The 71056-nt window shown below is 47.7% G+C and overlaps 10 protein-coding genes across 10 annotated transcripts; 4 read left to right on the top strand and 6 right to left on the bottom strand.

The window, feature by feature from the left end:
* Positions 1-179: 179 nt before the first annotated feature.
* J7T54_002860 (uncharacterized protein) lies at positions 180-1403 on the bottom strand (the record flags this gene model as incomplete). The annotated part of the gene is made up of 1 exon (XM_051507489.1): positions 180-1403. One exon carries the CDS (start codon positions 1401-1403, stop codon positions 180-182), a length of 1224 nt encoding a protein of 407 aa, XP_051361319.1.
* A 441-nt stretch (positions 1404-1844) lies between these two features.
* J7T54_002859 (uncharacterized protein) lies at positions 1845-2408 on the bottom strand (the record flags this gene model as incomplete). Its single annotated transcript, XM_051507488.1, has 3 exons — positions 1845-1880; positions 1966-2193; positions 2355-2408. The coding sequence occupies 3 exons, from the start codon at positions 2406-2408 to the stop codon at positions 1845-1847; spliced, it is 318 nt and encodes a 105-aa protein (XP_051361318.1).
* A 3973-nt stretch (positions 2409-6381) lies between these two features.
* On the top strand, positions 6382-7727 carry J7T54_002858 (uncharacterized protein; the record flags this gene model as incomplete). Its single annotated transcript, XM_051507487.1, has 3 exons — positions 6382-6518; positions 6575-7141; positions 7268-7727. The coding sequence occupies 3 exons, from the start codon at positions 6382-6384 to the stop codon at positions 7725-7727; spliced, it is 1164 nt and encodes a 387-aa protein (XP_051361317.1).
* A 2893-nt stretch (positions 7728-10620) lies between these two features.
* J7T54_002857 (uncharacterized protein) lies at positions 10621-12646 on the top strand (the record flags this gene model as incomplete). The annotated part of the gene is made up of 2 exons (XM_051507486.1): positions 10621-12180; positions 12233-12646. The coding sequence occupies 2 exons, from the start codon at positions 10621-10623 to the stop codon at positions 12644-12646; spliced, it is 1974 nt and encodes a 657-aa protein (XP_051361316.1).
* A 28391-nt stretch (positions 12647-41037) lies between these two features.
* Positions 41038-42523, bottom strand: J7T54_002856 (family 9 polysaccharide lyase; the record flags this gene model as incomplete). Its single annotated transcript, XM_051507485.1, has 3 exons — positions 41038-41088; positions 41363-42026; positions 42228-42523. 3 exons carry the CDS (start codon positions 42521-42523, stop codon positions 41038-41040), a joined length of 1011 nt encoding a protein of 336 aa, XP_051361315.1.
* Positions 42524-43865: 1342 nt separating this feature from the next.
* On the top strand, positions 43866-44822 carry J7T54_002855 (esterase; the record flags this gene model as incomplete). Its single annotated transcript, XM_051507482.1, has 1 exon — positions 43866-44822. The coding sequence occupies one exon, from the start codon at positions 43866-43868 to the stop codon at positions 44820-44822; it is 957 nt and encodes a 318-aa protein (XP_051361314.1).
* Positions 44823-46393: 1571 nt separating this feature from the next.
* J7T54_002854 (uncharacterized protein) lies at positions 46394-47305 on the top strand (the record flags this gene model as incomplete). Its single annotated transcript, XM_051507481.1, has 1 exon — positions 46394-47305. The coding sequence occupies one exon, from the start codon at positions 46394-46396 to the stop codon at positions 47303-47305; it is 912 nt and encodes a 303-aa protein (XP_051361313.1).
* A 3162-nt stretch (positions 47306-50467) lies between these two features.
* On the bottom strand, positions 50468-51172 carry J7T54_002853 (uncharacterized protein; the record flags this gene model as incomplete). Its single annotated transcript, XM_051507480.1, has 2 exons — positions 50468-50507; positions 50556-51172. 2 exons carry the CDS (start codon positions 51170-51172, stop codon positions 50468-50470), a joined length of 657 nt encoding a protein of 218 aa, XP_051361312.1.
* A 7995-nt stretch (positions 51173-59167) lies between these two features.
* On the bottom strand, positions 59168-63718 carry J7T54_002851 (uncharacterized protein; the record flags this gene model as incomplete). Its single annotated transcript, XM_051507479.1, has 6 exons — positions 59168-59795; positions 59931-60438; positions 60603-60641; positions 62209-62699; positions 62772-63595; positions 63638-63718. 6 exons carry the CDS (start codon positions 63716-63718, stop codon positions 59168-59170), a joined length of 2571 nt encoding a protein of 856 aa, XP_051361311.1.
* Positions 63719-64421: 703 nt separating this feature from the next.
* Positions 64422-64832, bottom strand: J7T54_002850 (uncharacterized protein; the record flags this gene model as incomplete). The annotated part of the gene is made up of 1 exon (XM_051507478.1): positions 64422-64832. One exon carries the CDS (start codon positions 64830-64832, stop codon positions 64422-64424), a length of 411 nt encoding a protein of 136 aa, XP_051361310.1.
* Between the last annotated feature and the right edge of the window lie 6224 nt (positions 64833-71056).

Genomic DNA, 71056 nt, shown 5'->3' with positions numbered 1-71056 from the left:
AAAGAAACAAACAGCGAGAGTCTGAGGGTATCCGTCACACTGGTGGTTTTAGCTAAGGAAATCTGAACGATTTGTCCATGCTCGCAGATAGCTGCAGTTGTAAGTAGTTGGCATGAACATTTGAAATGCCTACGCATCGGCTGATAGTTGCAGGTCAGGTAAGTAGCTCTTCGGACTCACTATCCAGATCTCGCCCATACCCTCCGCCTCCTCCTCATCAGACGCGGCGGTATGTGAACTGTCCACCATATGCCATCCAGCCCGTCGTCGTCATGGCCCGGCTCATCGGCCCGTCCGCTACCAACATCAGCCGCCTCTCCTCCCTCCCCTTGCCTCTCTTCTTCCGTCGTCGTTACATGCTCCTCGGCCACCGTCGCGCCCCGAACGAACCTCGTCATCTGGCCCAGCGACATCATCTGCTCCGCGACGACCCACCAGAGCTCGTCCACCAGCACCTCGGCGGCCGCTTTGAAAACGGGCTTAAACCAGTTCCTTTCCCCACAGCCAACATGAGTTTCTTCTTCTTCTTCGTCGTCGTCCTCCTCGACGATCCCCTGCTCCGTCTCCGCGGCCGCGACCAGCAGGAACGGGACGTCGCCGGATCGCCAACGCGGCTTCTCCTCATGCGCCTCCTTCGCTTCCGCCGGCGACGTCCGCAGCACCGAGGCCACGGCGGCGGGTGACGCGCAGAGGAAGACGGGTAGATCGAGACCCGACGGGAGGACGCCAGACTCGCGCATGGCGCGATAACTGGCGCGCGCCTTCTCAACCCAGTCTCCTCCCGTCCCCGCCTCCCCCTTTCCTTCCTCGCCCTCGGCGTCTTCGTCGTCGTCGTCCATCTCGACCCAGCGGATCTCAAAAGAGCGTCGCGCCTCGGCGATCTCGTCGGCCGGCTGCCCTTCCTCCTCCAACGCCTTCTGGATCGGCATCTCCGCCATCTCCCGTGCGCGTGTGTGGAATTTGGCCACGTCCGACTCCGGCATGGCGGCGACGGCACTGGAAGTACAGAACGCGACGAAGCCCCAGGCTCCGCCGCCGTCGCCGCCCGCCCGTTTGCGCCAAATCTTGAGCCAGTCGGGGGGAGGTGGCGGAGGCCGTTGCCGCTGCTGCTGCTGCTGCTTTTGCACAGACGACGATGACGACGCGGTGGCGGCAGAAGAAGACTCTTTCTCAAGCCTAATGCGGCGCAGCTGCTCTTGCCACACGACGTGGGCCATGTCCATAACGCCGTCCTCGCCGAGCGCTTCGCGGAAGCCGGCCTGCATCTTGGCGCGCTCCTCGTCCGACAGCGCGGCGTCGTCCGCGGGTGTGGCGTGGGCATACCGCTGGAAGTTCCAGCCGGGCGGCCAGTAGGTGCTGGCGGCATCGGTATAGGAGGTGAATGAGCTGGACGATTTCGACATGGCTCTGGGTCGGAGGCGGGGTGGATAAGGTAAGTAGTGAGTTGGTAGGGTGCACGAGGGCGAGATTGATTGAGTGCAGGGGCCTACGGGCCGGGGGTGTAAGCGGGTTTTTAGTACCTAGAGAGACCGACTCAATATCCGACATGGAGTGAACAAACGCGTCTACGGCATCGATAAGGTGCACAGGGTCCACGTCAACATGGGATGTCCATAGCTCACGACGGTCTAAACATAATTGTAGCTGAGGAATGCCACTGAGTTGCGATAGACTTTAGAGCACTGGTACCAAGGTTGCGCTCGATGGTCGAAATAGACTGTGACGGGCCTGGAGAGGAGGCAGAGCCAGGGAAATCTCGAATGACGACAGTTGGGCCAGCCTTTGCGGCAGGATATAGTCAGCCAGATGCGTCAGGAGAAACTCGCTTGATATGTAGAACGTGTTTAAGCCGTAGAAGATATGGATACCTTCTTCGTACCCTACAATGCCCCCAAAGAATGGAGTTATTAGCAAAAAACCATCCGCTGGCGGTGTCTGAAGGAGGAGGCATGCGCTGAAACTTACGCCTGGCGACACGAGAGAATCCAGCTCCCACGACCACATCCGCGGTGCTTGGTGGTCCCTGTCCCAAGATCTGTTCCCATGCACAGCCCTGGCGCTCGAGGCGCGCTGAGCCGGCCCCAGCATTAGGCGGTCCAGCGCCAGATCCATGTGCACGGCGTGGTCCCCAAAGGTCTCCATGAGAATCTCGTGGCGGAACTCAGCCGGAAGGCGGAAGAAGGAGCTCTGGCGCTGAGACTGAGAGGCACTGCGACCAGCAGGGGACGTGATGGACCGTGGGCGTGGCGATGGTAGGGCTCACAGTGGTGAGGGCGTAGTCGTACGGGGCTGCTTTCGAAGCGCGCGACCTAGCCAGTGCGTGACTCGTTGACACATCGCATTGCTGTGCGAACCATCACGCTCTGTACCGCGCTCGACTCGTTGCTGCTATTCATGGCGAGGTGCATTGGATGGTGTAAAGAGGTTGATTGATCAAGAAAGCGACCATGTTGCGACAATGATCTTGCTCCGTGTATTCACTGTGGGGTAATAGCCTATTCGACCCTAGCCCCAGCCCATGCAAATGAATATTAAATGGCATCAGTTCATGCTTGGTCTGACGATTCCTACCGCGAACTAATACCATTATTCAGTCCTCGCTTCATAGCCGCCCTTCATGGGCCAAGCTTGCCAGGGCTGGATACTGAACAAATATACATGTAACGTCTCATTATGCCCAGCCGACCTGATTCGATTTGAAGCAAGCTTATGGCTGAGGATGAGGCTGCGTGGAGGATTCTGACCGAGCCTCACCAACCAACCCCCTGGAAAAGAACCAGAATATTCAGCAAGCGGCACAGTCAGCATGTAAAAATAAACGGTTTATTTTTGCGGCCCTTGTCAAGGGGATAGCACAGACTGGAACACAGCACTGGGAGGCTAGAATTAGTACCTAGAATCCCGCGTCTACACATATCATGTCAGCGCCAAAAGACGCCACAGAGGCTCCCGGGATTGTTGGACTTGAAATATGCCCGGTTGATTTGCTTCCACCTTCTCCAGAAGCCGATCAGTTAACGAATGCGCGACTGGGGACGACTTCATGCGCTGCGCGGAAGTGAACGGCGGTCTGGATGTCACGCTCTCGATCGTGGAGACTGTTCACCATGAGGGGTCGGGCCTAGCCAGGGCGCGATGTGCCGCCGATGCTCACAGGTGACACAGGGACTGCGCGGCACAGGTCAGCCGTTTTACTGCTTCCGACAAGCAGAGACCAGTACTCTTGCTCGCATCGTGGTCGCTAACGATACTCCGGAGCATTCGAGGGCTGCTGCACAGCGGTGCATCGACCCTGGGTCCGGGTGGAGGACGTCCAGGCCCCAGGAGCGCGCTCTGCTGAGCTTTCTGGCCGGCCGGGCTCCTAGAGGCCCGACCGTTGGTCGGCGCGTCTTATATTTCGTCTTGTACGAGCCTCTGCATAACGTTATGGTGACATGGAGCAGACGCCTTGGGGGCGTGGCGATAAGGTACGGTTGAGTTGCTACGCTAACGGCTGGTAGCCGCGTCAACGTGTCGCGCGCCAGACGCGTAGACGCGACGTCTCCGCACCAAAATGTACCTGGGAGTATCGGACGGAGCTGCCTGATGTTCAATGTCCCCTCCCCGCACTGGCTCTATCAAGCCTTGCCTTCCTACGTCTGTGACTCGAGCGATACAAGTAATGATCTCCCCATTCGTGTGGTTGGGGGCGCCCCATCGCTCGCCACGGCCATGTCGGTGCTCCTTACGACTGTGACCCCGTGCGCCCTGTCCAGTATAGAGCACGGCCGGGCTTGTCTCAGACGCCCAGGCTCGCGCCGAGGCGTAGGTAAGGCTACGCGTTTCACTTTAGGAGATACACAAAGACATTCCTATTCGACTCAACGATACGTGCTTGATTGCTTCGCGTAGCTCATATTTACAAGTATGAAGATGATGATGAACAACAGCTCAGAAGAGAAGGAAGATGATGAGTTCTCTATCTAAAGAACATGCTGATGCTATGAAAAGAAGGAAGAACGCGATAGCGCGAAGATGCTGCCTTTGTGGGCAGCTGTGGGCCGAATGTATGTGTCAGAACTGGGTTTGATGAAGAGAGTGAGAAGGTGCACAATGTCTAGAGGGCGCAGCTAGACCGCTGCGAGTACGGGGTCCTTAGTGACTGTATTAATCTCTTGATCTTCCTAGAAGCATTCTTCGGCTACGAAGGTTCTTCCCTCGGTACGCCCCTATGCACGTGACCTAATTAGGGCTTCCTGAGCTATATCCAGCCATAGGGCTAGTGGCTTCAGCCACCCCTGATGCCTATAGCAACCTTTGTATGTAATATATATCTAATAGAACGCCCCTCTCCACGTATACCGTCCTCGGCATCCACGCATACGCGGCGTATTTATAGCGACTATACTAAGTCTATACGGCGAGGCTAGTATTCGGTAGTTTTATCTTATCTTTAATTAACTCTAACCGTATAATTAACTTTCCTTTAACCTATCTTATTATAGCGTTCTAACCGCCCGGTAGATTAATTCGCTAATATTATTAAATCTTCCTTATATCGCTAATCTTATTCTTTTTTTTTTCTTTTTCTTTACCCTTTCGAATAAGTATATAGCTTAATGCCTCGTTATTACGAATTCGCCGCTAATATATAATAGTTTAATATTCCCTATACTATCGCCGCTATTATAGTAATAATAATAATACGTAAGTACTACCCTTACTATATAACGCGTATCGCGTATACCGCGCGCTTATAGCGCTAATATAGTAGTAGTAGATATACTATCTATATACCTACGCCCCCGCCGCTACTAATAGTAATAATAATAATATAAGTTTAAGACCTTAATATTCTTACGTAGCGAGGGCGTTATATACTCGCACTCTCTAATACGAAATCTTAGATAACTAACTCTCTTTACGCTAAGGATGCCGCCGAGGGTATTACTATAAGTCTCTTTTAGCGCGTTTAATATATTCGCGTTATAGTCTTATTACTAACCCTTTTTACGTAACTAATTAATAATACCGACGTTAAGGCTAAGGCCGCTAAGGCTAAGAAAGAGGCCGTTATTATAAGCTCTTAATCTATATATTATATACTTATTACGAGGTATTTAATCCTTTCTTAGAAAAAAAAAAAAAAAAAAAAAAGTTCGCCGTTATTATTATTATAAGTTACTAACGTTCGCGTAGTATATACTTAGCGAGTTTAGCTTACTTATTATAAAAGAGAAAGGCCGATAACGCTACCGCCGCTACTATAAGTTCCTTTATCTATATCTTCGGGTCTTTAGCTAACTATCTTATAGAGGCTAAAGGTATAAGTTACTACCGCCGCTAAGGCCGAGGCTATTATAAGTTCTTTACTTAATTATACTAAAGTCGTTATTAATTTACCTAGTAAAAGGAAGATAAGGCTAAGGGTAAGGCTAAGACCCCTAAAAGCAAGCTCGTTAAGTAAGTTCTATTATTTATTAGCGAGTTCGTAACTAATTCGTTATATAGTCGCGGCGCCCCTTACGATAGGTGCCTTAAGTACCTTATTAATATCTATCTAGGCTATATAAGTCTACTACCCTTAGGGAGGTAGACTATTATAACGATAGCGAGGGTAAGTAATAGCGTGATCGTACTAAGCTCGCGGCGTACTAATTTTATCTAAGTCGCTAGCACTAAGTGCTAGAAGTATACTAATAACGGCCGGGCTTGCGAGCTTACTAAAAACACTCGGATATACTCCCTAGCGGTAAAGCTATACACCGATCCCGTAAGTCGCCTCTATATCGCTATAAGGTAGTTACTAACGTATAACTAGACCGATAGGACCACGGCCCTAGAGCTTAAAAAGCTCCGGGCTATTACGAAAGAGAGGGCTAAGAAAGCTAAGATTACCCCCGCCGCCGCCGCTACTAGTCCTTATAGCTCGCGCGCCGCTACCTAGTAACTAGCGCTATCGGAGTAGATCGCCCGGCGTCTCTACGCCGAGGATATAAGTCTTACTTTTCCTTTATCCTCGCTATATACTCGTACGATACTAACTCGCCGGTAGTTCGTGCCGCTCCCGCCTCTATCGGACAAGGAGATAACTAAGGAGGACGAGTCTAAGGAGGATTAATAGTAGTATCTATCCGTCTATCCCGGCCCTCGCGCTAGGGGTGGAACGGAATTCCCTGCACGGCCCTGCACGTGCCAGCTTGGGCGCTCATTACTGCTGGCGCTCTCACCCCGCCAAGGTGCTGTGGCGTCGCGTATCAGCGAGGTCAGCCTTGGCTGAAGCGCACGGAAGTATGTACACCAGCACGGCTCTTCAGCCTCATTTCATTAAACAAGGTACTTTGACTTGCACAGCGCTGCTCGACCATCTCAGCCGCCGTCATTGCTCCCTCTGCGCACATCATGGACACAGCTGCTAGTGACACCGATGATCCCCAACTTCACCAACTCACGTACAAGCGCGCCCAGTTTGTCACCTGCCCAGCATGTCGCCATGGCGGCACCACCGTTCTAGCAAAGGAACGCCTCTCCGGATGGCGGTGAGTCTGCGGAGCACTGGCTGCCCAAGATGACAAGCGCAAGCTGACTGCAGTAGGTATGTAGTAGGCACTGGCGTCACCCTCGTCTTCGCGCCCCTCACCATGGGGATCATGCTATACTTCCTGCCGCTAGTATTCAGACCTCAGTTCGTCACCCACTCCTGTCGTCGCTGCGGCCTACGCCTCGCCATCGCTACAGCCGGCCTAGGCGAGTCTCAGTATACTATACCTATGGACGTCGAGGACCATTGTTTTGTCCCGGCGCCGGAAGACTGGCGACCTGACCTTGCCCGGCTACCTGGTGGTATACGCGTCGCCAAGTCGCCGTTAGGACCGCGCCCTGAGATACCCGAGCCAGAAATGAAAGTCTGCAGTAAGCGCTTCATTAGGTGCCATCCGCACGCGAGGCTTGTACTTCTGGCCGGCAACACGGCGGGCAAACCCATTCGTTGTATACGAGCGGGTGGCAACGACGCCAGCAGCCGCCGGGCTCATCAGCTGTCTTCAAGCATCAGCCATCGCGATACAGAGGAGGTGCTCTATGAAATTCACATTTCGAACGCCCGTATCACGGTTATGATGCGACCGCCGCCGGAGGACGCCGTCACGGAGGAGTGGCCATTGTATACGAATAATCAGGGTGCTGCCAAGCAACAAGAACCAGCACGAGTAGCAGCAACAAGCGCACAAGCGCCACAGCCCTTTACTGAAGCATGTCACATCTGCTTTTCCCCAGGCTACGACCGTAGATACTCCTCCGTCATGTACCTTCCGCCCCAATCAACCTCCGGCAGTGAGACCGCCCATATCAACAACGTCCCGCCCCACCAGCGTACACAGTTCTCAGCCGCCATGCCCATTTGGCGGTGGCAGTCGTCCCAGGGTGGCCTTCTCTGGGTATCTCGCCGCTTTCGAGACGCCGATATGGCGGCGCTCGAGACGAGACTCTGCCTCGTCGACGATTATGGCCGGCTCGTGGCGGTCTTGGATAACTGGAACGGGGTGCGCTTTTCGTCGGTGGAGGCTCACCAGTCTGGCGGCACCGGTGGCGACTCGGGTCGCCGGAGTGTCCTAACCCTATATGCGGATCTTGACGCGGCCCTGCTGGGAGAAGTGTTGGGGAGCCTGTGTGCTCTAGCCTTACAGGTTTGGCGTGTCACGGCCGAGCTCAAGAAGGAGAAGGATGAGAGAAGGCAGGATAATGCTTGATGCACGTAGATTCAAAGGCCATTCAAGCACGAACACAAATCCACCCTGTGCCACCTGCTCGCCTCCGCCGTATCTGTCCAGGGAAGCATCCTCTGGAGCGAGAGGCGGTGGATTCTCGACCTGGTGCCTTTCTATCACTTTGACCGCACAAGTCCAGCAGCCATGCGGCCGGAACTATATGATAGGATGGCCAGGGTGATGCGGACGCACGCCGCCTCGAGCCTTGCCTGTTAATTTGGACGTGCGCGGACGACGCCCGCGCTGCTCGGCGGAACCAGGAGTTTCTCCTAGTTGCCGAGTGACATAACCTCCTGTGGAATGGTCCCCACTGCACTGGTGAGGACTGCTCGTACGTTCGTGCGGCTCGAGGGGACGCGACGATCATGGACAGCTGATTCGACCACGGGCTTGACAGGTGGTGAGGGACTTTTAGAACCTAGTCCGAATGGGTGGCAGTGGCGTCTAAACCGCACACTCTGGGGGCGGTTGCGGCTTCTCGATACCGTCGCCACGTCGCCGAGGTATCTGAAATGCGGTCGTGGAGACGGCGATCAGCACTGTTCCAGCCGACAGCTGCGACAATTATGTTTCCTATGAGGGCGCCTTGGACAAGTCACTTGACAAGAAGCGAGGGGGCTTGTCAGTATCCACGATGCGCTGGAGCTGGAATGTCGAGTGTAGCACAATAGCTTCCCCGCCAGAAGCGAGGCCCACAATGCAACAGTACCTAGCCTGGACGCTCTCGCTGTCGCCCTGCCACTTCAATATTGTGGCGGCTGCTGCCGCGGTTGGGACACCAGTGGCAAAAACTCGCCTAGTCGCGCGTAGTGGACAACATCAATGTGCGGCTTAGTATCTTTCATGGCACGTCTCTGTGAGTACAGCCGCCACGGTGCTTGGTGCTGCGCAGTGTTGCTGATGACCTCGCTGCTTTTTGAGGCATCGAATTGTGAAAAAGGGTTACCGCCTAAGGTATCACCCGCCTTTGTCCTGCGAATGGTGCTTAATCTCAAGCTGTGACGCATTTTACTTGGAGGCATCGTCGCGGATTCGTGGAGAGTCCTATCTGGTTGGGTATTAATCAGCGGCGATTGTCTCGGGCGTATGCATTGTTGTGGTGTTCCCGTGCGGTCGTGATTGAGGACTGGGGGCTCGGTCTGGTAGGTGTCGTCCGTGTCTGGCTCGCTAAGGTCGATGGGGTGCTTCTTGAAGCCTGTCGAACGGGTTAGCAATTGGCAGATTCGGATTATTTGGTGGGAGGAGGCAGGCGTGGTAACATCTCTTGGCTGCCTGGCTTATAGCTCGGGAAGAATGCCAGTAGTGCGACGATGTTCTCCTAAGTAGCGTGCCAGCATCGATTTCTCGGTTGACATGGAAGTGAACCCAACACCCAAGACTGCTGACGACACCACTGCGAGCGTTGTTGGGGCCTTTGAACCTCTAGTCCTTGCTCTCCTGCATCAGATGATAGATTTCCTCCTTGCTGCGACCCTGAGCAGTAAAGTAAGATCCGCCATGTCGGTGTCGAATTCTGGACTGTTCTGGATAAAGAATGGTACGGTGTTGAAGCGCGGATGGAGGCTCCCGGAAAGATCATCCTCGTCGAGGGCAAGAGTCCTCGGTTTCGATTTCTAGGGCATGGCGTCGCTTGGCTCGTGCGAAAGATTAAAAGGTTCGGGTACACCGCAGGTTGGGAAATGGCTGAGGTGGTGGGCTACTTAAAAGGCGCAAACAAACGTTGGATCGCTATGTGATACGGTATTCTCCTGGTGATCAATTGGGACGCCTAGTCCAGACATGCAGATAAAACTAGTAGGCATTTATCCGAGGAGCTGAGGGCTGCAGGCCTGTGAGGATTGTATCATCAGATATAGGTAACTAAGAGTGCCTATGCACTTAAACTTGGCATCGCTAGCTACAACTGCGCGCGGTGGAGGGGGGGCGTAATCCTGCATGCACTAGCAGGTCGCGTGCTCCGAAATGGTCTGTCTGCTATTCCGCGCGTCCGCTTATGCAGATACACGCATTGCGCAGTCCCCCGAGAGCGCATCTTCTCCCTCTTTTCTTAACGCAGGCATTGCGCATTATTCTTCGGGGCCGGAGGCGACAATATTATTGCGCGCATTGCCGGTCCATTTACGATCCATCTTGCGGTTCTACATGTAGACGGGTCTGGCGATGACAGCGAAGGCCTAGTTGATAGGGCGTAGCGCGAACCCCAGAAGCTTATCGCTAGCCTGGGTCTTTACGTACTCCATTTTGAAACCTTAATCGTGGGCCGCGCCGCCCATGAGGATTTTATCAGGGATTAGCTTCCTATTTATCTTGGCCATGACGCCATCATATGCGGAGGGGACGCAAGCCAACGCAAGCCAAGGCTTAGCATGTTGCCACACCTCCATCCTTCGGTTGACTGTCATGAGCACCAGGCCCACAATCAAGGGAGGTTTAGCCAATGGATGTCCTGGACGCTTGCTCATTCGATAATGGCCCGCGTCTTCCAAGCAGTACCACAGGTACCTTCCGACCATCGATCGATTGCATCACAGTCCTGAAGGCAACGACTTCATGTTCGCTGGCTCCCGACAATCGCTGGTGCCTTGTGGAGTGTGTGGCCCAGATCCGCTCTGCCATGCATCGAAACGTCGCATGATGGATGCCTTTGATCCCTGACTCAAGTGATAGCGCGGGACGAAGAGGCTCCATCATCTGATGAGCACTCTTGGCTTCGGACACGATCGATTTCCTTAATAACTGCCCCCTCCCCCCCTTATGTCGTGCTACGCAGCACTAAGCATCACACAATCCTTACCCTACTTGCCATCAGTATCGAGGCAATCTGAGTCACTATTCCCATCCGACACCAACCAGACACAGACCGCGATAGTTCCTCATGGAGGCACTCAAGAAAATCGGCCGCTTCCTTGCGCCGCCTCCCGACAAGGGCGAGGATGGCCGTGACCAGTGGCCGTCGCGTGCCTCCTTCATCCTGGCTTCCATGGGTGGTGCTGTCGGCATGGGCAACATGCTGCGGTTCCCATCCCAGGTCTACAACAACGTCGGTCTGCAGTGGTTCGTCCCTTACCTGCTCGCCGTCTTTCTGTTGGCCATTCCTGCCCTCGCGCTCGAGCTCGCAGCGGGCAACGCCTATCGTGGCGGCTGCGTCGTCGCCTACAATTCCATCAGCACGCGGATGAAGGGCACGGGCATGGCTCTCAACTATGTCGGACTCATCGTTGTAACCTACTTTGTGCCCATTCTCGCTTGGATCATGGTTTATTTCCAGAACTCATTCTCCAGCCCTTTGCCGTGGGAAGGCCGCGGACAGGAGTATTTCATGTACCACGTGGTCAGCGCAGTCGACCCCGTTGAAAAGAATGGCTGGATCACCTACCCCGGCACCAAGCTCGTTGGCGATCTTATGGGCTGGAACACCTTCACTTGGTTCCTCGTCTGGCTGTGCATGTTCCGAGGCGTGGGCATGACCGGTCGTGTCGTCTACTTCACCATGGGTCTGCCTATCATCACTATGATCATCATCCTTGGCCGTTCCGTCTCGCTCGAGAATGCCGGAGAGGGTATCAAGCTATACTTTGGTTCGTGGTTCAGCGAGAAGCTCGCCGGAGGCAAAATCTGGCAAGATGCAGTTGGCCAGGTCTTTTTCTCGACTGGCGTCGGATTCGGATACTACACGGCCTACGCCTCGTACAACCGTGCCAAGGCCAACACTGTGCAGGATGCCTTTATTATTGTGTGCGCCAACTGCCTCTTCGAGACCATTGCCGCCTTTGCCGCCTTTGGTGTTGTGGGCTTCTTGAGGCTCTGGCCCTGGGAGAACGAGGCTCTCGGGACGTATAGTCTTGGATTCGTGACCTATCCTGAGGCGATTCTTGCGATGCCTGGCGCCAACTTCTGGGCTGTCTTGTTCTTCTTCACCCTCATGCTCCTCGGTGTCAGCTCGTCTTTTGCCATGTTGGATGCTGTTGTGACACTCGCCATGGACTCGGAACTGGGCAAAAAGCACAGTCGCCCAGTGGTCGCCACCACGATTGTCATTGTGTCCTTCCTGCTGTCTATTCCCTTCTGTACTGAGTTTGGCTACTGGTACATGGACGGTGTCGACCGGTGGATCAACAACATCGGCCTCGTCTTTGTCGTGTGGGCCGAGTGTACCTTTTCCACCACCCTCTACCGCTACAAAGACGTTGTGGGCCAGGTTGGAGCCCCGGCCTTCTACACCTACAACTGCGCATACTTTGGCTCTCAGGTCCTGGGTGTTGCCATTGCACATGCCGTCATGCCTGGGGTTGGTGCGGGCGTCGGCTTTGCTATCTTTTTCATCGGTGCCGCCATCGCATTGTTCATCTCCAAGACACCCGACTCCCCAGGCACTCCAAAGTTCTGGTCCAAGAACAAACTCTCGAGCGCCCTGTTTTATCTAGCCTTCTACTCGGTTCGTCAATGTCCTTCCCGTCCAGATGAACTCATTTACTGACCGCTGCCAGGGCGAACAACTAAGGCTGGACTTCAACAATGTTGTCGGTCTGGGCAAGAACTGGACATTTCCAAGTTTTTGGGCCCCTCTCCTGCGATACGTCACCGGGCCCATTCTGGCCATCATCTTTTCTTTCGCCTACCCTTCCTTCCAGACTGTGAAGAATGACCCGGTGTACATTTTCGGATTCGTTGCAGCCCACTTCCTCCTTGTGTGGGTTCTTTCCGGTGTCTTTTATCCCCGGTGGTTGAATGTCTTTGTACCCGTTGAACGCAGGGATGACGGCGTCATCCCTTACGCTCCGAATGTGCCCCGAGGTGTCATCTTTGGCGAAGGTTCTGACGAGGCCGTCGAGACGGGCTCTGGAACCAGAGACTATGATGGCAAGGAGAAGAAGTCGGATTCTGAACCGATTGCCTCTTAGGAGCTCTTGTGAAATTGTCGTGTGACGGGATTGCCGGGATGATTACCTGTGTTTGTCGTGAGTCGTCGTTCTATGTGACATTCATGAGGTGAACATAGCATACTACTATGACGAGATATCATATGACAGCCTTGGACACCGCACAAGCTAGTGAGTTTTCAAGCTTGAAATCAACCATGATCAATTCTTCGAGCTAGCCGACTGGGCGGACAAAATTTGTACCGACGACGTCTGCAGCTTCTTGAGGCGTCTCGCGATCCCAACGTCGATTATCCTCTTCGATATCAGCCCACGACTTTTACCCAGACACGCTTTATGTGTTATCCAATGCGTTCGTTCGCAAACACTATCCTGTTGAGTATCTTGAAACCTATGCTGTGCGAACATGTCGACCACTGCTCATGACTGAGTAGAGGAGGAAATCTGCGATCGTGTTGGCCTCCTATCCATGATCCGTTCGTACACATGTACGGAATAGTGACCCAGACTTAACCAAAGGGTACCGTCAGTCGCCGCGGAGCAACGATGTACAGGACTTTTGCTGAGCCTTCTTGAATTTAGGAAATTTATCGTTGTGCCACGGACTCGCCCGTTTCATACATCAATATCTTGTCTCCTCAGCACTCTTCATGAGCTCCCACGCCTTGATGTGGCACTCACAAGCTGACAGTCTCATGCCTGGATCTTTCACCGCCATATTGTCCAAAACACAGGACAGGATATCACTACCAGCCTGATAGCAGTGGCGTTGAATGTGCCTGCGCACTTCTTTCGCCCACTCTCGCGCATCTCGCCGCATGCCTAGGTTATAATTTGGTAGACCACGTTCCAGCCAAGCCAGCACCAAGCCAAGAGACCATATGTCGATAGACTCGTCGTACGGTTGCTGAAGACTGAGCACTTCCGGGGCTAGCCATTTTGGCGCTCCGCAAATGGTCTGGAGGAATACCGCTCCTTGGAGAGGCCAAAATCGGCAAACTTCACAACAACGCCACGTTTTCCCCTTTCTGGAACCATGCTCGAGCACAATACCGGCACCAATCTTGGCACCGTGACTGAACAAAAGCACTAGGCAATCTAGATTTTCGATCAGATTCTCATCAATCGAGTTCTCTCCTCCACTCTTCTCTTGACTATCGCGAGCAAAGTTAGTTGTTCGCTCGGCGGTTGAAACGCCTCTTGTTCTTGTTACGTCAAACCGTTGATGCTGCGTCTGGGAACCCCTCTCCTTTGTGTGGTAAAAGATATACAATGACATCTTCGGGTTCAAAGGCCGTTTCGACGGTGGTGAATGGCGAGTGACAAGCGCCAATTTAAATGTGGCAGGGGAATATATGGTGTTTCCAAGACATAGGCACCTGATTCAAACTTTTGGGGGGCACAAATAAATTATAAGAGAACATGACGGCTGGTACAGCCCGTATGCAGACGTGCAATCCAACCAAGATAGTTGGCTCAGATAGTCGCACAGAGGCGAGAGCGTCTCATCCGTTCGGCTTCAATAGCGGAATGGCAAAGTCAGCCCAAGATTCGTTCAGCCTAGTAGCCAGTAATTGTAGCTTTCTTTTCATCTACTGGAGGCAGAAGGCGCACTTTTCGAGTATCGGCTACTATCTCTAGACGAGTCTTGGGCCTCACCGGTGCGGGAGCTCATGCTGTCACGCAGAGCCACGCAACCTTGCGTATGAAATATGCGAGTTTGTGCTAGAACTCTCATGGCTAGGGACATGCAAGTCAGACGAAAAAAGACAGGTCGGCGTCTTCATGTTGGATCAAAGGCTGTGATCCCTGTGAGCCTGGGAAGGGAATGAATGACATAACGAGGTGTGGCCCATTCAGCTGAGTCTGGATTCGGGAGGGATCGTCGTTGGATGCTGGCGTCTGGCGGCATGGATGGGCGTTTCATTGGTCAAGGAAGCAGGGTCATCGGGTATCCCTGAGCTTCTGAAGCAGCCTTTGTCTGTATCGGGACTAGCTTAGGCAGATTCCTGCAGGCCTACCGCAAGGCGGCCACGGTAAGCTCTGGTTGGTCGTGTTTGATGAAAGGCCCCACTCAACCACGCATGCTCTTTGTCAGATTCCAGTCACTGTCACTTTTGTCAGTTCAACTCGTCAGTGTCCGAGACTCCAGTAGCGATCGCGAATGCTACCTCTTCTCCCATCGTTGAACATAGCAAACATCAAATTTGTCAGCCATCATCTCTTCACGGGGCTCTATCATGTCCATAATGGAAGACGAGGGCACTATTTCTCTATCCCTGGCTGACTCGACCAAGGATGCGAAGAATCTCCTGGCTTTAAGCGAAGCAGAACTCCGCGAATATTAGCAGCGCCACGGCGATGCCCACGGCAAAAATGCAATTCCCAGCCGCATCCAACTACGAAGCAGTGTGGTGCCGAGAATCAGAGGTTGGGCAACAAGACATGAAATCAGTCTTGTCTGAGCAGTGGGCCCGGTGGTGGGAGTTCCGCAAGTCGCAATGGCATCACAGTGACAGTATGGAAAGGGTACTCTGCCTTTCTTGCTGCAGAAAAGGAGTTACTTAGGAGACAAGGAGAGTGGATACTAGCTGACAACCCTAGAGACCACGATGCTCAACAATCTAGGTGGAAATCGATGCATGTTTCTCAACAGATTCCGGATGACCATGACTTCCTGGAGTATAGCGAAGCTGTTAAATGGTGACTCGCGCCGCACCATTGCCAGCTTCCTCTGGAGCTAAAAACAATCCATATGAGCAGCCAGGACCAACTGGCTCGAGTATGTCAATTTCGAAAAGTGGTGGAGGATCTGGAAAGGAATGCTATTGCCATGGGGAAAGACCGTGACTGGGTTCCTTTGGAAGAAGTTGCGCTCAGATAGACAAGCGGCAGCGGAAAAGTTGATGGACTCGCGCTTAAAATCAGACGACGACCCCGAAACTGCGCAACGTGCGCTGGCGGAGCTGGGCCCTCTCATCCTTTTGATTCGTGACTATCTCAGGGGTACACAGAGTCTGCCAAAATCCAGAAAAAGATTCATATGCAAAGGTTCCGTGTCAAGTGGGCAGTGGAGGAAGCTCGTTCTATGGAGATGGAGGTCACCCAGCAACCAGAGTCCTCGGGGAAGAAGCGGCGCGTTGACAATGAGTCCTTTGAGCCACAGGCCAAAAGCTCTAGGCAAGATGGTGGCAGCCGAAATGAAGTGTCGGTCTCAGTGTCAGAGGGTGCGGCGCATTCAGAAAGAAGTTGACGCTTGTTGAACGGCACAGAGAGCTCCTGGATCGTCAAGCTTTGGGTCAGATCACTTACAATCACCTTGAAATACCACTCAGGCTCCAAGCCTAGATATAGGTACGCTTTCATTTTAAGCGCCATCCGAGTCCTTCTCTCCGCTACCATCGCCTAGACTAATGGCTCGATGGCTAACCTACTTCTGGTTGGCATGAATTTTTGCTTAGTATCACTCTCATCGCAAGTCGCAAAGACAAACTCGCCACGGTGGTCTTTTAATAATTCAGGAGCGTCGTAGATCTTATACAGCGCAGGGACGAGCTCCCTACCCCTTTCGTTGTCATCACTTATGAGTGGCTGGCGTCCGCTCGGGTAGATGAAGTTGGGATCAAGATGGCAGGAACCAGGCTCGACATTGGCGTTCTCAGTGAACCAGGTTCAAACTTGTCTAGGTCGTGGTGGCGGGGCTGAGAGGTTGCCCGGTAGTGCCGTGGACCGTAGTTGATGTGCTAGGAGGATAGCTGTCGTTTGTCTTGGCCCTTGAGCTATCGATGCACATACTGAACTGAGACAGGTTTTGCGATCTAGTACTCTGGAAGTACTTAGGTTCCGAGGATGAACAGGGTTTACAAAGTGATTTGGTGGGCTAGTCTCGTGTCTTTCACCGTGGAAACACTTCTCTATATAATATAATTAATGTTGAAGCCAGCGCGGTGCTATATTGAGCCACACCATATTATTAAGACAACCGTATGTGGTCTTGCATCAGCTTTGGCTACTTTTCTCTGCCCTATGTTCTGATACTTGTTGCGCCGGATCTATCTAGTGTGGATGATGACTGACCAGTCAGCGTGTCGGTTCTGTCCAAATGCGGTATGATAACGTAAACCCCATGCGAGCGGGCCACCCAAGCGAGCGGGCCACCTTCACCACTCATCACGTACAAAAAGGGTGACCATAATCAACATAACGAAAAAATTATTAAAAAAATCAACATACCTTATAGAATGAGACTTGATATATCATCCTGATAACTTCGTACGTTATAACCTGTTTTAGCGCACTTGCTATAGCGCGCAGGCTTCGGACTGCCTGGTGGCTGCGGGCGCCTCCTCGTGCGCTTTTCTTCCTGAATTTGTTCGTTAACCTTCTTTTGATTAATAAGGTCTTTCCTATCTTGCATAGTAAGGATGCCTTTATGCTATAGATAGCTTCTTTTAGTCTTCCGGCGCTTACTTAATACCTTATTTGCCGTACGTAGCGACACGTTCTCCGCTTATAAGAGGGCTACCTGGTGTATCACTGCTATAGTCCCCTTTATTAGTTAATCTAAGGCATTAAGCATAGGCGTTGGAGAGCTATTTTGATAGATAGAGATTCGAGTCTTAATATTTTCCGACTATGCGCTAGCCTCGTGCGCGTTTTGCGGCGTCTTAAAGACCCAAGGGTAGGTATTCTTAAGAAGATCTATAGGAGGTGTTAGCGTGCGTAGCTTCACGTCAAGCTTCGAAAGGACCCTTTCTAGGTCGTACGGCATAAGGCCGGTACTAGCAAAGCCTCCTTATATATTTTTCTCCGTAAAAGTAATAGAGAAGGCCGCACGGAAGGCGCGAAGGAAGTCAACCTTTAAGATATACGTGTTACGACCCAACATGCGGCCTTCACGTGCTTCGGGCACCCCCTACTTTTTCCTACCATTTATAGCACGATCATCACTTATATAAATAATCGCCCCCGCGATTATTACGATTATCACGAATCGCTACGAATAAGTAGATAGATTATTACCGGGGATAATAATCGCCTTAGTATATAAAAAGCCTAGCTTTATTATAGTTAGTCTCTACTAGCTCTCCTTAGCTATTAATATAATTATCTACGTAAGATCTACTATCTCGTATATAGACTATAACCTAACCGCTTAAGTTAATAATATCTTAGTATACTTAGTTTAATAACCGACTTCTATTCTATCTACCCGGTAGCTAGTCTAGACCTAAACGTTATATATTAATAGCTCTTATTTAGTATACTACTATATTAAGTACTTAAGTAATATAATACTATAGCTAGCGAATCCTCTAAGACTAAGGGTAAGCACGCTAAACCTATCTAACCCCCGCCGGAGGAAGATATCGGTATAAACTTACATAAGTCCGAGGACGAGGCTAATATCCTCCGAGGCTAAATTCAAGAACTTAAGGGATAACTATAATAAGTCGCCGATATATAGACTCGCGATAAAGAGTAATACGATAAGGCGTATCGTAACTTTAACGAAGGAATAGCCTTATAGCGGGAATAAAACGCGTAGTTAAGAAACGAAATAAATAACGTAAGTAATAATACTATTCGCTAAGTCACCGGTAAGGACCTAGGAGAGATTATAAAGCCACGCTAATTAAGACTATTCGATAGTATAACTAAGGACCTTTAAGGGTTCCTAACTTAGGTTAGAGCTTATTAATAATACTTTCCCTCTATCCTAAGGATAGAAGAGGATAAAGTACGCTATATAGCGGGATATCTATCGGGAGCCGCCTTAGCTTAGTTCGAGCTTACGCTTCGGGATTTCGTAACCTATGTTTATTAATACTAAAAGTAAGATATAAAGGATATCTTCGTATATTACTATAACTTTAAAGAGGTATTAAAAGCGACTTTCGGAACTATTAATAAAGAACGCTTAGCTAAGAACTAGCTAGAAACGTTAAAATAAAAAAGATTAGCTTCGGACTATAGCGCTATATTTATCTAGATAATATCTAGAACTACGAAGAGTAAGGGAGATAAAATAATAGCCTATTATAAGGGCCTTAAGGACGAGGTTAAGGATAAACTCTATAAGGAGGACCGACTTATTACTCTCGCTACGTATATTATAATAATAGTTAAGATTAATAACCGATAATTCGAAAGGCGATAATAAAAAAAGGGATAATACTTTACTAACTCCTTGAACCGCGATTATAGTAATAAAAACAAGATCTACCCTAATATAGGAAAACCCTAGTTCTACCTAAGCATAGCTCACGGAGGAACTTATATAGGACCTATAGACTTAGACGCTATATAACGAAAACTCGCGGTAATCGAGAAAAAGAACCTTACTTACTATAGTTATAGTAAGAAAAGATACTTTATACGCGAATATTATTCCTTAAAGAAAGAATAAAAATAAGACTAAAAGCTAGTACCTAAAGGTAAGATAAAATAGCTAAATATAACTAAGGCCGGGTACGAAATTATAATAAATAAGCGATACGATATTATTAAGGATAAGGAGTAAGAATATAAGGACTACCTCTCCGCTATCTAACGAAAGCTAACTAGAACGCTAACGTATAAGGAACTCTATTAAATAGCTTATTACGATAATAGCTACTAGACTTATAAAGATAGAAAAGAAAACTTAGGGTAGTTCCCTAAGGCACTATATTAAGATCGCGTTTTAGCTATAATATATAAGGTTACTATAGGACTAATAAGATACCCGGACGTTATAGATAAATCGCTAGATAACCCGGACGAAGAATTATTAGATACTAACTCTATAGATAGCGAAGAAGAAATCTTATAAGAAAAGAGGATACTCGAAATAAATCTTTTATATAAGCGAGCTATATCGTAAGACTAGCTCTTCGCTATTAAAGACCGGTACGATCCTCTGCCCCGAGGAGAGGACCTCTAGATAGTTATCTACGTATAGATAATACTCGGAGAAAATAGTCCGGAATAAGATCGAAAGATACTATTAAGAGATAACCTAAAGATAAACCCTAACGCGGAAAAATATCACGAGTTATTATAGATCTTATATATATATTATTTCTATAAAATCTATATAACTAAGAAAAGGAGATATTAGGTCTACCTAACAAGGGGACTAGATATTCGCGTTATCGACGACCCTTATAAGAAGGATAAAGCCGAATTCTACGAATATATATATATAAAACCTAGTATAGGATACGTAATACTAAAATAATCGGCTAAGTGCCCTAAAGTATACGCACGAAATCAGAAAATATAGAGCAAGTGTCTATCGGTAGACTGCCCTAAGTATATTAAGGAAAAGGTATTCGATTAGTACCGAACTAGAGAATAAAAAGAAATAGAAGAACTCTAACGATATAAGAATATAACGAAGGTATTACTCGGTCTTAAGCTTATTAAAAAAGAAGCTATTATAGCGAAGGTAAGGCGCTAGAAAGAGGGAAACCTTATAAAGGAATTCCTAATAAAAAAAGAATACGTACTAAAGTACGGTCACGTATATAAGGGATATAATAAACACCCTAAAGGTATATAACTACCGTACAATCCGATCGAGGAATTAAACCGAAACTATATCTTTAAAGGTAAAACGGACCATAAATAATATAAAAGAGCTAAGGAAATATTACGCCTATATCATAAGATAAAGGCAAGGGAATACCAAGTTCCGAACGGAAAGGTATATATATAATATATAGTATATAAATACTACGAAGGATATACGCTAGACTACGGAGTCTATTACTATAAGTATATATACTACCTATATAAGGAGGAAGATAAGGAACCCTTTATACTATCAGAGTTATATAGTAACTACGGCTCTAAGGATAATAATATCGATATAGAATACTACTTATTAAAAAACTACTAATATCGCCTATAAAAAGGGCATAAGATAACGAAAGAAACCTTAAGACCCTTTACTCTATAGAAATAAGCGGAAGGTAGAAAACGGTTTTAGAAGTCTAGATTAATAGATATCGATTACGAGTATTATTAGATAGTAGATCGATAGGAAACTATATCTTACTAATAGTAATTAATTAATATATATTACTATAGAATTATAAGAAAGTAATATATAAGCTTTATAATATTAAAGGAGGAAGTTTCGATTATAATAATAGGACTATCGACCGTAAGACCGATTATCTTAAGGCTTCGATATAAGGATATTATAAGATAATCGTCTTTAATATTATAGACTTATATAATTACGATATAATACTAGGTTACTTATAGTTATAGAGAAGTAATCTAATAGTCGATTAGCGTAATAGCTAGTTAGCGTGGATAGACACGATAACGCGATAATCACTATTTAATTAGAATAAAGCGAATATTCACGACGATTTAGCCTCTAAAGAAACCTTACGAAAGGACATAAGTAAGTTAAAGTAAGTAAAGACTATAATATTAACCGAGAAAGCTTTATAACCGGGTATACGATATAAACAAGGGAAACGAATTATCGCTAATATTATATAGAAGATATTCGAAGTAAATTAAGCCCTTTAAAAAGAAAGAAAAATAAAACCTATTATAGAAAAAGAATAGCTAAAAAATATACTATAAGAGTATAGAAAATACCACTTACTATTTAAGGAAACCCTAGAAATAAGACTATTATTATATAGCCGATAGGATTACGAAATCTATCTTAAAACCGGTACTTCGACTAAGTACTAAAGACTCTATAACCTTAACGGAGAATAACTTAAAGTATTACGAGAATATATCGACGAAATACTCGAAAAGGGCTATATTCGACTATTTACTTTAGAAATAAGATACCTTATTATATTCGTACTAAAGAAGAATAATAAGCTACGATTAGTTATAGACTACCGATAGCTTAACGATATTATAATTAAAGACTAGACACCCCTACCGCTTATTAACGAGCTTAAAGATAGATTTTATAGTAAGAACTAGTTTACCGCTCTTAACCTAAAAGGAGCCTATAACCTAATCTATATAAAGAAAGGAGACGAATAGAAAACTACTTTCTATATAAAACTTAGTTTATTCGAGTATTTAATAATACTATTTAGCCTTACTAATACTCTAGCTACCTTCTAGCGAATAATAAATAATATACTTAGGGAGAACTTAGATATCTTCGTTATAGTATACTTAGACGATATCTTAATCTTCTTAGATACCCTTAAAGAATATAAGGAATATATTTATTAAATACTAAAGATACTTTAAGATACGAATCTCCTAATAAACTTAAAAAAAAGCGCGTTTTATATATAAGAAACTATCTTCCTAGGCTATATTATTCAACTAAACGAAATCCTAATAGAATAAACGAAGATTAGCGTAGTTAAGGACTAGCTTAAACTAAAAAATAATCTTAAAAAAGTATAAATATTCGTAAGTTTTATAAATTACTATAGGCGTTTTATATATAACTTTATAATAATCGTAGTATTACTAATAAAACTCACGAAGAAAGAAATACTATTCGAATAAGGAAACGAGTAAAAGTAAGCGTTCGAGGAATTACGAGATACTATCTTATTAAATACTATCCTTATAACCTTCGACCTAAAAAAACCACTCGAATTAGAAACTAATATATTAGACTATACTATAGGAGTATAGATTAGCTAACGCGATAAAAATAATAATCTAAGATTAGTCGCTTTCTTCTTAAAGAAACTCTATAGCGTAGAACTAAACTACCCTATATACGATAAGGAATTCCTAGCTATTATATCCGCTATAAAAGAATTTAAGTATTATATACTAAGAACTAAGTTTACGACTAAAGTCTATACTAATTACTAAAATATTACTTACTTCGCTACTATATAAGAACTTAATAAATAATAAATCCGTTATATGGAATTCCTAGCGGACTACGATATCGAGATTATCTATTAAAAGGGATCGGAAAATAATAAAGTAAACGCGCTTAGCCGCCGACTAGACTACGATACTAAAGTACTAAAAGCTAAGGGCTAGATACTTTAGAAAAATAAGGAAAAAAACTATATATAAATATCGCTTAACCTCCTTATATATAGAGTTAAAGTAGACACTACGTACTATAATAAAATACTAAATTAGGTATCTAAGTATATAAAGGAAATACCTAACGATTATATAATAAGGATAAGAAAAGGACCTACTAGGAATAGACTACTCTAGATACCACCGCCGCTACGCGATAAAATCTTAACTAATATCTACGCGTACCCTATAGTAGGATACTAAAGAGTTAGAAAGACTCTTAAACGAATTCGACGAACGTACGATTACTAAGGGATTAAAACAAACATCGCACGTATCGTCGGATGATACGAAGATTATATATATAGTAAGGCTGCCCGATATAAACTATACGGAGAACTAAAGCTACTACCCGTGCCTATAAGACTATTAGAATTAATAGCCTTCGACTATATCACGAAGCTACTTAAGTCGATCGAACTAGGATCTAATATCGAATATAATAGTATATTTATTATTATAAACTAAATAAGTAAATTCGGATATTTCTTACTATATTAAGAAGTAATAAATATAAAGACACTTATATATACTATACTTAAATATATCGTAGCTAACTATAGCCTTCTAGAAGAAATTATTTCGGATAAAAGAATAATATTTACCTCTAAATTCTAGTAAGCTTTAATAGCTTAATTAGGCACTAAGTATAAGCTTAGTATAGCTTATTACCCTTAGATAGATAGATAAATAAAGAGATTAAACTAAACGTTAGAATAATACCTACGGTACTATATTAACTACGAATAAAATAATTAGGTCTCGAAGTTACTACTCGCCTAACTCGCTTATAATAATATACCTATAGAATTAACCTAAGTCTTATTATTCTACGCGAACTACGGATATAAACCCTAATTCGGTAGTAAAATACTAAGGGATAGACCTTTAGCTAAAAAAGTAATACTTAAAGTAGATTAATTACGTTCTTTATACGAATATATAAAAAAATAACTCGAATTCGTACGTATACGAATATCGAAATACTATAATAAGAAAAGATCGAAAGGACCGATCTTTCGAAAGGGAGATATAGTCTACTTATTATATAAAAATTTCATAATAACTTAACCTTTATCGAAGCTCGATTATAAAAAACTTAGACTATTTAAAGTTAATAAAGTTATCTTAGATACTAATTATAAACTTTTATTACCCTTAAGTATAAAGATATACCTAGTTTTTTATATCTTATTTCTCGAAAAAGTACTATAAAACGTAAAAACTAAATACGAACTAAAGGTTCTTGAAGAACTTTACGAACTAGAACGAGTTCTCGATAAATAAAGAATTAATAAAGAAATTAAGTACCTTATTAAATAAAAAAAGTATATTAGTAATAAAAATATATAAGAACCCATTAAATACCTTATAAACTATAGCTACTTATTACGGTAGTTCTATCGGGCCTAGCTAAACCAAAATCAGCTAAAATAGACAGGTCTAGTAGTATATCTCCGTATACTATATCCTAAGTTTATATAAAATCAGGCTCTAAGATATTCTCGGTAGAAGAATAACTAACGGAGGAACCTAATACCTCCGATCGCCTTTACTCGCGTTCGGCCTCCTTATATTCTACGCGCTCTAGTTCCTCTATACTATTAATACTATAAGATATAGCCCTTATTATCTTCTCGAATTATAATTTCTTTTATTTTCGAAGATAGAGTATTTTTTCCTCCGCACGCTTAAGTTCGGTCTTAAGTTTCTAGTATTATTCGGCGATCTTATAAAGCTACGAAGTAGATACTCCGCTAATATCGTAAGCTAAATAGTTCGAGCGAATATACTTAGTATAACGGGAAGAATTATCGGTAGAGACTTAATAAGTCTTAAGCCTACGACGCTTATAATTAGAGTAAGTAGGTATATTAACGGAATACGCGAAAATAGTTTTAAGAAGTCAGATCTTACGCTCTTTAGTATTAGTAGACGATTTTTACGCGCGTTTAGCGACACGACCGGATATAACGAGGAGGATTAAACAGGAAACTTACTAGAACTAATAGGATAGGAATAAATATTTAAATAATCTTAGAGATAAGATCTTAAGAGGAGGGGTATTATATTATAACCTAATATACGGCCTTTACGTACTTCGGGCACCCCTTACTTTTTCCTACTATTTATAGCACGATTATTACTTATATAAATAATCGCCCCCGCGATTATTATAATTATTATAAATCGCTACGAATAAGTAAATAGATTATTACCGGGGATAATAATCGCCTTAGTATATAGGAAGCCTAGCTTTATTATAATTAGTCTTTACTAGCTCTCCTTAGCTATTAATATAATTATCTACGTAAGATCTACTATCTCGTATATAGACTATAACCCGACCGCTTAAGTTAATAATATCCTAGTATACTCAGTTTAACAACCGACTTCTATTCTCTCTACCCGGTAGCTAGTCTAGACCCGAACGTCACAATACGTAATATATACACGCATTAGATCTTCGACTTATCGCCCGTACGCCTGCTTAAGCGGTCTAAAGCAGCTAACGTCGAGAGGCTGAAGGATATGCGAAGAGTAAGGGGGTATGTAGACCGTGATAATCTTCTTTTCTTGGCAAAAGAGCTCGAAGTTGGTTAAATAGTGGCTCTTATAGCTATCAAGAATAAGCATTCGATACACGCCTTTTATACGAGGGATTGTATAGCGATTAAAGTACTTGATTTATTCAAGGCTAATCTCATTAGTTATCCAGCTATTATCTATTATAGCGATAACCCAATCGGCCGGAAGGTCGGTCCCCTCGTACCAAGCTGAGAGATGCTACTTAGCCGCGAGGATAATGAAAGGAGGTATAGCCTAGCCGCACGCACTAACGCCTTAAATTATAGTCGCCTATTCCCTATTCCCGGGCTAGGCTAGCTTAGCCTTTATTCGACCTTCTGAGGTCGTAATAACTATACCCGCGAAGATAATACCAATTATAAAGCCCGTCTCGTCGAAGTTATAGATATCGTTATCTAGGATCCCGTACTTAGCCTATATATTCCGTACAAGCGTGAACCAGCCCTTAACTAACCTCGGATCTTCGTATTTTGCCCGTTAGTGATCGTATTTACGAACCTAGCGCGTGCGAAGTTCTTAGTAGCGTTTAACGAAGTTTGAAGCCTAATGCTTGCCGATAGGTAGCGCGTCGCGTACGCGTAGTAGTTAATTAGCTATATCTTTAATACCAGAGAGTTAGGGAGGAAATAATCGCGATAATAGATCGATTATATACTAAATAATCGCTCTCTCTTCGGAAATCGTTAAAACTATCGAATTAGGCTTGGTTTCTGCTCTAGCCGTATGACCTTATAGTCGACGATAGATTATCGTCCGAGGCATATTATATACCTTTATAACGTATCGGATACTTAATAACGCGTCTTTTTCGAGGGCTTTAAGGGCTAATATTACCCTAGACTCTTTTGTAAGTTTATCTATTGTTTAATTGTGGTGATAATTAGCGAGTAATAGCAGTGCACGCGATGAGTGGTGAAGGTGGCCCGCTCGCTTGGGTGGCCCGCTCGCATGGGGTTTACGTTAACAGACAGCCCCTTACGGACTACCCTGTACCAGCAGTGAGTATCTAATAAATTATTAGCATATAATAAAGTTTACGCGAGGCTCTCGTGAGGCAGCTCATAAACACGGCAAGGACGACATGCCTCGCATCTTGGAGGTTGGGCGTGTAATACGCATTGACCCGCGGAGAGAGGACCGATGAAGAGACATATGGAAATGATGAAACGCCCGCGAGCCGCTGTCCCGAGTGAAGAGCGACGTCTGCTCATTTACTAGAGCGGATGAGTTCCGAGTCTCAGGACGGCTCTAAACTTCTCTTTATCACGAGCTCGCTTTTGCGCAGGACATCACTGAACACCTCGGTATTGTTGCTGATATAGGTCATTATGCCTCTCTCAATGGACCTAATCACCAGTTCATGGCGAGCAAAGACACTTTTATGATTAACTCATCTCCCAAGACTGGTGTATATGAACATCGCGTAAGGAGTAGTTTGTTCCCGAATCGGAATCCCGACTAGAGGAGTAGAGTGGGAGGAAGGGCGCGTGGAGCTGGTCTCTGGCTTGATATATCATAATTCAATCAGAAGATAAGTTTATTCTCGACTTAGACTAGCTCGCGGCTCGGAGTGATGGTAGCAGTGTGGGGAGCTCCCCTTTTAACTTCAAGCTCAAGTGCCAGGAGCGTTCCGCCCACTCGTTATGGCGCTTGCCCCCCGAAACAACTACATGAACCATTGGGCCCGTCGCACAGTTTTCCTCATCAAGACCCAGCGAGGGAACCTTCGGCCGCGGGACCGAGGCTCGTTGATTTGTCTTCCGCCCTCATCTAATCGCCTATCACAGAAGCAAGAGATCTACAGGTGAACGTCGTCAAACCCAGGCAAGAAGCAAGCCTGTAGTTTGGTGACACTGTGCGTGGTTCATCTTCGTTCTGATCCTTTGCCTTGCACAAACGCGGGGATAGTTATGGCGTCGCTGCTTCATGGATTTTGCGAGTTCATTGGAGGAGCCCTCTGCGGAAAGAGCAATCAAGAAGTCTCTATCAACATATATGCTTCTTAGCATGTTGCGACACCCTGCATGGAATGCGCAGTTCTAAGATACGACCAAACGCCAGCGCTGACACGGCGCGGCCCAGATGGGCACATTTCATGCACTCGTCTGCCAGTAACTTGTTGCCCCATACGTGGCCGTCATCTAGTGCTGCGCTGTTGTGCTCGAAGGCATGCTGACCAACAGATACTGTTAACCCCAGGGGGCAGCACCAACAGCAGCCAAGGTTCAACTCTTTGCACGCAGTTTGTTCCGGATTCTCATCTACCAATACTATGAAAACGATGGCGCGTCAAGTGGTCGCCGGAATAGCGCGGGCGTTGACATATGGTACTCGGCATACTATATCGAGATCAGCTACGACAAAATACATATCCCGATGACCCTGGCCACTGTGCAAATCACCAAGCTCGTGGATTTCCTGCTCTATTGCACCCTAGATTGCTTTTGTTTATCTGATGGCTCACTCTTAACCTCAGTCTACCGTTGGCCATTCTAACTGCGAGATAGGTCAATGCTACTGGTTTTTGTCCTTCTTATAATTCAGATTCTTACTGACACGGAACTACTGCTGCCATTGCTGCACGTGCCCTCGAACTTGTTACTAGTATCGATTTCATTAATATTGCGCATGCACAAAGTCTTAGCTTTGCTACTGTGGCGAATCAAGGCGCTATAACAGCAGCTAGAACCTCACGTAATTTTGCCGAGAAATATCTCACCAAGTTGGTCCCCGAACCAGCCGTCTTCGCCTACGTGGACTGTTCTTTAACCGTAATAGTCTCCATTTTGACGCCATTGGTGCTCTCGAGCAGCTAACGGTGCCAGACGGTTAGCTTGTCCGTAAATAAATGTCACCCCTGCTTATAGCTCGGCGCACATGGAAAGTGCATCTGGCAGTTAAGTACTCGGAAAACATTGGTTGGCTCTCGCTCGTCGACCAGGCAATTTGTCCAGAGGAAGCGAGGAGATCTTTATGTACTCGTGCCCCGACGAGAGGGCTGGTCACCTGTGAATAGCTCATCCCCGGAAACTGAGGATTCAGTAGTGTCACAGTCGTCCCAGCTTGATTCCAGACAACATAAAGTCTGTCCAGGGGCGATAAAAATCCACCATTATTTCGACAGGTGTGTCTATATCCTGAGTTAGGCATTGTCACGGGTCCATTGCACTCGAGTATGAGTAGTTATATGATAGCGGTAGTTAAGGAAGCGACCGCTGGCATGGAATAGTTAGACAAGGCACTGATGGATCGAATGCTCGCGAGCGACAGTGCGGCAGAGGATGTTGACGTCGACAATCTCGATGACCATCTGTAGACCAATAGCATGGGTCATATATTACTGTTCCGAAAGGCGACCTCACTGAAGGCCCTCCTCACGTGATCAGCGTGGGTTTCACATGCTATCTCCTGCTTGCTGCTCCCAATGACGGGCGATCAGTGTCAAAGGCAGTAGTGCCGTTAGCATCAGTGACGTGTTTGCCGCTGCACAGCAAAGACCTGGAACGGGGCACCCTTTCGCGGCTATGAACAGCTTGCGTCTAAGAGCCAAGGCGGTCGTGAGATCAAGGATGACCTGATCGTTTCTGGTGATGTGTGGTCGCGTCGAAACATATATCCTGGGGGCTTCACTTTTCGATAAGTGGCCTCTGGTAGCAGTGAGCATAAAAAAGCTTTAGACGGGCTCATGAAGTTTGTCTCGACAGCACAGGGAAAATCACTCCCCAGCCGCCTACTGAGACCTATGTGGGGGCACGTTGCAACCTTACCTTCAATCATTCTCTGATATTTATGGATTCTTGTCACAGAGAGCCCCGTGTTTATTAGTATGCTCGTATATGACAGGAAGTTTGTGCTCTTGGCAGAGATATAAACACTGGAGAGGCATGTGGTTTCGCTTCTCGAGAAGGCTCCTCTCCCGTCTCCTCTACTTCTAGTCCGAGGAAGAGTTCGAACCCTTCAAGATAATTATGTCCCAGGTCAATCACCTTTTCACGATCACCAGTGGAGGCTTTGTACGAGAAAAAAACGCGAGCCCAGGCTTTGGGGCTTGTTTAAAGGGCTCCTAAACGAATACATACTCATGACGCTGCCACACTACGATTTGCCGTCTACTATGCTTCCATTGCCCCAGATAATGTAGAACTTGTCTCTGGCGTTCGATTCTTTACCCCGGTATATTCATGCTGGAACGTTTTGTTGAACTAGCTGGCACTTTTCATGTGCCTTACATTGCAGACAAGCCGGGCCTCAACGCGGCACTTCGAGAAGCCAATGGACCGTCAAAACCAGTTCCCAAACGCCTTGGTGATTCGGGAGTATGAAGATGGTGATGAACAACAGCTCAGAAGAGAAGGAGGATGATGAGTTCTCTATCTGAAGAACATGCTGATGCTATGGAAAAGAAGGAAGAACGCGATAGCGCGAAGATGCTGCCTTTGAGGGTAGCTGTAGGCCGAATGTGTGGCTGACTAATCAAGGCAAACCTGCCTAACAAATAACACCGCCCCTCAGGCTTATAATAAGGCTATTAAGACCTCTAAAAATAATGCTTATAAATAAATCTATAGTGTTTTTTCTTTCGTAATTTATATATTCGTGATTATTATTATATATATTTATTTATTTATTAGTTATACCGAGTAGTTAGTAGAAGTTCGCGTAATTCGTACGAAAGAGAGGTTTAGTGAGGCTATCGGTAGCTATATTAGCTATACTGACCTAATTAATCGTGAAAGTGCCTTTCTAAGTTATAGCGATAATCTATTTAAACCTAATATTAATATACCTCGTGCGTGCCGCTTATAAAGGATTAAGAACGGCTTATTTAGCGTTCTAGCTATTAGTATATAGGAGTATTAGGGTTACTTATTAAGCCGCGCCGAGATCGTGAAGTAGATCTCGAACCTAGATAGTAGCCTAGCCGGCTAGGGTTAGGCTAATAAACTCTACCTTAGTCGATAATAATATTACTAGACTTTATTTCTTTAATTTCTATATAATAAGACTATTTATAAGGTATATTATAAATCCTACCGTAGAAATACGGTTATAGGGATTATCTACGAAAGATATATCCGCGAATATATAAAGCTTTAAGTCGCGGGGATTATACTTACCTCCGAGCGTAATACCTATATTCTTTATACCGTTAAGATACCGCGATAGATACTTAAAAACTATACCGTGAACTTCCTTTAGGCTATTATTAGCCTTATATAACTTATTAACCGTATATACGATATTAAGGCGGGTACCGATAAATAACTAATTTAAGCTACCGGTATACTTAAGTTACTATTTCGGCTATATAATATTAAGAAGTGACTTTTAATTAGATAGAAAGGTGGTCTTCGGGGGCTAGGGAGTTTATACTAGGTATATTCTAGGATTAGCGAACTTCGCGATTAATCCCTTAGTATAGGTAGTCTAGTGGATAAAGATAGTGCGGTTATTCTTATTACGGGTGAATTAAAAGCCGAGGAACTACTTAACCTCTCTAATACGCTTTATATTAAAGATACTTTCTAAGGCGATAAGGACTTCCTCGATAAGTAACTTATAAAGGGCTACGATAATTATATTATCTATATAAGTAAGGAGCTTTACTTTATTATCGCGGATAAAGATATATAACTCTATATCAAGGGGCTTAAACCCTAACTTCTTAAGTTCTTTAGTAAGGTATTCGAACTACTATAATAAAGCCTTACGTAGGCTATAAATAGCCTAATTAACCCGAAGGACCCGGTCTATACTATCTAAGTATCCCTAAGGTTATTTAATAAATATAGGCCGCTTAGCCCTAGTATATAAGAAAGCTATAATAAAGTCGACTTAGAACTATTCGTCGTTAATAATCGCGATATAGGTATAGAAGATCCTAACTAATATTATATATATAACTATAGCGTAAACCGTAATTAGAGTATAATACTCTCCGCGTTCTATATCCCCACGAGTAATAAAGCATACTTTAATAAAAGGTTCGGCGTCGATGGGTATTTTCTTTATATAAACCTATCGTATTAGAATTACTAGCGAATTAGGTCGGTCTACTATAGTAAACACGCTATATAGTACTATCGTATCAAGCTCCTATTACTCGGCCGGTTAAATAACCCTATTATAATCGGAACGCTTAATAGCCTAGTACTAATTCTTAAGTATATCTATTAATATTAATAGGGATATCTAGCTAGCCTTAATAGCTAATAAGTAGAATATATATAACCCTAGAACCTTAATATCTCGGTCTCGATAAAGGTCTATAGCTATAAAACCTCTACGCTTATTTATAGTATATAATTATTTATAATTAACGCGCTCGGTCTTTTTACCTAAGCGATATAGAGGTACTTTTTCTTCGTCGAAGGCTCTAGGTATTCTTAGTCTATTATTATAATTATTATAATTATCTTACTAATCGGGTGGGTTAGTAAGTAATTAATCCTCTAGTATACGAGTAATTTTATCCTTATCTAGATCGCTATCGGTAATAAGTGTTAGCTCTAGGGTTATAGGAGTATAAGGCTCTCTACCCTTAGGTAAAGCCTTTAGTAATAGTTAAGGCGTGATATCGTTAGTCTAGCTATTTACTTAAGGAGTATAATCCTCGCCTTATAATAATCCCTCGGGGACTAGGTAAGTTATAGGTTTAGATATATAGATATTCTCGTTCGTAAAGACTATACGGCCTTTTTCTACTATTTCTAGGTTAATAAGGGTAGCTTTGAATTTAAAGTCTTCGATATCCTTTATCGATAGCGTGAACTCGATAAATTATATATCGCGGGCCCGAATAATACGCTTAAGGCTAGGTATCTAGATCTTAAAGATATAAGTATATACGCTTTTAATACCCACGAGGCGTCCTTTCTAGGCGCGCGGAGCTAGCTTTTCTAACGCCTTATACTATTCCTTTAGAATATATACGTAGGCTATATATCCCTAGGTATAGATAACTCGAATATCGTATTAGTAATTGAGACCTATAATATCGAATATCTTCTTAATCGGCGGCTCCGAATTATCGTTAGCCGCTATCGGTATATAGTTCGTGATATAGGCCGTATATTTAATTACTAAGGGCCATAAGTATTAAGGAATATTAGCGTTAATATAATCAGCTTATGCTGAGTCTATTAAAGTACGGCCGGCACGCTTAACCTTACCTTAGTAAGTAGATATATAAGGGGCGCTTATCTTAACGATAATACCCTTTGCTTTAGCTTAATTAATTAGGCTATTAGTAAGGAATTCGGGTGTGTTATCGTAATAAAAGACTTAAACTTTAAAGCCTCTAGAGGTATTCTTAATAGCGGTTATTTAATCTTTAATTTTCGTAGTAGCCTTAGACTTCGCCGCTACTAACTTTACCTAGTAGTAGTTAGTATAATAGTTAATTAAATATAGTAGGAACTTAGCGCTATTATAGCCTACTAGCGTGATCGTGATAATATCCTAATAGATATAAGATAGGAAGGATAACTATTAAATAGATAGCGATCGGTTAACTATTTAATCTACTTTCGTTAACTAATACGCTTTATAATAGAAGTTAGCGATACTATTAGGGTTAATCCGAATTCTAGCTAAATAGTAGGCCTTAAGGATACGATCCTTAGATATATAACCTAGGCGGCGATATATTAATACGTATTCGATATCCTAGGTTATAGTATTATAGGGTAATACCGCGAAGTTATATTATAGCTATTGTTTATCTACGTATAAGACAGCGATATATTACTTCTATTCGTATTCGCCGAGGACTATGCCGTTATTCTTATAAACTAGGGTATCACGGATATTATCTATAATAATACCGTTCTTACGTAAAACGCCTGGACTAAGTATATTTACGGTAGCTTCGGCTACGAAGTTAACCTTATAAAGATATAAGGTACCTCCCCCGGTTATATAGACTTCGGCCGTGCCGATCGTAGTTACTTATAAGCCTTAGCCGTTATAAGCTATTATACTATCTAATCGCGATAGTTCTTTAAGGTATATAAAGTAAGAACGGTTATTAAGTACGTATATATTATATCCTAAGTCGATAATAAAGTCTTCCTTAGTAATACCTTTATTAGCAAAAGGTTAGCTATTAAAAATATAAATATAAAGCTTATACTATCTCTATTTTTAGAATTATTATTCGAATTAAAAGCTAATATACTAAAAGCGTTAGTAATTCTAGCGTTAGCCTTAGACTTATTATTATTATTCTAACTATTCTAGTTAGATAACTTTCTACGTCTATTACCGCCGCCGTTATTATTATTATTATTATTATTATTCCTTAAATAGTTATTATTTAGCTAGCCTTTAAGAGCCTTCTCGGGGTAAAGTTTCTAGTATTTTTCGCGAGTATATCGACGAGCACGAGGGCGTATTATATAACTATAGGATAGGATCTCGTCCTTATCCGTGGTATTATTACTAAGGTTAGTAGCGGTATTACCGCTACTATTATTCTAGTTATTATTAAAATAACCTTATCGACCTAGTTATTTAATAGTGGTTATATTTATAGATAATAGACACTCTTTATTAATTTCTTATAGAAAGTATTTTAGTAGCTTAACCTTCGTGATATTACCCTCCTTAGTTTAATCGTATTTCTAGTTAGAATATTAGTTAGGGTTATTATTCTTAAGAGTATTAAGCGTCCGGTTAACCTATATCGTGTTATTAAGCTAGATTTATTTAGAGATTATACTCTAGAGGTATTAGAACCTATCGAGGAAGCTTTGTAAAGAGTTAAATTTCTCCCGCTTTATCTCGAAGAGTTCGGATATTAGATCGTCGATAGTATTAGTAAGGTTTTAGTCTAGAACGGTACGAACCTTTATCTATATATTATATACTAAGTCGACCTTAACGTCCTATCCTCCTATCTTTAGTTAATACTATACGATCGTGGTTATATTAGTATATATAAGGGTTTGAGCGCGGTTATCGATTCTCTTATCGCGTGATACCGTAGGGATAGCCTCGATAAAGTAACGCTTAAGGGCTATACCTCTAGCGACTATTAGAATAGTATTCTTTTATTTATTATAGTTCTCCGCCCTTATAAGTTTAGGTACTATAAATAAGAAAGCGCTAAGGGACTAGTCTAGTATTACGGCCGATCCGGCCGTGCCGGCTGTTTCTATTATTATAAAAAAGTAATAAGGGACTATTAATCGTAAGGAAAGAAAGGGAAGAAGAAAGCCTTATATTATAGGATTATAGAATAATTAGTAACTCGAAATCTAATAATAAGGTAATACCGCTTAGGGTAGGGTAATACTACTTAGGGCAGGGTAATACCACTTAGGGCAGGGTAATATTACTTAGGGTAGGGTGATATTACTTAGGGTAGGGTAATACCGCTTAAGGTAGGGTAATACCGCTTAGGCGAAGGTATTAATAATCTACGAACTTATATGTGTTTATTAATAAAAATAATACGTTATACGTTATCTAAAAGAGGAAGTTCGTAAAATAAGAGGTTAAGTTTTTAACTTCGAGGAAGATTAAATCTTTTATAACGTTATTACGGTTAGTAAAAGGTTTTATAAGCCTAGTTATAGGTTAGGTGCGTGCTATATAAGGCCGCGGTTAAGTATGCGTTTAATAACGCGGTTAAAAGAAAGAAAGAGGTTAGGTAGTAAAAAAAAGAGGGCTTATAACCTATAAAGATAGTAATAAATAATAGCTTAGAAGAGAAGGAAGATAATAAGTTCTCTATCTAAAGAATATACTAATGCTATAAAAAAGAAGGAAGAACGCGATAGCGCGAAGATACTACCTTTAAGGGTAGCTATAGGCCGAATATATGGCTAACTAATCAAGGCAAACCTACCGGGGGCTCATAGGTGCGTACCTAGGTGCGTAAATAAGTATCACGTGTTACGTACCTAGGTGCGCGAATAAGATTACTTAGTTAGCTAAAACCTATAAATATTACTTACGCACTAATTAGATACTTCGGGATACTTTCCTTAGGAGTATCTAAGCGAGCCTTATCTTCTAACGTACGATTAAGGCACTAATTATTATCTAAAGGCTCTTTCGTAATTATAAGCGACCCTCCGACTATTAGAGAGTCTATTAATAATACCTTACCCCTTAAGAACGAATACCCCTCTCGTGAAGCCCTTATCTAAGCCGCTAATATATAGGCAGCCGCTAGGGGCTATATATTTATAACTATTAAGTCGAAGTTATTAACGAGCGGCCGACGGATTATATTCCTTAGCTATAATTAAGTAAGGACGAGGCCGAGTAGCTCTATACCACGTATACGGTCTACTATATTAAAGCGCATAAGATATTAATTCTCGGTGCTCGCGAAGGAATCGCTAGATAAGTTAGTCTAGCACCTCGCGTATCGTGCTAATAACTTTAGGCGTTATAACCACGGCCTAAGCTTCGATATTATCGCTTATTTAGTCTATCGCTAGTTATCGTAAACCGATATAACTTCTATCCACGCCCTTATAAACGCTAGGATTATACCTAAAGAGATTCGCTCTTACTTACGCACGTACTTTAAGTCTAGCACGCGAGCCACCTAGTAAGATATCTATAACTATATCGCGGAAGGTAAGCGATCGCGCTAGGAAAGCTAAAGTACGATTCACGCCCTCGCTAACGAACTCGAGATAGAGGGCTTCTAGAGTCGTATCCGCTTCGACGACAATAGTAGGGTTATAGCTATAATATTTATATACTTAGAGTCGTTAAGGTACTTAAGTCTATACCCGGATACCCTAATTCTTAATTATATATATAAGACTAATAAGTACTAGATACCCCTCCTCGATATAGTTAGCGTAGATACTTACTAACGCTCTTTCTATATCGCCTTTATTTTCCTTAGCGGGGAAGAAGAGATAGATTATATCTAGGTATTAGATCGATTACGCTCGATATATAATACCTACGGGGTAAGGCTACCGAGTATTATCCTCACCGATCGCTACCTCGCTTATATAAACGCTATATCTATATACCTTCTAGACGCGGTAGCTCTATTATACTTCTAGTACGCGAATAAGGCAGTCCTCCGCTATTACTTACTAAGCTTCCGTGACGATATTAGCGGGACGGAGGGCTAACTTATATAGTAGGATTTCTATAGGATATAGTATAAACTTATCGCCTCGATATCTAGCGAAACCTTTAAGTAAAGGCTCTAGGCCCTTAAGGAACGTTATGCTATAATACACGCTAGAGAAGTTAGCTATATTATAGAAACCTAGCTCGACCTATATAAGGAGAGGCTTATAAAGGCCTAGGTTAATAAGTATACGTATTTCGATAATATAGTTATATCCCGCGGTAAGGGTATTTACTAGCTAATTAAGATCTATCTTTATACGAATTAGCTAGATCTCTTTAACGCCTAGAAGTTAATTACGCGCGTAATCCTTAATTAAATAGCCTCGCTACGGGATAATTAGGCTAAGTAGCGACTTCGTATACTAATCGAACTTAATAAGAAGCTATATACTATCGTATATAGCTAGATCTCCTATAAGGCGTTACGGAAGGTCGAGGGCTAGAGGAAGTTACTTATACTAAATAAGGTACTTCCTCCTTATATAGGTAGATTTATATCGTTACTCGGCCTCCCTTACGCTTATATACTCGAGCCCCTTATAAAGGAAGAACGGCCCCTCTAGCTAAGCTAATTTCATATATACTAGCACCTTTAGTATAAAAAAAAGGCTATAATTCCTAATCGAGCTAAATAAATAATTCGACTAGGCTATAGCTTAATTAACGCTACTAAGGATAAGCACTCGCCGCGAGCCAAGCGCGTTTAAAGCTATCGAGGGGCTATCTAGGAAACAGCCTATATACTTAGCGTATAATAAGGTTAGCTATAAATTAATATCAAAGTTATATAGCCTACGCTACGCGTATATTATATCTTTATCTACGTTAGTATCAGCGTTAGCATTAGCGTCAGTATCAGCGTTAGTATCAACACTAGCGTCAGTATCAGCGTTAGCATCAACGTCGACCCAAGGTATCGCGGCTTTAGCGACCGTTATTTCAACACTATTACAGCCTTATCGCGACCTTAACACGCCGCCGCCGCTAGCATAGAGCCCAATCACACCACTACGTATACCCTTTAGCCTCATATTACGTGGTATTACTAACCTCTTTAATAAAGCTCGTGCCGGAGCTAACATCAAGGGTTAAACCGGCGCTAGAGGCACAGCCAGAGCTCACGCCAGAACCACAGCCAGAGCCCGCGCTAGAACCAGAGCTATAATTATGCTTTAATTATCTATACGCTATATACAAACGATATATTACTTATCGAGCCGCCTGGTACCAAACGCTACCATAAGATAGCTTAAAGACTAACTAGTAATATCGGAAGGCGATAGGCCTACTATTACGCTATAATAAGAAAGTATATAAATATTATCTTAATTATAAGCGGATAAGTAAGTAATATACCGTAAGAAGGCTACGTAAGGACTAGACTAAGGAGGAATAAATAGCCTATCTAGATTAAGAAAAAAAAGAGGATAAGCGAGTAAAGGCTTAGGTTATTATTAATATAGCCGAGGAAGTAGCTAGTAAGAGATCTATTCGTAGACGAGGGATATAGGATTTATAGGATATAGCGGAGAGGGATATTAATAAATAATAAGCGTTATATAAGGTATTACGCTTAGATTAAGAGATTAATAGTTCGAATTAATTAAGGAATTGTTTTTTAATTAATAAATACTTAAACGAGAGAAGTTATTGATATTATGAAGTTATTAATAGAGGTGTAGGCCAGCAGTGATACAGCGGCTGACTAAGTAATCCTATTCGCGCACCTAGGTGCGTAACACGTGACACTTATTTGCGCACCTAGGTGCGCACCTATGAGCCCCCAAACCTGCGTGACAAACAACAGGGAGCACCCTTGAAATTAAAAGTTTGGTAGACGACCATAGTCTATGTCGTCTCGCCATCGAAAGCATTGTCTCAAGAGCCACTAGATTCTCAAGATTTCGAAGTGGTCATTGACTTCATTGCCCTAGCAGCCACAATTGGCCCCCTGGGTTCTCCTTCGAAGACTTAGGAGAGAAGCCACGGGTACTGTCTCGACTGTTGAAGAGTCAATCGCAGCCCTCAATATGAATCTGTCCCCTGATATCGTTCAATACACCATCCTGCCACGAGTCTCGGATCATGCCAATCACCTCTTCCATCGCTACCGATGATACGCCTTCCCTTTATGTTCTATTCGTGACCGTGCAGGACATCCAGCTCGACGTCGTTAAACTGCGACGAGGGTAGCGTAATATCGTCGACGGAGGTGTCCCAGGCCAGATAGCTGTTCAAATCCACATCAGGTTTGGCCCCATGATCTTGCTTTACCCACCTCCAAAGCTGAGGGAGGGATTCCTCTGCAGCAATGCGTGTCTTCCTTGCACACAATTAAACCCACAAAATTTGGCACGGCATCTGCAGCAGCTACAGATGGCTGGTGAGTTGGTGAGTCGTCTAACGCCGAGACGAACAGCGCCACCACAACGGCCGCCGGCATCGTCGCTGACTTCAGACATTTATTGGACTTGGAAAGGGAAACGAGCACAGCTAAAAAAGGCTCAAGTCCCATCTAACCCTATAAGCATAACCTGAGTTCCGCTCGCATTGACCTAGAACGAGTCATCAATGCTAAGCAAGACACATCTAAGAGCCTTGTCCGACGCAAATTTACCAATGTTCGCAGACGCGGTTTCCTTGACTCTTCGACTCGCTTTGTCGGCCGGAGATCCTTTCCATCAGCCACAATGATCGAAGCTCTTAAGGCTGCTGTGTCTCCGGGATCAGTAGGTAGCAAGAATGCAAAGGAACTAGACGCAATTGGCAGTCTTCTTCAGTGTGACGTATCAAAGTGCGATGTCACTGACGCTAACAACGTTCCTCATGCCTTCCACGCACTCAAGTCTCAGATACGGCTGGTCAAGAGGTTTCCCAATGTGCCATAGTTTTGAAGGTATGTCTTTGATTCGGGATTCCGTCCCCTACCCTATCGCTCGTCTGTCACTAAGTCCTAGCCCACTTGATGAACCTTATAAATCATGGCCACTGACTGGTTCCAGACATTATCCGTCTGAATATGACCCATGCGAAATCTTAGAGAGCATCTACCCCAAGGTTCGCGGCTACCAGAACCTACTCGCCCAGCTTTCGCCGCAAGATGACCATGGTTCACACTTCTCCCCCGTCCCATGCGTAATCAGCAACGCCACCCAGTACAATGCTGCCTCGGGCAACATCTTTGAGGTATTATGCCCGGACCCATATTGGAAGTCATGTCACAAGTGTCGACATTGGACTGGTTTCCGACTTGTCTCATTTCACCTCGGCTTGTAAGCTCGTCAACTACTCGTACAGATATCAACACGGCTGACCTCTTATATAGACCAGCTTGGAAGCGTGAAATATTGAGAGCTTGAAAGCTTCCAAGAGCTACGCGGAGCTTTCGAATCCGGATGCGGAGGTCAATAGTCGAGAGTCCGAGAATGAGAACGTCTCTGACAGGCTGAAGAGCGCGTTCTCACCTCGTAGAAGGATTAAAAACGTATCTGAGAGCTTGAGGAGGTTGATCCCCCGCTCTCTTAGTGTCTCGGTTAACGATGTCGATGCTTAAAGACCTTGCCCTGAATTCTTCTTTGAAGGTAATGATTGTTCTCTTACTTTCTACACCGCTATGTAACATAGAGTAGTTGACTCTCTGAGCACAGTGGAAACGCGCAACAGAGCATGGAACTCTGGCATTAACATCTCCATGTTTGAAATCTTGGCTTCCAGTCCTGTTGCAGGTCTGCCTGCAAAGCTGACTTATCATATTGCATTGCTCAGCCCGGGGGTACGGAGACAGGAAAGAACTAGCAAAGATATTATCGCTTGCGTGTTTGTCAATGGTTTGATGTTTGAGGCTTCAAAGTAAGGTAAGCTAATCTCACTCTAAAGCCGTATATATATATAAGTATAGATTAGTCTTTTGGTGTCCTACCAAAGCCTCTCTCAACAGTTGGCAGAGAGGTATTGCGCCAGATTGTATTTCCGGGCACGACACACAAAATTTGGAGAGGTCTACAATTTGTCGGCCAGAGTGTCGCGTTGTGTGAGTCCAGAATTCGAGCCAATAATGCATCAGGGTGTTCATAAGAATCATGAGCTTTGATGACAATGGGATCTTCTACCGCTAAACAATTCACGACCGGTTCAATAGGAGAAGGGGCTTTTACACTTGTCCTTGATAAATTGTGGGCAAATGATCAGCACATGGAGCTTTCTTCTCTCAATCTCGCTGTTCTCTTTCTTCTCCTTGGACTCTCGTCTGGTGCCACCTGATATTGGAAATAGACCGCCTTGGGTGTGACGGCCACGTAGGCAAATGGATCCTTTTTGAGCTCAAGCGTCTTGGTGAGCCCTCAATGAACGACATCTGCCCCGATGCATGCACCATGGCTAGTAACAGTCTGCCTGTCTAAATCGGAGTGTTTGAACTGTGTAAGCCTAGGACAATGGTGCAAGCTCATGATTTCACCTGGAACAAAGCTTAACAAGAGTGACAAAGCCATGAACCGAGATCACGGGTATACAAACTGTGAGTACATAAATAGTCTTCTGGGCGTGCCTTTGGCAAAATGTGCGTGATGCACCTGACTGCATGTCCTGGCGTATCAGACCCTGAGGTCGTGGCTTTGAAGGTCTTGACACACGTCTCTGTATGGTAGGTCAGAATAGTGGTCAACGAGCCCCTAAAGATGGTTCTGCTTCCAAAGGGAAGCAATGGCGCGACGTCTCTGATGCTGTGGAGCTATCAGCTTTTGTCTCTGTACCCCCCCGACGTGCGCGTGGGTATTTTCATATTCTAAAACTTATCATCCGTCCTCGGAACACGGCGCTTACATACCTAATGCCAGAGCTCTTGTCTATTCTACCCAGCTAACACGCAACAATCACAAGTATCTTTCATGTCGCAGCTCCAATGGCCTCGCCTGAGGCTGGAATTAAGAATTCACTTCCCTGGACACGTCCGTCCGCACCACGTGGACCTCTCAGTTTCGAGTCATTGGTACTCACAAAATCGCTGTCCGACCAGTTGTCGTTAGAGTCCCATGAGTTGCCCGACGAGTCGACAGCGCCAATCAACTGGGCCTGGCCGTTGGAATTGTTTACGGCAAGGTTTTTGCGCATGTCAGACGATGAGCTGCGCATGACAAATCCCGTGTCGCCATTTTTCCAGGCCGTGTTGCGCTCAAATGTGATGGAGCCGGGGTTTCCATTGTCAATGAACCCCTTCTTGTAGTTTTTGTAGGCGATCGAGTTGCGGACAACATGGTCTGTAGGCGGGTTGCCCGAGATACCGAGCTTGAAGCCATTTCCATCGCCCTCAAAGGGGCTGAACCCCCAGCGGTTGTAACCGTTTCCCCATGCGTATACCTCCTCTAGCGTGACGGGCGAAGCAAACATGTACAAGTCGAGGCCGTCGTCGACATTGTTCCAGAGACGGGCGTTGCGCAGTACGTTGCCTTCGCCTTGGCCGCTCTTGCAGGCGAATCCATCGGCGCTCTCGCCGTTCTTGCGGGGGTCGCGGTTCATGTACGAGTCGAGATTGATCACCGTGTTGTTGGAAGAGGCACCCTCAAGCTGGAAGCCCGTCTCATAGTTGTCATGTGTGGAAAGGCCTTCATAGTAGTTATGGGATGCATCTCGTGCGTAGATACCGTATGGACCGTTGATGAGTCTGGAATATGATGTTAGCAAAAGTAGACTTGGCGGCCACGAGGAACCTGCTCGAGATTGTAAAATGCCCAGTATTCGGCATCCTGAATGTGGAAAATGCCTCGCTCAGGGTTGGGCAGGCCCTCGCCCAGCTTTTTGGGTGTACTGTCATCTTGAGTGTCAGCCAAAGCTTCCTTCATCAGTGGCGGATGGAGACACTAACCCTGGCATGTTCTCGCCGTTCACAATCACTTTCTCGCTCCCGTAGGGGCGGATAGAGATGGGGGAGGTCCGACTCCCGCTCTTCCCAATCTGGATGTTCGCAGATGGCGCAAAAGTGCCCTGCCGAAGGTAGATCACGTCGCCCGCGACAGCTTCGTCGACGGCATCCTGGATGAACCCGAATGGCGCATCGATGCTTCCGGAGCCAGAGCCTGACGGCGCAACGAAGATGTCGCGCGCACCGGCGCTGGCGACAATGGCCAAAAGAATTGAAGGTTTGCAGGAGACACGATGCATTATGAAATACAACACTGGGCTGTTTTCCGACAAGAGGTCAGGACCAGAGGTGCCCAACCGAGGCGATGGCGTCGATATTTATGAAACAAAGGGTGGCTAGTACTTGGTAGCCAATACCGGTATTGATTCCGTGTTTTTGGCAGGTTTCGACTCCATCTATAGTAGCTTCGGTATTGATAAAAAACCTTCCACTAATTGCGTTTCGACCTTCCAGCTGAGATGAGGCGAAGACAATATACTCCTTGTTTGATTGGTGGGTTATAAAGATCGCGACCGCAAGCGCACGGGGGCACACGTTCCGTCCTACACTACGTTTACATGCAGCTAGCCATTGCCAAAAGTACATCCGGCCCGTAGTCATGACGAGCCACGTACGAAGTACCGGTACTGTGGTTCAGATGCTGTCCCAGGCGTATGGGCCCGTGGGGCCGTGTTGGCAGGACACGCGGGCACAGTTCAATAGAAAAGTCAAAGACCGAGTCACTTCCTACCATCTGTTAGCGGCATAATTAGTAGATCGAGGACACCCTCTCGGCAGTTGTTGGGCCAAACATCAAGATCTGATACGCGCCCCCGTCTCAGACCATCGGGTTTGACAACGGACCAAGGCTTATCGCCCCTTAAATTTCCCCCTTATCGAGTATCTGGAGATCAGCCAATGCAACCTCTCCGGTATGGCCCTAGCAATGACACTCTAAAACCCTGTGCCAGATCAAGCGACATGGCAATTCTCTCTCCAAGATTGACCGCACCCGTACCATCGAGCCTAGTGCAGTGTAGTGTAGGAGGCAGCGGCAGCCTTCATGCAAATTGGGACTGTGTCCCGTCGATTGGACAGGCGCAAACAAACCGTTTGAACCGGCGCCGGCGGCCCCGCAAGCCCGGATGAAAGGCGGGGTTGATGTCGAGCCGCGATGCGATGATTGGTCGAGGATCCCGAGTCCGGACCCGGATGCAGAGCCGATGCGATGCATACGGCCACCCCGATCGAGGCAGCCAAGCATGGTACTTTATGGGAAGTGACAAAGTCTGCTTTAAGCATGGTAAGATCTGACAATATAGGTCGGACATTCCGACGCTTAGTCTAGATCGTGCCTCACAATCTCAACTTCAACTCCTAGGAAATCTAAGCTGCCCCACCGACACCAATCAGCGGCTGGTGTCTTGACTCCTGAGCCGAGGTTATCGCCGACAGGACCAAGAGTCAAGACCCCGCATGAACAGGTTGACCATTACACGTACATGCACGTGTACAATGGCGACTTCCAAGCTCCTCTTCGCACATCATCCCAAACATCCTTATGGAAACCCGATCTAAGCCTTGGTAGGAAGGGATTTTACAATGCCGTCATTCGCTGCCCGTCTGGTGCGGTGGTACATTGTCTGGATCCGTCGCGCCAAGGTCCTCTTCGCCAGCTCGGACAACACGCGAAACAGCATTCAGACGCTCTACCTTTGCCCACAGAGCTTCTCGCCTCCCCAGAATGTCGGCCAGGGTATTGTCATCGACCGCGTTGATGTGAATGAATGGCCTCTCTATCGGGTCTCTGCCAATGCGCACTCCACCGGCAAGGAAACGCGCCCTGCGATGCTCTACGTCCATGGTGGCGCGTTCTTCCGCGAGATTGATCTCCCACACTGGAAATTTGTCGCCCAAGCCGCCCGAGACACGGGTCTTGACGTCTTGGTCCCCATCTACCCATTGATTCCGAGGCCTACAGCGACAGCGGAGAAGATCGCCGCTGGACTCATCGACATCTGTCGGCTGTCTGAGCAGCGGATCGTCTGCGTGGCTGGCGATTCAGCAGGGGGCCATCTGGCTTTAGCGGCTGCGCAGCAGATGCGTGAGAGTCAGCCTGACTTCGCCGCTCAGCTACGCTGTCTGGTCCTCATATCTCCCGTATTGGACAGCGCCTTAGACCATCCAGAGGTAGTCCGACTGTCGAGGGATGACCCGTGGCTAGCCATTGATGGGCTGCGTGTCCTGACACCATTTCTATCCGCAGGACTGCCGATCAAACATCCTGCTGTTAGTCCCCTGTACGGTGATATTGACCATCTGCCGCCTATTCTGCTGCTTTGTGGGACTTCAGACATGCTCTGTGGAGACGCTCGCCGGTTGAGCGCTAGATTCCAGGGCAAGGACGCCAACGAGGGTATGCCGGGGAGTGTCCAGTTGGATAACTTCACGTACGTTGAGCAAGCCGACATGATTCACGTCTACCCATTACTGCCGCATAGCGAAGGGGCCGAAGCGCGGGACCTGATTATGCGTTTCGTCCGCAACAACGTTGAATAGCTGCAGAGGCGGGACAGACTCCAGATTTGAAAGTGCGGTCTACCCGAAGTACGAGACACTGTCTCCTATACATAGTCCCAACGAGTAGATTCTTCACGTCAAACTCGTAGGGACCAAAGACGCTATGTCAGAACGCTAGTGAGAATGAAGGTGATGCAATAACAGCCTTCGCTTGCAGATGTCTCGTCGTCTCGTGGGCTTTCTTTATCCAAAGTTGGAGCAGAGACCGGCTGCAGAATTAATAGAATTAATATCAGTCCCGGATCAGACTTTTCTCACTTCAGCTTCAACGCATTTTCCAGTCGCAGGGCGGATCAAGAGTCTTTCCTTATTCCTTCCCGGTCCTCTCCTGAATAGCAACCTGCATCTATTCCTTCTCTAGCTGGCACTTCTCAGACTTCGTTCAGCAACCTCCAGTGAACCCCTCAGAGCCCGGCAAGCAACATCGACGAAAGCCTTCACGACCGTACACCAGCCTCGCCTCGTGGAATCAACTTGGCTCATCCAGCCACACTCAAAAATGGCACTTGTGCGTACTGGCTCTTAATGCCACCCACATATATTTGATGCTCAATTCAAGCAGTTGCCCACCCCTATCAATGCGATGTTTACCTGGCTCCGTGCCAAGGTGTGCATGTCCTAGTACACGACCATCCGCGCCCCGAACGACTCACATGAAGACGCGGTGGACCTTGCGATTGACGCCATGTTCGAGGCAACGACGGCCGAGAAGTTGATGGCGCGTCATGAAAACAAGCCGATGAAGCCATGGTGAGGACATATGCCTCTGCGGAGGATATATAGAATGAGCCGTGCTCGAGGCGTGAGGGTGAAAAAGGAGAAGTAAACGGGCTGCTACTCTATGGCATACGCACTAGAGAAGCACAAAAATGCTGCATGATATTACATTGTGACTGAGATGGGATTGATTCTTCAAGATTAGCTGACAGGTTCTCCGTCCTGCTAAGCGTGCCGAGTTGCTGACAATGTCTGCGATGCAATTCCTAGCTCGACATGGGTTCAATCAACCCAAGAATCTCAGCCTAATCTGAGTGACTGACAAAGGGTCGTCAGCACATCAACATGCACCCTGTAGCCTCGTGCAGTCGACCAGCGGTGGATGCTCTCCGAGCACCCACAACCGCCCAGCGCGACGTCTTCCGCCAGCATAAGGAGTAAGCATGCATCTGCGATTATGTACACCAGTCGGACATTTATGTCTTACGCAACCAAAGAGTTAGATTCTAGCTCCCCTTGGCGGTTTTGTGGTTACATTACCATGCGCCTTCTGGGGCTTGGGTGGAATTTATCCCGGCGCTATGGATGATGTGGACCTCCGATAATGCCTCAAGCCCGGTTTGTGAAACAACCTGGTGGAAGTAAAGCCGATGCGATGATTGAATGCCATTATTAATCCGTTTCCTTGGATCGCGCATGAGAACACCGGCCGCCCTAATAATGCAACGGAGACATGCATTTGTAAGGTCCTGAATGAAGCATATATCAATTGTTCGTTTCGCCTCGTATGAATAAATGAGAGCAGTGATAGAGCAATGACTCTTGCAACAATCATGTCTTCCCCCACATCTTTCCTGATCGCTGGCGGAACCGGCCGTCAAGGTGGCGCCGTCGTCAATGCGCTTTTGGCAGACAAGTCGACTTCAATTCAACCCGAGGACATTTATGTCTTGACTCGAAATACGGAAGGCGCTGCTGCTACCGCGCTCGCTGCCCGGGGGGTTAGCCTTGTGCGCGGCGAACTCGGCCAGCCCGACGCCATCTTCAAGCAGCTGGCAGGCCAGGACGTCAACCTCAGCAAGACAGCCACGTTCCTGGCTCAGGCTCACGGACCGACAGAGCTGACCGACGCCAAAGGTTTCATAGACGCCGCCGTTACGAACGGAACGTCGTATTTCGTCTACTCCTCCGTCGATCGCGGCGGCAAAGAACTCAGTGACCGTGACGCGTCCTACTGCAAGACCTTCTCCGACAAGTTTCAGATCGAGAAGCACCTCGAAGCGGCCAGTGCGGGAGGCAAGCATATCAACTTCACAATTCTGCGACCGACGTGGTTCGCCGACAACGCTCTGTGGGGATTCCCCGGACAACTTTGCATGACAGGATGGCGCGAAAACATGAAGGGAAAGCGAATGCAGGTCGTCATAACCAAGGATATTGGACGCTGGGCAGCCGAGGCTCTTCTGCGCTCTGACGCCTCGGGTATTCGAAACACAGCCGTGAGCATTGCCAGCGACTACTTGTCGTTCCAAGACATCGACGACATCTTCCGCAAGGAAACGGGAAGCCCCGTCGGCGTCACCTATGGCTGGCTGGCGAGGTTGATGATCTGGCTAGTCAAAGATTTACGCACCATGTTCGCCTGGATCAACGAGAGGGACTATGGTGCCGACTTGGAGGAGCTGTCCAAGACGGTCAAGCCTACCACGTTCCGTGAATGGGTCAAGGAAGCCGTAAAGGCTTGAGAAGGTTGCCGTCTTGTAAAATGCTTGTGGATTACAGGGAGCGAAGAGAGTGAACCTGGAAGGAGAAGCTGAGATTGACGGTGGGTGACTGCTATGCTGATTTCCCGCTGCTGGAAGTAAGGCGTAATGGGCACCAAAGGATAAAACGCACCTGTTCAATTGCTCGGAAGATCAATATAGAGGAAAGTAAAGCTTCTCCGTCTTACATGCTGAGTATTGTGTACCGCCACTATTGCACGTTCAAAACCTCCGACAAGAAGCTTCCCGCTGACAACAGGCTTCCCTCCCGTTGCCTTCTGAGCTTTGAAAGCCAGCCAATCACTTGCACCTGTGTTGCCAGCCTACACTGACCTGCTCCATTGCTGGAGTTGTTGTAGAATTGGTGCAGTTCCGAGTCTCGTTCTCGTCGACCGTTCTCACCCATGTCCGGAATATGTCTTTGATAGCGATTTCGAAAGAAGTGCAAAACAAGAAACAATTTAGCCAGGAGCCAAAAGTTCAACGGATGAGTGAAAGCGCTGTGTCTCTCATCGTAAATGTCACGCACTGGACGAGCATTCCAATTCCTCAGCCAGACATCAAGAGCATCGTTGACGCGTCTGATTGCGGCGGACCCGTATTGATCGACAATCTTATTGGCAATATTTGCGATATCATAATTAAGAAGGTGGCCGTTCAGTATGTTCGAGAAATTCGCGTCTGTTGCTTGAGTTAAAGAGGCAGGTTCATCCTGCGGCACATTGTTCTCGTCATCCAGACTCTCCTCCATTGCCCGGAACAGTATGTTGTGAAGGGCGACTATGATTTCAAGCATCCCACAGTCTGATGCATCGAAAAGATAAGGGCCACATAGAGAGGAAGCCGATCGAAGCTTTTTGATAGCCGTTGCTACCTGAATAGGAGGAGGGGTACTTCGTAGCTTCTCCAAGCATTCACTCGCCGTGGGGGCTACCCAGCAATCGTTGTAGCATGGTGTGTCGACGTAGAACGTGAATGGTGATATGTGTGATGAGCTTCGTGTAAAGATGTTGCTTCCAATGTCGTCGACGAAAATGTGATGCGCAAGTCTACCAGATCGTCCAATGTTAGTTGTGCAGGCGATATGTACGTTGATATCTCCGCTCGCCTTTTTCGCATCTCCAACTGACTCCAAAGAAGCCAATCAAAGGAGTTTTCATCTGAATCCCAGTGATTTATTGCGTCACTGGCGCAGAAGAGACCAGCTCGTTCGGCCATCTATGAGCAGGAACACCCGCGATTAGTACTATACATTGCAAAGAAAAGTAACGTTGATAGTGGACGTACCGAGATTGTGCGAGCTCTATGCATCGTAGCGAAATAGTAAGCTTGGGGGTTCCGGGTCAAAATGAGGAGTTGACATAGTAGAGCATTGGCCTGTATAGAAGCCAATGGAGGGGCGCTCATTGATCTCTCGTGCTAGAATACACCTGTCAGCGTCCACATTTCGAAACAGTCACTGAGATACACATACTGAGGAGTATTCCAATACAAGCAGCATATGTATCGCAGCCTGTACAACAACCATGGGAGGAATGATACTGTTGGAATAGCATGCACCCACCAGCATCATGGCTGCGAGTAGGTCAGGTGGCGTCTTTGTGAGCTCGAATGTCGGTAAGTGGAGAATGGGCTGGATGGATTGATAACATTTCGCGTAAAGCTGGACACAATCGACAAGTCGATCGCGAGTTATGTACTTGGATAGGGTGGTATGGTCAATGCCCGTCTGGAAGCCTCCTATGTAGCTCCGTATCTCAAGGCACTTGGCTTCAACACTGTCGATTTGCTGCAAGTGAAGCCCTTCTGCGAAATTCCATGGAGACTCCCCCGGAATTGAGCTTGATTCGGTAAACCTCGACGAAGTCGTCAGGGCATTGGTTGCGGGGGCCACATTGTCGGGCCATTCTGGAAACGTTAATAGCGAGTCCCAGTCTAGGTCTTGGAAAGCATCATTGATGCTGGTTGAGCCGTAGCCTGTGAGGAAAGCCGCATTGATATACTCGAAAGGTGTATTGAAATCCAATCCGCTGAATTCCGGCACATCACTTTGAGCCGTGGTAGATGCAGTATTGCCGGGCGATGTTGGCAGAAGGCTGCCGCCAGATTCCGTGTGCATGTTCTGGGGTCGATGCGGGCGCAACTCTATTGTGTGCTCCGCGACAGGATTTGCCGTCGGGATACGGAAGACGTTGTATGGATCCGAGTATCCTTTCCTAGTGTACTCACACCTCAACGACTTCTTTTTGCATCTTGAGCAAGGATTTTGGGAATCGCATTTCATTCTCGAGGCAGCACACTCATTGCATGCCGTTTTAGACCGTGATGATCTTGTTGAAGTGAAACCCGAGCGCCCAAGTGTATCCTGAGCCTGCTGGCACTTTCGAATGTGTCGCAGCAGTACGTCGCTTAAATGCGTGGGCCATTAGATCATCTTTGCTGCTTTCGTAATTGCCTGGGCTTACAATCCCGTCAACATACCTTCGAGACATGGTGCCGCCGCACGGGCATTGGTACTTTTTGTTGTCCTCTGTGGTTCACGTCAGCCTCATCCGCCTGCGAACGATACCGATGTTTATTACGGTGCGAAGACTGTCGTTTCGATTGATCTCCACTTGCGAAGGGACCGTCCCACGAAGAACCGCCATCTGGCTCGAGCCCGGCCGTGGCGTTAGGGCTGTGTTGTTCCGACATGACGAAGCCTGAATTGAATGTGGTCTCATGCCAGCTCGCTCGAGCATCGAAATGATTGAGCAGTCAAATGCGGCGCCGGCTGACGACGGCTGCATCTGCCCTTACTAAGCGCCTAAGTTCCGCCCAATAGGTTCACGCCTAGGCGCGATTTTACATGCTCACGTGCAGGCCTGAATATTATGTAAGCCTTCAATTGTTGGCGCGGCGGTCTAGATCCACGCTGGCCCCAACTCCACAACTGCAGTTCTCAGGGGCTGCCACCAGCGGCCACTACTCCCAACACAAACGATTCCGGTCCCAGTCTCGGCCAGTAAGACTCTCGCTCATCTTGCGCCCTCACATTGATAAGCCACCATATCTCAGAATCATACTCATCATTGCGTACGACCCAGCGCAATCACACAGAATCTAGCCAGCTCCTCAAGCGGCGAGCTCGAGAGCGCATTCTAATCAACCGACCGCAGCGCCAGCCTGTTCTTCACTATAGTCCCTGCGGCAAGTCAGTCGTGCATGTTGCATAACATCCAGCTTGGCATACCTCTGTCTCTGCAACATCTCTTGATGCAGGGCTTGGGCGGCCGCTCTTCCTGCCTCTGATCTCAGCACCTTGCAAGCCTGAAGCACAGCCGCTCGATCGTCGAGGTCTTGGGGCTTCTGCCGGAGCGAATCCACCTTAGCCGTAAGATCACTGACTTCCTTTTCACACTTTGAGACACTCCTCTCGGTGCAGTGCCTGAGTTCGCCATGTACAATTTCCCTCTGCTTCTTGTTCTCCTCGATCCATCGAGCGAGGCCCATGTTCCGCAGCAACGGGCGACTCTCGTCCTGCGACAGTTGCCGGCCAAGGTCAGGCAACATACTGTTCAGCGACTCATCATACATGGTGAGCGACTCGTCCTGCGCATACTGCTCTACAATGGTGTTGCAACATTCTCTAAAATGGGCCAACTTCGATCTCCCTTTGGCTAGTTCCATCTTGGCGTCTTCCAGAGCTGACAACACGTATTCTCGGGTTTTCTGTACCGCAATCATCTCCGCATATAGCGTCGCGGTCGGGATTTCTAGCAGATTCAAGGCGATTGAGCGGCTGACAAGTGACGAAGATGCCTCATCAACGGCGCTGAGCAGAGAAGATGCTTGTGTCTCGACAGGCATCGCAGCGTCGTCGGTGCGCCCCTTGGGTTCGCCCCGCAACCATGCAGAAGGATTTTGGTGAGCTATACGCCCGCTCAAGTCTCGTGGATCAGGTTCAGCGTTTGCGTTGGCAGAGTCAATTTTGTTGTTGTCGACTGAAAGCCTGAGCCATGTTTGACGTTCGCCCTGTGGATCGAGTACTTCAGGCAGTCGCATCTTTCGATGAACAAGATCGGTCATTGCGCAGACGACATAGACCCCGCAATTGTGAGCATCGGACTGTCTCGGACCGTCCTGTGATAGCTGTCAGATTAATCAATTGACCGTAGAGTGTGGCTTACCAAGCTTGCAAAGTCGACCAACCGAGTGTCTTCCTGCGAGCGAAGCCAAGCGAGCAACACATTATGAACTTCAGCGTGGCTGGCCCTGTGAGGCAGTGGATCATAATGCCTTGCGAAAATTTGGTGCTCTATCATCTCAACAGATAGAAGTGACCAGTGTGATCGTTTAGGATGGTAGATTGGCGCAAGTAGATGGACGATCGAACCGGCGTCTATGTGTCGCAGGGTGCTCATGCTGCTCAGGCCATCATCTGACGGCATTTGAAACCAGAGAGGATCAGCGATACGCATTCTATGCTTGTCCAAGCCAAGGTCTGTGCACAATTCGCTGATCGCCGAGCTCGTGAGGCAAGCAGTAGGTGACTCCAGCAGTTCACGCACGGACATCTCAACCTCTGACAATTTAGGGCGCTTCCGATCCGGCTCCCCCTCAGGGACAGTCCGCACTCCATATCCGTCATCTTCATCATCGTGGAGAGAGAATTCGGAGTCAGGCCCTCCATATCCTCCCAAATCGACATAGCAGAGAGAAGAAGCCTCAGAATCCTCGTCGGCTTCTCCAAGCGCTCGCCGCGGGGGACTTCGAATTGGCGTGATCGCACGCGCTTCCGTTGCACCGACTACCGACCGTGAAACGTCGAGAAAGCTGTGCTCGTCCGGCAGTGGAGGAACTGGATGCAAGCCAACCTCGCAGACTTGAGTCTCTTCCATCGGCAAGGCATATTCGTTGCCCTGCGAGGGCTGCGGACAGACGCGCCTGGACTTTAGACGCTCCAAGACGGACAAAGCCATACTGAGCGTGAGACGTTCGTCTTTTCCAGGCCGCCCGGCGTCTTCTACGGCCTGACGTAGCAATCCGCCAGATGCCCATAGCGAGCGTATATCAAGCCCTTGCTCCTGTGTCTCGGTATACACAAGCAATAAGGTCTTTAGAAACTTTAAGCCTAGGGCTTTAGAGCTTCGCGTTCGCTGGGCTTTGTCTCCAAGTGCCAACGGCAACTAATCATCGCCACCCCAAAGCTTCGCAAGCTTGCGCTCGATATCCTGAACAGACTTTACTTTATTATCTCTGTCATTGGACCCGCCATGGAGCAGCTTCTCAGCCTCGTTCTTTAGGATGCGCGCTTGCTTCATGAATGCAGATAGATCTTTCAGTGTGTTGCTGCGCACAGGGCCTCTGGGTAGAAAAGCGGTGACTTGCTCGACGGAAGCGACACTGCTGGTGGCCGGGTCCACAATGTTGGTGACAACGTTCTGCAGCTGGGCCTGTTAACTGGGCTTTTAGATTTGAATGGACCAGGTGATGAAAGTACCACGGATCTTCGAGACTGTTCTGTGGGATCGACGAGAGATGCTCCTGACGTACGGGAGGTTCCAACGACAACAGAAGGGATACCGACGGTTGAGGACCACTGCAAAGGGAGCTCGCAAACTCGCGGAACCAAAGGGCGAAGGGGTTTCATGCCTCACGCGATGCGCAGTTATGATGTTCATTGGCAGAGGGGTTTGCAACTGCTCATGGTGCTTCACAGGGGTAGAGAAGAGTGAGAGAGTGGAAATGGAGTGCGCAGGGATACGGGGTTGTGTGAGCGAGCGATGCGAGGGCTGTTTCGTCTCGGGTATGTTCACTGTGAAAAGCGCTAAGGCAGGAGGCACACCGTGGAGCCTGCCTTGCGAAGGAAAGAACGAACACGCTGCAAAGGCGGCCAGCCAATCAATAGGTCAGGATTTTAAGTTTCACGGCATCCTGATTATCTGATTCGCTAAAGCCGTCTGCCTTCCCTGGCTATTATATTAGACTAGCTGCTACCTGAGCCGACCGCAGCTTCCAGCAATGTCTGATGCTGCAGCCTGCTAGTCTGCTCATAAGCATGCTGATGCTGATTGCGAAGGGAATGGTCTGATGTTGCGAGATAGCAGCCGCGGTCTCTCCCTCAAGTTTACAACTATCATTTCGTCCGACGACCCTTTTCTGCCGTCGTGGGGCATGCCCGCGACCCATCTCGAGGGGCCCTCGTTGTTGTATTGTAATACTCGCATCGCAAGCCCTTGAGGGCTTATCCAGAACATGACGTTTTGTTTCGCAATGTTGTGCGCGATCATTGGCCCTGTTTATCTGTTTATCGTATATATTGCTCACCATGATCGCGATATCTGCTATGGTTGATTTAACCTTCCCGAATCGGGAATGTGGCTCTCACGTAGGCCCAGGGCTTCAGTTTCAGGCCTGAAGATTCTCTCATCATTCGACAAACGAACCTAATCTCTGACCGTACTCTCGGACTCAAATGTCATGTCAGAAGTAAGTTTTGCCCGCCAGGTTTGGGGCACATCATGTATTCGTTCACAAAGATGACCGCATTAGACGTGTCGTTGACGACAAAGGCTGCTTGCTTAACTTGGCGCAAGATGCCAACCCCGTCATATCCAAAAGACGATTCGACGCTCAAAGGACAAAAGAGACTTCAACAGCAGCAAGCCAATGCCAGATTTTCAAAAACATCCATGGGCGAGCTATCTTGTCGCCTAGCAAACGGCTTTGTTACCGTGAAATCAAATATTGCGAGCCCGAATTCATGAGATCATCGAGACTAATTTTCACTGTTTCTTGAGAAGTGTTCATAACGAGCGCGCGGGCGTCTCGTAGGTGAAAAATCTCACGAATACATGTTCTCGTGTTACCAATCTCGAAGAATCTAAATTTGATAGCTATTGGGCTCAGTGGCGGCATCATTAACTACCATGGGAAGAACAAATTGCTTCTGTGAGACGGCCTGGGACGTAATAGAGATGCGACTGTTCTCAGTGATTCTTATTAGGCTACTTCCAATTTCTCTAGTCCTAGACCTACGAGCGCTGAAACCTCTTCTACAGTAGTAAAAAGATAACAAAATTTCGGAAAAGTCCTTCGGCAACCGTGGAGAATCTCATATGTCCAAACTTGACGTGAAGAATCGGGGTGAACTGTGGCAACGATCTTCTGAGGGCCATCGTTGTGTCGAAGAATGATCTCTGCTCCGAATCTGGTACAGAGTCTATCATGTCGAGGGAACGGTATATCGGTCAGACGCACCAAGACAGAGATTTTTTGTAGACTTGTCGCTGCAGAAAATGAGTAGGGGCAGGAGACATGTCTTCCAACACCGTTCGCTCCGATCTTGTCAATTTGGTTCAAACGTAATCGGGACTCAGCCGAACCAAGCAGAGCCGCAGGTTCAAACTTGATCGAGCTCATGGTATTACCAGCTTAATTCTCCGTGATATATGTACTTGGAGCACAGGCGAAATTATCTCCTTTGTATGAGTGTGGCTGCGCACATGTAGGGTTCCTGATACAATATTTATCATTATGATGCTCAATGCCTTATGATCCTTTTGCCCATGTCTCGGCAGTGTTCGGCCACTCTTTGAGTCACACTGCTAATCAATGCCAGTCCCTAGAACGAGGCTGATACGCGGACCGATGATAACAAGCATTTTCAGGAGGCGAATTACAGTACACATGTATGTCGCAGCAACATGAGTTCGCCGAGCAATCGAAGCGCTCCGATGGTGATGCCGCTGTCAAGCTAACCAATATGCTCGAGGTAGATGCTGTGCGGCTGGGAAAAGCTTATGACTTTGATGGAAAGCTAGACAAAGCCGGGAGATATGTACATATGATGTGAACGGCCACACATATTCACTTAGCAGCACACCTGTTTGGTGCCAAACCGATTATTCCCCCCCTCCGCCCCGGTGAAAGGAATTAGAAAACAAAGAGAAGAGCTCGATTACTCTCTCGTGAGAGGTGAACCAACCGATAAGCAAATACTACGAGGTATATAATCCCAACCTATCTATATAACGTGGCGTTAGATCTTGATAACGGCTTAACGGCCTGCAGTGTTGGTGGCCAGGGGAACACCACTTCAGTGCGCGGATAGCCTCCGAAGAAACACATACCGAGACGGCACATGCGCGTGCGGAGGCGAGGCACACCGCCACCGTTCAGGCGCCCGTAGAGGTCAACCTCGAGCGAGACGTGGCGGTCGATGTCGTTAGTGTCGTGAACATCGGAGCCCGGGGCGCGGAACCAGGCCGAGGTGAACACATATACAGGTGCCGGGTATAGTTCGTCCTCGTATCCTTCCCCATTAGACCACAAAAAGACGGCGCGGTACGGTGAGAACCTCCCTGTCGGGTCCCATATACTGCCCAGCCTGAGCTTCCGGCCCGCCTGAATCGCAGTTGCTAGTTCTGTTGCCATACGGAGGAAATACATCTCTGTAAAGTTCATGGAGCCTTCTCCCGCCTCGGAGTCGACAGCAAGGTACCAATCGATACACTCAGCAAGGTCACGATGCCTTAATTTGAATAAACAGATCACTAACTGCAATAGGCGCTTCCGATGGTCCAGTTCTAGTCGGCCGTTCGGTTTTCTTATTCGAGGGGGCCTCCGATGAAACATTGAGGTGTCAATAATGCGGCCTAGTTTCCATAGATGCCCATTCGTCGAGATACCCTCCGCTGTTAAGTCCACGCTGGTTAGTCGGCAACCCTTGTTGAATGTAAGCCTCCGAGTGATATCTATAGGCGGAGCGAATTCTTCACATAGGTATCGTTCGAGGTATTGTGATATAGTCAGCGGAGTCATTTGGTCTAGGCCGTCGTCGTCATTGTTGAGTATCTCGCCATTGAGCAAGCACATGGCCAGTATCGATAGACTCAGGCTGTGGCTCTGCTGTCTGAGTGCTTCTCCGTCCAGCCGCACCGAGTATTGACAGCAATTTGCAAGAATGGCCAGTCGGTCCCACGGCTTCGTCAACCCGCGCGCCTCGATGTCGGCGACCACTGTTGGTGTCATTGCGCTCGATTCGGGCAGAATGAGCGCATACCTCCCAGCCGCCCGGAGCACCCGATCGATCCAGCAACGCTCGTCCGGCGAAATTTTTCCTGCCACTCGGCGAAGCGCCAAGCACAGCCTTGTCGCCTCCGTGGAGAAGGAGACGGATCGTATGCATAGCTCGCCGGGGACTTTACCAAACACCTTGAGGCGTCGCTTCTGCTTCTCTAGCGACGGATTGTGGGTAATGAGTAGCCGCATCTTTTGCCCGCCACGGTAGTTTTCCTGGAAAGTCCAGGCGCGGGTCCACCACGTATCTCGGGTGATCTCGTGGAGCAGCCACAAAGCCTTCCTCGCCTCGGCAATGGTGACGGCCCTCGAGAGCCGAAGTATGGAGTTGTCGACGAACTCGCTTGAAAGGATTCGGGCGAGCAGCTGCAGCTCGGATGCAAGTCGCAAAGGGCGTCCCAGAAGAGCTACAGGGTGCTTGCTGAGCTGGTAGACGAGATCCATTGCTTGTAGTGCATTGCGCTTTTCAATGCAGCTGGTGTGGCGGGTGCAAGCGGCAGCGCCGCATGTGTCTTGACGGATGCAGAGCGCGTCGATCCAGAGAGCCTGAACTTTGACGTAGCGCGTGTAACTGAGAACGCGGCCAAGGACGCAGTCCCGGACTTTTGAAGGGCTGAGATAGTTTCCAGCCCAGTCCTCGACGCTATAGTATCCGAAATCCGGATCTTCATAATCCGAGGGTTCCCAGGTATAGGACAGTGCAAGATAATTTTGCTGGAGGAAGGCGTTGATAGACGTACGGCGCAAGTGTATCCCGTCCGGCCAGAGACATTGGAGGCATCTGACGAAGGAGAGAAACTTGGTATGTTGTTCTTGATTGCGCTCGCTTCCTATGGCGACGAGCTGCGAGACAATGGATGCTCGATGGTGTACGCTGAGTTCATGAAGCGATTGCTCCTTGTCGTCATCAATACTAGGACTCATTGTTTCTTGAAAAATATAGGCCAGGTCAAAGACGAAGACTTTTAGGATGTGTAAACGGAGGGTGCTCTGCGGTCAGATTGAGTCCAGCACCATGTAGGCACTCGCCTTGGAACCCGACGTACTGCACGGACACGTCACCGTGCATCTGATCGATTTGGTCACTTGTACATATCAGCGTGAAGCCTCACTGGTTCGCGATACCATACACTCACGGCGAGGCCGCTGTCGAGGCAGCTATAAACGGCGGCACTTGTTGCGAGACTTTCCTTTTTTTATTGAGTAGATTTTCAGAGATTCCACAGGGTCTTTGGAGGCCTACCTTTGATAGGGGACAACGATTAAAAGCGGGGTTACTCAAGTCTAAGGTGGTGTACAGCGGCACGATAAAATGGTGAAGAGGCACCCCGATACGGTCCCACAATCACTTGTGGTAACACGGATCGCCATTGAACACCCTTCCAGGTGCCGCAATTGTACTTTATTGGCTGCCGTTGTTTTTCTGTCCACAATTTTTCCAATTCACTAGAAGCTTTGACCGCGGGCTCATCGAGTCTTCCCTGACACATCGAGATGAGCTCGCGCTTCAGCTCTTGGTCCTGAACTGTGAAAGTCAAAGCCTGGCGTAGCCAACTCTGTACCATGGGCGAGTCTTGCACACAGTCGATAATAGCCTCATGCTCATGATATTCACGACTTTTGTGTCGTTTGCCTCGCGACATATATCCAAAGTCAGTCTGTGCCATCTACAACGTGCGCGCCATGAACTATGTTGTTAAAACACCTTTCGAAACAGCTCTTGTTGCTCTTACTTCCATGAGTAGCAGCGTTGACAACTCTATGACATGGACGCCTTGGTGATACGGCCATGGGGGCCAAAGAGGAGCGCGAGGTCCTGCTTCAGCCTTTGTCTGCTAAGAAGCCTGCTGAGATTTCAGACCTGAGCCATCAACTACTCATTGTGATAGATATGTATGCCGCACTAGACGCCTGTTCTTGGTCGTGGTTCAGTCATTCCCCGGTCGCGCAAAGATACACTCAGGAGCTGGAAGGACGTCCATCACATACTGGCGCTGTTTTTGCTAGATGAGAAGAGAGGACGTCCGCAGGAAGCGCCATGATGATGGATACTTTCCCCTGCGTGACGAGAATGATGGTCTCTGCGTCTGAATCGTTCAAAAAAAGATTCTTTCTCAGCGTGCGTAGTTGAGTACGTATCGCCATTCTATTTGTAGACGCATTGGGTCGCTACAGTCCATGTCCTACTCTCCCTGCACGCCCATTCAAACCAATGGCTATCCTCCCAATATCGGGGCGACAATCGATCGGTCCCACACATACTGGTGCCACGCGTCATTGTCTATGGCACTGGTCCTTGGCCAGTAGCAGCCTCCCATTTCCTTAAATTCTCCTCCGCTGGTTCCAGCTTGCGAATCTGAACATGCAGTGGAGGCAGGTTCACCTCCGCCCGAGGTGGGAGACACCTCGGTACGAGAGTGAGGAGAGGTACGAGATTTGTTGGTGCGCTGGCGAGGGTTTGGAGCCAACGATGCCGCCGGGTGTGGCTGTTGGTGTTCGATGGTGGATTGAAAATCCGGGGAATGAGGCCATAGCATGCGATACGATGCAGGTCAGAGTCTGAAAAGGAGCGTGTGACAGTGTCGGACTGGCATTGGAGTATACTCTCGTCGACTTGGAGGCTGACCGCTGCGCTCGGCCTTGCTTGTTCACGAATGGCCAGGGATTGTCCAAGACACCTTTATTCATGCCATCCGGGTAGGTGTACGGGGCGCGGAGGGCACAGATCGTGTCCGTCGTACACAGGGAGTACACAAGAAGCGGCTTCGCCCGTGCAGTGCGTCAATTCCAGCGCCACAGCTTCCGCCAAGCATCACGGTCATCGACTACCTGCGGACCCCGCGTCGTGCCTCGCTTAATGGTTAGGATGAGCGTTTCGGCGGGTCTAGTGGTCGGTGGCCGCGTCAGGCCGGTAGCTGTACGCGGAACCCAGTGAGGATGGGCAAATGCGTAGCGGGAGTGGACGCCGTGGCCCAGACGGCGGAGGTGATTTGTCGTGTCAAGAGCCTTGGCTACGCTGCGTGCATAATATTGCGCAAAGTCCACGGCCGCAGCGTCTAGAGCGGTGGTCAATGACGTTACTGTCTTTTGATCGCGCTGAACGTCTCGGCAACATAAGACTTTGCTTGTGACTATGTGATTCGTGCAGCACACTCGCTTCAGCTTCTCCGTCATTATTTGCGCATGGCTGTTGAGGTACCGAAGCTGTTGGGAGACGTTCATCCGCTGCACGGCCAAGTCCAGCACCGCGCCAACCTTCAAGCTCCAAGACAGATGGTACGCTGTCGACGACGTCTCATAGGCCGACTTGTTCTTGCGGGTGTGTCGTTTGAACTTTTCCTCCTTCGCGGCGTCCAAGATTTCGTAGACCTCGTGATTGAGGTGGGCCTCTGAGACGGTCTCCATCTGACTGAGATGCTAGAGATAGAGCCACATGGCGTCCCACTCCCATTCTCTCCCTTGACGTGCTTCGAGATCTTCCAAATCATAACGTAGATCGAGCAGAATCTATAAGAGACGCAGGGGGGCTCCGTGCTGCAGTTACCGGGACGCGACGTTCCCTAGGGTCTCGGCGGATTGCGTTAGATCCATACACAAGTCTCCAAGTCTGTTCATCCTCTCGCGCTCTTCGCCGTCGTCGAGACGGCCGAGGCCAGGGGCTATGTGATTGCGCATCGCGCGGGCGAACTCGCCGTCCTCAGCGATGGGATCAGCCCACATGCCATACCTGAAGAGTCCGTCCTCGGTCACCAGACCAGCGCATCCCCTGTGCCACGCACGCAGCGTCGTGCACAGCTCGTCGAGGTACTGCGTCGCATTCAATATGGCGCGTTGGAAAGTATATGTCTCTTTGCGAAGGGAGGGAGGTACAGCAGTGACCGCGGTGGCGAGTTCTATGAGTGGGCGGGGGATGTCGCCGAAGGTTGCAGGTGAGGGTGCCCGGCGATGGTCAAATTGGATGAAACCGAGGGTGATGGAGGAGAAGAGCAGGATGCCCGTGAGGATGCCTGTGAGGTTGCCAGTTATTAGGAACCGGGCCTGGCCATCAAACGCTGGACGATGAAGGTCCAAGCATAGCAGCTCCACGCCCCAAAATTTTTGTGAAAAAAACAGGGGGAGTTCCATGTTTAGCTCATATAATCATATGAGCACCTTCTTTCATTTTCCGTGGCATTTGTATTACAGCTGCCCTGAGCATGGTCAGCGTCTGGCTCACATGCACCAGCGCCCTGACACTTTGCACCGCCTACGGATACTGGTGGACTGTCAGCCAGCTCCGCCAGCGACTCTCCCCGATGCCAAGATCGATACTGCGTTTAGTAGCACTGAAGGCCGCATGCAATGAATCGAACGTTTGTGTCGAGGTTGTCGCTCTCGTGATTGTGGGAACAAAAGGTGTAAGAACTTGGCGAGATGACCCGTAGCCTACCTTACCTTAGGGTAGTCGGTCGCGGACGGGCGCAATTTGAGCCTACCCTAGGCCCAAGTGGCAATCTGCCCATGGACCATGACCCTGAACCTGATCAGACGCGCAGTACAACCTAAAATGACAAGCAATGCGAGATAGAGAAGCGGATCGCTCATAAACTCGGGGAACTCGATTCTGAGACGCGCACGTTAGGGATGAAGCCTGTGACTGATGTGTATTTGTTGGCCGCATTGCGTCGTTTAGTCCTGCCGGAGACCTTCATAAATGCATTGCGGTTCCGAGCGTTTCTTGAGAGACTGGCAGCCTCTATATAAGAGGACAAGAAGATGTTTTTAAGGAGCGCATGCTCACACGGCGAACGGCAGAATGCTATCTGCTTGAGCTCGATCTTGTTGTGGTCTTTGTGAGCCAGGCCGGGCGAATGCAATCCACAATATGACACGCCCCTCCTTTCAGCAGAAGAACGTCCGCCCCTTTGTCCTCTGGCATTAGGGCGCGTAGGCTGACGGCCGAAATACGCAGTGGAAGGAGAGGGAAATCATGAGAACATGACAATAGCGAGTGACTGGGGCCTACAGTGTTCTAGAGCACAGCTACAGCAAGACGAGTACCACGTTTCTCGAATCCTGCGCATGAGATCTTTATACGTTCTAGTACGAACAGATAATGCCCTTCTGGAACAAATATATATTCATTACAGTCAAGTAAGCAGGAGTCATTCTGAGCTGACCTTGGGCTGTGTGTATAGTCGCCAGCCTCAGCTCTATACCATGTCCGTCTGCAGATGCTCCCATACCGCGATGTGGCCCTCCAATGAGCCAGTCGGCAAGTAGTATACCTCTCTTTTTCTTAGTGAGCATGCGACCGAGGTGTCTCTGTATCCTACCGTTCCGAGGCACACTGCCAAATATGGCAGGCTTGGCGAGGCTATGATCCCGGCGACCTACTGCCCGCTGAAGAAAAGTCGAGTGACGAAAGTGTAGAGCTTCAAACAGAGCGGCGACGCGTCGTCGCGGGAAGACTGACAACAGCGTGCCATGTCGTTGGAAATCGGGAGTTTCCGGACATCCTCTCGACAAGCTGTAGAGGTATGAGGGGACAACGACCACAGGAAGCGCAGCCGCACCAACTCGGGTGGCGAGGCCATGACGTCCTGGACTCGTGCCCAGATCCAGAGTCAAGAAGGACTGCCGAGTGCAGGTAGCAGGCGGACTGAACCTCGCACGTGAGTGGGAGTCACAATGCCTCCATTGAAGCGTTCTTTGATGCGCGGGCCTGACACAACAGAGGTTGTCGAGACTTGCTGCACTTCGCTGGGCCTATCCAGGTGGCAACCCCAAAACCTCCTCCTGGAACGCAGGCCAATACTCCCGTTCCAACCAGTCTAACAGACATCGCAGCGAGGCAACGATCTTGCAGACCCCTTGCTCATCGGAGGTGGACCCCAGGTGCATCCTGGAGTAGAGTGTCGGCTTGCTTGTACCCCCGGTGAACGGATCGGGTGAGTGCTGCGGGGGGAGGGTCGCGACAAAGTACCACTCGTGCCCGCTGATGATGATGCCCGGCAAGAACTCGACAGCGGCCCGGTCGGGAGGATGGCGGCGCATACTCCTCCACTGCGCAGCATGCCAGGTCCCCATCTGCACCTCCGCCTCCAAAGCGTCTCCCTCGCGGCTCTTGACTTCGACGGAGAGACCAATCGGGTGGCGGCACAGCGAGCCAGAGTCTGTATGGTTGATCGAGTTGCCGGGGCGTGTTTTGCTGAGCTCCTCGATGCGGCGGTCGACGCGGCTGCCCGGGTCGGGCTTGAACACCAAGCAGCAATCGACCATCTTGGAAGGCAGTGCCAACCGGTGGAAGTGAGGGTTGATCCTGCTGGAGGTGCTGCACCAGACCGGTCAGTATGGGTACGGCTGGGAGGCTGGGGACGAGGCATAGCAGCTATCATGGACATACCTAGGCCGTAGATCCACGAGACCGGCTGTGTCATTGACGGGCCGAAGCACCCACAGGAGAATGCGGTAATACACCTCGAGGCTCCAGACGCACTCTGGCTCGCCCTGCATATCGCATTCGACGGCGCGCGCGGTGACACGTTTGACGAACGCTGCGAGGGACACGTCGGGGCGCGCGGGGGATGGGGCTTCCACACCCTCTCCCTCGGAGCAGAAGTAGGTCCGTGGGATTTCGAGCTCTTCGAGACCCTCCTCCCACCACGCGTGCGGGAGCTGGGTGCCACCATTTCCAATGTCCCTCAGTCTCCGAAGGACGTTGCGCAAGCCCCCAGGGAGAGCCTCTCTCTCACGTGTAAAGGGTCGCCGGTGGTAGCCTTCGTCATCCAGCTCAGCTGCGCGAAGCTGCTTGGTGGGAGACGAGTTTCTGGAGAGGGATGACGACGCGGATCGTTTCGAGGAGGATCTGCTGGACGGCGTGCGACTCGGAGACGGCCGACTCGGCGGGGCCATCTGGACGCTGTGATACTTCGAGGGCGCCCGAGGCGTCATATCGGCCGCATCCTCCGCGCCGTCGCTGTCGCGATTGTGGCCGTCCATCGCGTGGGAGGCTTCCGGTTCCGTGTTGGGCGGAGACAAAGCCTGCCTCTTTCTGGGCAACAAGTCGATACCCTTGGGATCGCAAAGTCGTTTTCGGTCGTTTGACAGTGTTGGCGCGTCAAGGATTCCCGCCTCCTCACCCCGCTGTCCAGAAGCCTCGCAGTCCTGGAGCCAGCCGAGGATCGTGTAATACTGCTCAATCGGGTATGGCAATTCTTCGGGCATGACCTAATCGTGGGTGGCAGCTCGTGGCGGCGACCGGATGCGTACAATGCGGCGAGACTGCGCGGACGAGTTGAGCATGATGTTGATGCTGGTGTCGACGTTGTTGATCGTTGATGGCAGGGTCATTTGCCGTCGTCCGGACAACCAGCCACAAGTGGCTGACACCGCATGCGCCCCGCTTATGTAAGCAAAATGAGGCTGGTGCAACAGTGGGGCCGTGAAAAGGTTCACGACTCCTGAGCCTGGGTTCACCATGTGGGCTATCCGTAGACGCTTGACAGACGATACGCTCCATTATTCAGCACCCCTGTCCGCGCTCCGCGCGCTACTTGCGTCGGAGAGCGTGTCGCTGTGGCCTGCACGCAACACCCGCGACGCGACGTGGGTGACGCGACTCACCTCGCGCGACCTTGTTAGTACGACGCCACAGGACCATTGCAACGCCCTTGGCCTCTAACAGGCGACTCTGGAGACCGTGTGCCCATGCAGGGATCCACACGACAGGTACCTGATTCTCGTCACGCAGCGCGAGACACTCTGTCATCGACGAGCGATCGACCACCTCTGTACTGCCAACCTCTTCACCTCGGCGGCTCGACCCGATGCAGGCAGTCATAGAAGCCGTCGCGAAAAAACGCGAACCTTTCGTAGGTACATATTTACAGAGAATCACATCGCCATAGTCCTACTAGCGTAAACTAGCACCAAGTCAATCCTTCATCGTCTTCCCGAAGCATAACCGTAACCGCACTCAATCCCAACGCCCCTTTACCAACCACAGCCCGAACCCTCTGCATAAATGTGTCCGCAAGATCTGTCGAATCTTCCTTCACCCGCATCCATGTCCGCAACGGTGGTCCTGCTTCGCCACGGCCACGCTCGAGGCTACGCCTAGAAGGAAGCGCCAGCAACCGCTACGCCTGAACGAGTGACGGGGCTTCAAGGGCTTGCTAGCCTTGTCGTGGCGAATGGCCGTCGGGGCCGGCTGCCCCGTGCGACTCAGGCGAGGCGAGCGGAGCGCATCGTGGAGGGAGAGAATGTCGTCGCTGTCGAACCCCTCCTCGTCGATGGTCTTGTCTCTGGTCGGGCGGGTCTTCCTCCCACGGTCTGTGTTTGCTCCGTGAAACCGGACATTCAGTCGCTCCGGAGCCTTGGCGGGCTGGTCGAGATGGACGACGGCATCGGCGATGGCTTCGCTATGGCTAGCGCGGCAGCGCTGACTGTCGCGGTCGGTCGGCATGGTCTGTTGGCGTGCTGGCTCAGTGTCCGAGTTATTCAAAGACGGCGAGAGCGATGAGGGATAGGACATCTCAACGCCTCCTCGTACCGGCCGGGCTGGTGTCTTTAAGGCTTCTGGTTCTGATGAAGCTGGAATTGCGAGATCTGTCTTCTAAAAGCAGCTCATGACAAAGGCGACATGCGGTTTAGAAAGCATTATAGTCCTATCAGGCCGAAAGGCTATCGTCATTGACAGCCTGCGAAGCGATTCTAAAGAGCAGCGCTGTCGACTGACAGCTCACAATATGGAGCGCCACACAACCCGCTCCAGCCATTGCAAACCACATCTCGTCGCTGCTTCATTGGGACGGTGCCTTTTGCGCGTCGTGATTTTGTGATGATTCGATCGCCCATGGTACAGGCCACAAAGCTGCGCGCGCCAGTCTCGTCCCCAGGGTTCTCCCAGTGTTCCGTTTGGCGACTGAGCCGCATGCACTGAACGAAATGGCAGGATGGTGAGGCGTGTAGTTGGCGCTCGACGTACTCTTGATCGACCACACTCGAATGACCTGTGCACTTCCCACAGGGTACATGTCCCCAACAACCTCGGTCAAGTATTGTGAGGCCTCACCCAGATGATAGCAGAGCTGCCGAAACCAAAGCGTCTTCCGGAGCTCATATCTATAATAGACATGCCTGTTATGGCATCCTTGTCTCACGTATCGACATGACACTCGACATGACAACCTCACACCTGTACGCGGCGTGGTGTCCTTGGCGCATGAAGGACTGCAGATCTTTGGTATGACTTATGAACAGTGAGCTCACGGAATCCGCGGCGAGTGTACGGCAAAAAAATGACAGGCTTCCACAAATTATCATGTGCAGGCAGTTTCACCTCGACAGTAGTGGAGAATTGATATGGACAACGAAGTTGACTCATTCACTGCGACCCTCACATACCCAGTTCGTTGCCATATCAGAAAGCAGGCCCGCTGGTGCTGCTGTGGGAAGAGGTATCGAGCTGTCTGTTTCTCGGATGATCGATTTGACGCCAAGGAAGTCCTGGTGTGCCTGTAATAAAGAATGACTAGTCTGACATTAAAGCGTAGTAGTAGGAGCGTAAGGCACGAAGACCACTAGGCGGGAAAGTTCCATTTCACCACTTTTCAATTGACGTGTTAGACTGTCCGTGGCTCAAAGTTCATTTTGCGGTTAATTGAGTCTTTGCAGAATCGCTTTTCGGACGAAGATTGTCTGTCAGCGAGACTAGAGGTACGTCAGCCGGCTGGGGCCGTGATGGCAGATATCCAGTTTCCGGACAACAGTAGCGCTACCTCTCGAGACAAATCCTTGACAGAGCACGGTTGCCATAAGAGGCAGAAAAAGATGTATTGCCGCATGTCAAAGCCCAACATTGAATGTTGTGCTCGTCTTCGCCCAGGGAGGCCGTGGCTTTGGGTCTGCACTCTGGGTCTCTCTTTCAGAGCCAAGGCCTGGGATATGTGACTGAGGCTGCATGTCGCGTGCGATGCGTGTATGGGCTTTGATCACTTCTTCTGGGAGCAATGGCTCTGCAGCCTGTGACTGAACATGGCAGTTTCCACGACACGCAGATGAGATCAGTCGCGCGACTTATTCAGGGGCTTTTCGTGCGCTTTTGGTACATAAAACTTTGTTTATTGCTGTGTGAGGGTATTGGCCGTCGTTGCCAGGCTGCGTAGATGCTCACTTGAGGCGAAAAATTGACACCTGGCACGGGCTTGCTTGTCAACAACCCAGCACAGTGTAAAAAATTTGCATCGGTGCGGCGAACGCAAACGCGCGGTATCTTGCATACTGGTAATGCTCGGTACCTCTGTCAAACACCTTGTTGTATCGCGGTCGCGAGTCTTCAGGCCCGGGCTGACTGAGACTGAGCCTCTTTGGTTTGTGCTCCTGGTCTCAGTAAAGAATCGCCGTGAGAATTTGAGCGACCGTCTATCTCGCAATGGCGCGGAGCTCTTCAATTCGAAGATAATGTAAGGTCGAGTCTCTTGCCTTCCAGTGCGCCACGATCCAATCTCTCGCCAAGAGCTTCTATTTTGGCCTCCTCCACGCGATATATTTCCCGCGACACTTAGGTGTCGTTGCTGCAGTGCTGAACAGCCGATATCTCTCTAGCACAGAAAAAGAGCAGCTTTTTGATGTTGAAAGAGGCAGACAGATATGGAGTTCGCGTTGATAGCATGATCGAGCACGAGCATGGGCAGGGACAGGTCAGGACAGGGTCCGAAGTATTGTTTCGAGGACGAAGGCAGAATGATGAAATCTTTTGAAGCGTAGCGACCACATTAGGGCTGGAGCCTCTTGGTTGACCTGTCCGAATCCTGTCTGGCTATCCGAGCGAGACCAAATGTACATGGCTCGCAAAGGAAGCCGGTGCTATCGCACTCTCCACAACGTTGGTAATGGTGCCATGAAAGATCAATGTCCTTGAGACTTTTTGAGGAGCTGCGTCAGCAGAATGCGTCCTAAGTCGAAGGCATGGGCGACAATGCCAAATGGCGTTGCGATATGTAGTTGCGGCACTATAGACTAGCACATGCGATAATCGGGTGGAAACGCAGTAAGGAAGAGCTCGCCATCGCCAGTCAAGAGCATTCTGTGCTTTGCAGAAGCACAAGGACGTCGGCCCTTCAAGGAGACAGAGACTAGTGCAATGTCCAGGTTCCAGAGGCGCATATAGGTAGATCGAGTACTCTGTGGTCCCCTTTGCCCTGCGTCGATTGGCGAAGGACAATGAGATGGATTGTTGGATTCAACAATGGCCATGCTTGCGCTGGGCCCTCTGGTGTCCAAAGAATAGTCTGGCACTGCCGGCAGGACTGCTGCTCGATTGAGGCGCGAAGAAATACCGTCTTGCAGGTCTTTCATGTTTTGGACATTCCCAAAATTGTTGATGGCGCCCTGGAATTCTAGGACAGCGAATGCAGATTGCGCAACATCTTGTATCCTCCTTCGATAGCACAGCGTTGTAGGCTGGCCCTTGCTAGGTTAAAGGCTCATGGTATCTTGACCCTGCGTCATGGGCCCCCAGCATTCGAGTATGCTCTGCGGGAGGCTCCTTTACAGAGTTTCTAAGGCAAAGAACAGGAATTCACTCAATCCATAGCGGAAACGTCGCTGCGCAATCTGGCCAGAACAGAGGACGACACCAGAGCGAGGTCCTACTCGAACCGGCTCTGCAACTATGGCCGATCCCATTTGCTGGTGCCGTTCCCGCGTTGCTGATACGCAAGAGTCCACAACAGGAGTGTGATATCTTTCTCAGTAGACAAGGAAGTTCGTTGCGCGTTGTGGCAATGTGCCTAGGTTGACTCTTTGTAAAGTCTACCTCCACGTCTTACCGCCTAGACCGCTGCGGCTCGAACAAACGGCATGCATCGAGCTGCACCCGGTCCGGAAGTAGAGAGCTTCGTTTGTCCTTGAGAGTAGTTTGGATTCGAACCGAGAGTCTGCAAGTAGATGCAGTGGCGCTGAATGGGGTGTAGCACGGCTCAAGGTTCATCCTCGACGATATCTCATCTCTGTTGGCGGCGCTGGACTGTTCTTCGGGACTTGTCAAAGGTATTTTGACCTAATACGATCTACTCTTCGACGCACCTTGCGCAGCCCTGTGTTGCCATGATGTGGAAGTGGCGCCAGAGAAACACTATGCAAACTGGCGGCGAGCTCAAGTTGCCACAGTCGGCGGAGGCGCAGCTTCTGTTTTGGAAACTGCTCAGCTTGCCTTTGTGAACAAGGAGATTCCACTAGGAAATCTGCGACTGGAAAGAGATGGCCTGTAGTTGGAAGGCCGTCGCAGGAGAAGGGCTCAGTCGTGGCTCTAAAGCATTTGAATCAGCGCTCGAAATATTCGTCGCCAGGGACAGAAGTGTGGAACAGTGCCGCGCAAGAAGTCGAGCGGCCTTTGAGCATCACTCGTACCTTGTCAAGCGTACCGCTCCAAGGTGCGGGAGGGAGACGTGTCGGCATTGCTTATTCAGATACCGTAGCGAGTTTCGAAACTCAATCATCTTTGGCGAGACTCGAGGGCCTGGTGTTACGACCCAACATGCGGCCTTCACGTGCTTCGGGCACCCCCTACTTTTTCCCACCATTTATAGCACGATCATCACTTACACAAATGATCGCCCCCGCGATCATTGCGATTATCACGAATCGCTACGAACAAGCAGATAGATCATTGCCGGGGATAATAATCGCCTTAGTATATAGGAAGCCTAGCTTCATTATAGTTAGTCTTTACTAGCTCTCCTTAGCTATTAATATAATTATCTACGTAAGATCTACTATCTCGCATATAGACTATAACCCGACCGCTTAAGTTAACGATATCCTAGTATACTTAGTTTAATAACCGACTTCTATTCTATCTACCCGGTAGCTAGTCTAGACCCGAATATTATATATTAATAGCTCTTATTTAGTATACTACTATATTAAGTACTTAAGTAATACGATACTATAGCTAACGAATCCTCTAAGACTAAGGGTAAGCACGCCGAACCTATCTAACCCCCGCCGGAGGAAGATATCGGCATAAACTCGGATAAGTCCGAGGATAAGGCTAATATCCTCTAAGGCTAAATTTAAGAACTTAGGGGATAACTATAATAAGTCGCTAATATATAGACTCGCGATAAAAAGTAATACGATAAGGTATATCGTAACTTTAACGAAGGAATAGCCTTATAGTAGGAATAGAACGCGTAATTAAGAAACGAAATAAATAATATAAGTAATAATATTATTCGCTAAGTTATTAGTAAGGACCTAAGAGAGATTATAAAGCTACGCTAACTAGGATTATTCGATAATATAACTAAGGACCTTTAAAAATTCCTAACTTAGGTTAGAGCCTATTAGTAATATTTTCCCTCTATCCTAAGGATAGAAAAGGATAAAGTATACTATATAGCGGGATATCTATCGGGAGCCGCCTTAGCTTAGTTCGAGCTTATACTTCGGGACTTTATAACTTATATTTATTAGTACCGAAAGTAAGATATAAAGGATATCTTTATATATTACTATAACTTTAAAGAGGTATTAAAAGCGACCTTCGGAACTATTAATAAAGAACGCCTAGCTAAGAACTAGCTAAAAGCGTTAAAATAAAAAAGATTAGCTTCGGACTATAGCGCTATATTTATTTAGATAGTATCTAGAATTATAAAGAGCGAGGGAGATAAAATAGTAGCCTATTATAGGGGCCTTAAGGATAAGGTTAAGGATAAACTCTATAAGGAGGACCGACTTACCGCCCTCGCTACGTATATTATAATAATAGTTAAGATCGATAACCGATAATTCGAAAGGTAATAATAAAAAAGGGGATAATACTTTATTAACTCCTTAAACCGCGATTGTAATAATAAAAATAAGATCTACCTTAATATAAGAAGACCTTAGTTCTACCTAATCACGGCTTACGGAGGAACTTACGCGGGACCTATAGACTTAGACGCTATATAACGAAAACTCGCGGTAATCGAGAAAAAGAACCTTACTTACTATAATTATAGTAAGAAAGGATACTTTACGCGCGAATATTATTCCTTAAAAAAGGAACAAAAGTAAGATTAAAAGCTAGTACCTAAAGGTAAGATAAAGTAGCTAAATATAACTAAGGCCGGGTACGAAATTATAATAAATAAGCGATACGATATTATTAAGGATAGGGAGTAAGAGTATAAAGACTACCTCTCCGCTATCTAACGAAAGCTAACCGGAACGCTAATATATAAGGAACTCTATTAGATAACCTATTATAATAATAGCTACTAGACTTATAGAGATAGAAAAGAAAACTTAGGGTAGTTCCCTAAGGTACTATATTAAGATCGCGTTTTAGCTATAATACGTAAGGTTACTACGGGACTAATAAGATACCCGGACGTTATAGATAAATCGCTAGATAACCCGGACGAAGAATCGTTAGATACTAACTCTATAGATAGCGAAAAAGAAATCTTATAAGAAAAGAAGATACTCGAAATAAATCTCCTATATAAGCGAGTTATATTATAAGACTAGCTCTTCGCCGCTAACGACTAGTACGATCCTCTGCCCCGAGGAGAGGACCTTTAGATAGTTATTTATATATAAATAATACTCGGAGAAAATAATCTAGAATAAGATCGAAAGATATTATTAAGAGATAACCTAAGGATAAACCCTAACGCGGAAAAATATCACGAG

This window comes from Emericellopsis cladophorae, assembly GCF_022114955.1.
Source record: "Emericellopsis cladophorae strain MUM 19.33 chromosome Unknown NODE_32_length_265932_cov_108_382166, whole genome shotgun sequence".
Classification (NCBI taxonomy): Eukaryota; Fungi; Ascomycota; class Sordariomycetes; order Hypocreales; family Bionectriaceae; genus Emericellopsis; species Emericellopsis cladophorae.
The sequence above is the reverse complement of the archived record's forward strand: the minus strand, read 5'-3'. Positions and strand labels throughout refer to the sequence as shown.